This window comes from Chanodichthys erythropterus, chromosome 11 (assembly GCF_024489055.1).
Source record: "Chanodichthys erythropterus isolate Z2021 chromosome 11, ASM2448905v1, whole genome shotgun sequence".
NCBI classification, from domain to species: Eukaryota; Metazoa; Chordata; class Actinopteri; order Cypriniformes; family Xenocyprididae; genus Chanodichthys; species Chanodichthys erythropterus.
Window position 1 is genome coordinate 27,676,976 of NC_090231.1, and position 66,662 is coordinate 27,743,637.

Consider the following 66,662-nt stretch of genomic DNA (forward strand, 5'->3'; position numbering starts at 1 on the left):
AGAATGTGGTCATCCTGAATAAAATTTCAAATTACACAATCTTATCACATATTCTCATCTATCAAATCCAATTGCCCCTGGCTGCTGCATTGACACTTGTGGGTATGTGAATGTTAAAGCACAGCTCTTTTTGTCTAACTCCACTGGCTGCCAGCAGCTCACATCAGGTTCAAACAAAGACAACCAACCTCCTTCCTCAACTCACTTCTGCAATTTGCAAAATGTTCCCACCAAAATCTGTAGTCAGTGCAAGCATGGAAAAACATGGAGAAAATGGGATGAAATCATTTATTTGTTTTCCCACCATGAAAGGGTCCAAATAATTATATTTTTATATTTGTTAGATTTCTTTGGAAAGTTAAATTTTTTGTAATAGTGGAAAGTCATTTTTATTAATTCATTTAATAGGAACACTTTTGAAATGAAACAGAGGGTTTCTAATTTAGCCAGTTGCTTCTTAGAGATTCAACCTAATTAATTGTTTGAACAAAAATACAATAATGTAATGATCCATAGTAGTCAACTGGCTTTGGTCCTTTACTCACAGTGCAGTCCTGTGGGGATCTGGTCACAGATGCTGTCTTTTTGAAAATGAGAAAGTTCATGTTAAGTCCAGACTGTTGCTGAGACAGTTCCTTTTTTTTTTTTTTTTTTTAAATAGCCCCCACTCAGACTTACAGTGGGTATGGAAAGTATTCAGATTTTCACTCTTTGTTATATTGCAGCCATTTGCTAAAATCATTTAAGTTCATTTTTTTTCCTCATTAATGTACACACAGCCCCCCATATTGACAGAAAAACACAGAATTGTTGACATTTTTGCAGATTTATTAAAAAAGAAAAACTGAAATATCACATGGTCCTAAGTATTCAGACCCTTTGCTGTGACACTCATATATTTAACTCAGGTGCTGTCCATTTCTTCTGATCATCCTTGAGATGGTTCTACACCTTCATTTGATTATACTGATTGGACTTGATTAGGAAAGCCACACACCTGTCTATATAAGACCTTACAGCTTACAGTGCATGTCAGAGCAAATGAGAATCATGAGGTCAAAGGAACAGCCTGAAGAGCTCAGAGACAGAATTGTGGCAAGGCACAGATCTGGCCAAGGTTACAAAAAAAATTCTGCTGCACTTAAGGTTCCTAAGAGTACAGTGGCCTCCATAATCCTTAAATGGAAGACACTTGGGACGACCAGAACCCTTCCTAGAGCTGGCCGTCTGGCCAAACTGAGCTATCGGGGGAGAAGAGCCTTGGTGAGAGAGGTAAAGAAGAACCCAAAGATCACTGTGGCTGAGCTCCAGAGATGCAGTCAGGAGATGGGAGAAAGTTGTAGAAAGTCAACCATCACTGCAGCCCTCCACCAGTCGGGGCTTTATGGCAGAATGGCCCGAAGGAAGCCTCTCCTCAGTGCAAGACACATGAAAGCCCGCATGGAGTTTGCCAAGATGGTGAGAAATAAGATTCTCTGGTCTGATGAGACCAAGATAGAACTTTTTGGCCTTAATTCTAAGCGGTATGTGTGGAGAAAACCAGGCACTGCTCATCAGCTGTCCAATACAGTCTCAACAGTGAAGCATGGTGGTGGCAGCATCATGCTGTGGGGGTGTTTTTCAGCTGCAGTGACAGGACGACTGGTTGCAATCGAGGTAAAGATGAATGCGGCCAAGTACAGGGATATCCTGGACGAAAACCTTCTCCAGAGTGTTCAGGACCTCAGACTGGGCCGAAGGTTTACCTTCCAACAAGACAATGACCCTAAGCACACAGCTAAAATAAAGAAGGAGTGGCTTCACAACAACTCCGTGACTGTTCTTGAATGGCCCAGCCAGAGCCCTGACTTAAACCCAATTGAGCATCTCTGGAGAGACCTAAAAATGTCTGTCCACCAACATTTACCATCCAACCTGACAGAACTGGAGAGGATCTGCAAGGAGGAATGGCAGAGGATCCGCAAATCCAGGTGTGAAAAACATGTTGCATCTTTCCCAAAAAAGACTCATGGCTGTATTAGATCAAAAGGGTGCTTCTACTAAATACTGAGCAAAGGGTCTGAATACTTAGGACCATGTGATATTTCAGTTTTTCTTTTTTAATAAATCTGCAAAAATGTCAACAATTCTGTGTTTTTCTGTCAATATGGGGTGCTGTGTGTACATTAATAAGGGAAAAAATGAACTTAAATGATTTCAGCAAATGGCTGCAATATAACAAAGAGTGAAACATTTAAGGGGGTCTGAATACTTTCCGTACCCACTGTACATACCATGAATTTCAGTAAATTTCTCAACTGAGTATTTATTGTCAGATTATATGGAGTTTAAAATTATCACAGCTTTCAAGAAATAAATAGAGCAATATATCGATAACAAGTACACACAAGCATACACACACACACATGCTATGGATATTTATGTGGGAGGAAAACAGTCTATGTTCTTTTCCTCCTTCTCCTCTCCCCATTTCTTTATCCTCTATCTCTCTCTCACTCTCACTCTCTCTCCCTGGGTTTTATTTCTCTGTGGGTCTAAAGCACAACCTGTATGAGAACTGTTTGGGTGTTCTTAAAACAAGTGTCTGTATAGCACAAACTGGCTGATGATGAAAGAGAAAAATAGTTCTAAACAGAACCAAATTAGGGTTCTTCGGCTTGTAACAATAGCAGAACCCTTTTTTTCCATGAAGAACCATGCTTTGAAAGTGCTATATAGGACAATAATGGTGTTATAAATAACCTCTTCATTAATAGCTTTTTTCATTAATATTAGTATATTATTATCTTGATAATATTAATATTATTGTCATTAATGTTATTGTTTTATATATCTATTTTTATCGGCCGGATATAATGTCTTGTAGCCTCTAATAGGGTTAACACAAAAAACAGCATGTTGTGTCAATTATGTACTCTTTTTTTATTGACGTATTAGCTGAATACAATGAAAAATTACAATTGACATTGAATATAAATAAATACACAAGGAGGCAAAATTGGAGAGAGAAGGCAGATGGGAAGAGTGCAGAATATACATCTGTATGATGAGAGATGTTGATGCACTAACTTAAAAGATGCTGATTCTATCTTGTGTGTCGATGAACTTTAACCAGGATCAGTTTAAATGTTAATGTTCTGCCTTTTTGTTATTTATAATGATATTAAATATGTTGAAGCAAAATCTGTTGTACGCAATTGCACCACAGGTTAGCACACTGTCCACAAAGCCATCAGGAAGAGCGAGACTGAACGAGTTTGATGAATATTAGAATCTAATGAGTGGGGGCGGGGGCGGGGGAGTGGACAGAATTCGACGGCAAATGTACAGCTGTCGAAATCCCCGGGAACGCGCAACAAATGATGCACTCATGCTGACAGTGTTTAATGACTCAGGCCTAAACTTCAATTACTGTTTATCAAGTAAAGAGTTTACTTGCGCATCTTCAACACACAATTTCACGTGTGTTTTTAAATATTGTGGAAAAACTATGTATTTTAGACCTCAGCTTTTTACAAGCCATAGACCTCTATTTAGTACACAGTCTTCTTTCTACTAATGTTCATTACTATGCATTTTAAATGCATAGTGCATTTTTAACATGCATTTTAAACTTGATTTACCCGTTTGAACTGAAATTTGTTCAGTCTTGTTTATCATGTCATCCACTTACACAGTACTATTAAGCTGAGCAACAACATGTTAGTGATATTGTGTGTGTAATTCACTGACATAGGCCTAGTTTGTTTTTAATGCTATTCCAGAAATTCACTGATATTTTGGAAGAAATTGCTTTTGCAAATGAAGACTTCAGATGCAAAAGCCTTTAAGTGCCGTCTGAAATTTCCTTCTAAAATGAGCATTTTTATCAAGCTTGTATGTTTATGTTCAGTTATTCACTTTAATGGCAATGAAAATGACCTATTAATTGCCATTAAAGTGAAATTCCTGAACCTAAACATACGAGCTTGATAAAAAATGCTCATTTTTGAAGGAAATTTCAGACGGCACTTAGAGGCTTTTGCATCTGAAATCTTCAAATATATCAAAACTATTGAACAAACTATATTTAAGAATAAAATAAATTCAAATCTATCAAAAAGCAAGACTGTTTAATTTAATAGCACAATAATAAGTCTGGTCATATTGTCTTAACAGCCCAATGAAACAAGAAAAACAGACAAAATGTAAAGAGTGCTGACACCTGGTGGTCGTAATATGAAAACACAATGAACGTTTGAGACAAGGCCCTAAAAATCACTTCACACCCACCAAACTTTTAAGGTAAATAATAATAATAATAATGTTCTTAATTATGCATAAAGACTGAAAATAACACAGGAGACCATAGATTGCATCTGCAAAAATTTTGTATTTTGCTTCATTCTAACTCTACTTTAGATCAGACAGGAAAAGCAAGAGGTTCAGAGCATAGATACATACACAGATACTAATAAACCCAAACCGCATAGTGATTACCAAAATGCATCGGAAATATAAAAATACGTCCTCCATATTTACAACCAACATTTATCATCAGTCATATGTACAAAGGGCAAAAAGGGCAGAGATACAGATGATCCAAGCAACAATTACATTTAAAAGCACAAACTCCATCATACGTCATACTGGGCATTAGATTCAATTCCAGAATGCTCTATGATATTCTGGAGTTCCAGGTTCGAGACTAATGGTCTGTGGACAGTATGTGCAATGAAGTCATAAAGTTTACATTTCTTGTCTTAGAAACATTCAAATCAACACTTAATGTTTTTCCAGTTCAATATTATTATTACATATCGATGGGTGAAATGAATGAAACAGAGGCCATGATGAAAACTGCTCTGTCACTAAACTTGTAAGAAATTAAAGCTCTTTGAAACTACGGCGAATTCAGTTTTACGCTGTTATCTACAGTACTGTTCTTCCATGTCATAAACAGCCAACCCAGTTTTCCGTTGCGTTATGGCACATATACCACAGAGTAATTTGATAGATTCTTTTGTGACAACCACTTTCATTACTATAATTTAATCAGCGGCAACTTGAGCAATAAAATATCATGTCTTTCAGTGGTTATCTCTAGCTGTACAATAAAAACAATATTGTGGCTGAAGCAACAGAGGACATGAAAATGATTTACTGAAAAACAAAAAGAAAAGATCTCATGATTAACAAATTGTTTCTAAGCACTGACATCGATAACATAAAAAAATGGACTTTTGGAAAGCATATTTACACAACTGCACTATCAACTCCCAGATATTTGTGGTAAATTTTACAGTGGTCAAACAGTTTGCTCAGCTACAGAATACAGAGAGTCTAGACTAACATTAAAAAGAAGTATTCCATTATCAGAAAAACCTGTTTTAAATAATATTTGTTTTCACCTTGAATACATTATAGCCAATGTTTTTAATGGATTCATGTGGATTGTGCAGAATTCTTCAGAGATTGAACACGGTTAAACACACACAGGATTTGATCGGCCCTGTTCATTTTTCTCTATATATACAAAACTTTCTTTACACAGAAATAAAGATAACAGAAAAAAACTGTTTAACAGTTATGACATCAAGATCATGTAAACTTTACATCATCTTTCATTTAAAAAACACAATAACTTTCATAATTTTTTTGTGCATAAAATAAATATGCTCTTTTTTTGGATGCTGCCAATACTAGAATATATTATGGATAAAATTTTAAATTCAGTACAAAAGCCTCTGCCTTTTAAAAGTAGAAAACAAAAATAAAATAGAACGCATCAATAAAAGTAAGCAAAAAAGAGGGAAATATACGGTTAGGAGCATCTTAAATATGACTACATGAAAAAGAATGTGAAGGCACTTAAATCAATTCGTTTTCCTAGTGCAAAACAAGTGCAATCCAGCTTAAACTTATTAGGAAAAAAGCCAAGATGGCAGAGGAAGAAAATCCTGTCAAAGCAAGCTTTGTAAAACCGCAAAGTACGTCAGGCACCTGTGATTACACCTGCTGGAAAACATTCAGAGATAAAAAAAAAAAGAAAAGAAAAGAGTCATAAAAAGAAAAAAGAAGTTCTTTGGGGTTTAAGTAAGGATATGTAGTAAATGGACAGTCTCATGGCATTTTAGGGAAATCAAAACAAACACTCATGAACTTTCCCTCCCACACCCTGTGTGTGAAGTGTTTAGTGAATTTAGAGCTGTAGGCTCACATCCATCTAAAACAGAGCAGCATGTACAACCGCCCACATCCTCTTCTCTCTCTTTAGTCCTTAAACTCAGTGCTTGTTGGTAAAGGGGAGTTTCAGTGTATGGATGGACACATTTCTCTTCTCACAGTTCTAGGGATGAATGTCATTGGAATGCATGTCAGGCGGGTTGGATGGTGGTCATGAGGCTTGTTGGTTTTTTAGGGCAGGTCAGGAGACTCAGGATCTGTAACGGTAAGGGTCGAGGGCCGAGTAGTCGAGGATCATTAGATTTCAGTGGAGGCCTGGGTGACAGAGGCAGCTCCACACGGAGGGGTTAGAAATATTCAGCTCCTCCCTCAGGATCCCGCTTTCTGAGAAGGAAAGGGACAATTACTAATTATTCATAGGGATGTTTGGGGTCGGTAAGATTTTGTATGCTCAGCAAGACCGCATTTAATTGATCAAAAATACAGTAAAACCAGAAATATTATGAAATATGATTACAATTTAAAATGGCTGTTTTCTATTTGAATATATTTTAAAATGTAATTTATTCCTGTCATGGAAACAATGTTGAAAGCAGTTGTGCTGCTTTTTTTTTTTTTTTTTTTAGGATTCTTTGATGAATAGAAAGTTAAATAAATAGAAAAGCAAAGAATTTTGTAACCATATTAGTTTATAAAATTTAATATGTCCTTGCTGAACAAATTTATTTATTTCTTTCAAATGAAAAAAATATATCTTATTGACCCCAACTTTTAAACAATAGTTATCTAACAATCAAAGTGTATTAAGTTAAAAACACTAATAGTTTAATTTCACTCCTGAATGTAATCTTTAGCAAACCTCAAAATGAATATCCAATATCTAGCTTCCGACAGACCGCCTTCCGTATTAAACTTACGGGGAAAAAAACGGAACTGGCGTCGCGTCCGTTAAGCTTTTTCCGTAAGTTAAATAGGGAAGGTATAGGACGTAGTGTGAGCGTTTTGAACTGTGAGAGTTTCATACTTTCTTCATAAGTTGGATATGGAAGGTGGTCTGCCAGAAGCTAGATATTTTACTTCATAACTTGTTAAATATGAATTTTTTTTTACACAAACGTATCGCTTAAACCCCAGGAGCCGTGTGGAGTACGCGTTTATGATGGATAGATGTGGATGGAGGCACTGTCTTCAGCTTTATACTCGTGACCCCTGTTCACTGCCATTATAAAGCTCGGATGTCTCAGGATATTTATTAATATATCTCCGACTGTGTTCATCAGAAAGAAGAAAGTCTAGGATGGCTTGAGGGGGAGTAAAGCTTGGGGTAATTTGCATTTGAAAGTGAACTAATCCTAAGTCTCTAGTGTTTAATTTTTAAATTATGTAGCCTAAATAGTGTAGTATTTCAATTTTTTTTATATTTATCAGTTGTCGGCCATAAATAACTATATTAATTAATTGTATAAATAGCAAATTATTTTAATGTCAGTACATCCTTAATAACTGTCAGTGTGTGTCTCACCTCGAGTGGTAGTGTGGTTCAGGGGGACGGAGTGGGGCCGCGGATGTGTTGCTGTAGCTTGCAGGCTCTGGTTGAGCCTGGCTCAAGTACCTGCTCACGAGAGCAGAATGATCCTGCTCGTGGCTGTCCTTCAGGTCCTGTACGTGTCGCGGCACCCCCTCCATCCTCTCCACACTCAGCACGCCCCTGTGGCCGTCCTCCACTGGGCCACCCTCGTCATAGAAGAGCAGGCTGCGGGAGCGGACTACGCACACACACAAAGAGAGAGAACAGAGTTACTTATGTCACATGACTTGCTTACTTTGATTATCATGAGATATGTAGGGTGAAGAGTATGGCAAGCCGTTTTGACTTTTATTCATTCTCAGGATATGAATTCTTGATATCAACAATTCAGTTTTTACTAGTTAAAATGGCAGTTCTTGATATCAGGAATTACATTTCTACTAGTAACAATGACAACTGTTGATATCAAGAATTAACATTTCCACTAGTAAAAATGTTAATTCTTGAAATCAACAATGATGTCATCACTCGCAGAAATATGTATTCTTGATATCAACATTTGAATTTCCATTAGTAAAATCTTGAATATTCTTGATATCTGTAATTGTATTTTCACTAGTGAAATGTCACCATAGGCTGCCATTCAAATTCAATTGTTGATATCAAGAATTGATTTCTTACTATTTGAAATTCCAATTTCACATATCAGAAATACAATTCTTACTAGTAAAAATCATAATTTTTTATATCAATAATTCAGTTGTCACTAGTTGAAATGTCAGTTCTTGATATCATCAATTGAATTGCTACTAGTAACAATGTTAATTTTTGATATCAATAATTTGATTGTCACTAGTGACAATGTTAGTTTATGATATCATGAATGTGATTGTTACTAGTAAGAAAGCCATTTTAGATATCTGAAATTATATTGATATCAGAAATACATTTTTACTCGTAAGAATTGTATTTCTGATATGTGAAATTGGAATTTCAACTAGTAAGAAATCAATTCTTGATATCAACAATTGAATATGAATGGCAGCCTATAGTGAAAATACAATTACAGATATCAAGAATTCTAGTATTTACTAGTGGAAATTCAAATGTTGATATCATGAATTAACATTGTTACTAGTGGAAATGTAATTCCTGATATCAAGAACCGAATTGTTGATATCAAGAATTCATATCCTGAGATGTGAATAAAAGTCAAAACGGCTTGCCATAGAAGAGGACTCGAAGAGCTTGTTTAAAAGAAAAAGCAAGATTTTGAGTGTGCTACTCTTTTAGGCGAACCCATACACATTAAGGCTTCTATGATTTTTGGTTACTACAGCAACACATCGCCATCATCCATGGGCCGAGTCTGTAGGGCCCTTGTGAAAATGGACGAGGCATTTGAAGCTTTTTTCAAGCACAGCTTTGATAGAGCCGAAAGAGATGCGGCTCGGCGTGTGTCGTAAAGTTGAAAGAGGATTGTAAAATCTGCTCAAAGGGAAGTAATGATTTCAATCTAAAACTCTCTGGGATGTCTGACAGTAATTTGGCGGTGAGAATGGGCACAGTCGGCCCAGGAGCTCTGCTAATAACCTTTATAACAGAGACGGCCTCACACCCTTTCAGTCTCTTGTGGGGGGAACGAAATAAGTGCTGTCAAAGACACACAGCTATTATCTGCCTGGATAATTGAATGTGTCTGAAAGCCGGACGACCTACAAATAAACACTTCTTTGCGCATACGCAGAGAAATGTAATTATATCATGCAAAGTACACAATGAAAGTTGATGATTTCGACTCATATATTAGGGGCAGGGACGAAACATACCCTGGCTGGTGGTGTAGAGGTCACCTGAGGGCAGCGGTGCGGACTTCACCGTGTGTGAGGACGATGAGGATAAGGAGGAAGAGTAGAGGGAGAGCTCGGGCAGGCAGGGAGCCAACGAGCCCAGCACCAACACAAAACACAGCGCCACCACCTGGCCAGGAGGAGGAACCACACACACGGTGAGCACACCGCCCCACTGTAATCTACTTGCACTACAAGTGTCAGAGCAGTGCTGACCTGCCTTTACATGCATAGGATCAAAGGACTAAACTAAATAGACAAGCCCCGGTTTCACAGACAAGGCTTAAGGCTAGTCCCAGACTAAAATGCATGTTTGAGCTGTTTTAACTTGCAATGACATATAATAAAATATGTCAGTGCCATTGTTTTGTCTCAAGATGCATACCAGTAATGTTTTTTGTAAAGTCACGTTTACTTAAATGTCTTAACTGAACTAAGGCGTAATCCTGGCTTAATCTAAGCCCTGTTTGTGAAACCAGGCCTAGATGTTTCATTAAGACTCTGTTTTTTTTAAAAAAGAAACACAAAGAAAATGTGTGTGTGAATGCGAGTGTGTTGCAATAAATGCGTGTGTTTGTACAGTATATATGCGTGTATATACCATGAGGCAGGTTCCGGTCTGCGTGGAGGCGATCTTGCAGGATCGAGGCACTTTCCCGCTCACTAGAGCCTGCAGTCTTTGTAGCTGTTGGAGTAGAGACCTACGGATGACACAGAAACACATCACAAAAGAAAAATGATTAGTAAAGTCTTCAGTTCAGGATGTAGGCAGCGTATTTGTTCGCAGGCTGTGTGTGTTCCTCTCTGTGCCGTTTTGTAACAGCAGGATCTTCGTATTCTTAGAGAGCATGCGAGGATATTATAGTTCTTACTCGCCACAGTGTTACATAAACTGAACTCTCCTTCACACGACTCACACAGTCTCTCCCACACAAAACGCACTTCACCTCCTCATCAACACTGCTGTAAGCGTGTAGTGGCTGTTAATTGATTTCTCCTTCAATTACTTCCTTCTTCAGAGGCCAATCAAACATACTCTTTCTCTTTTGTTCTCTTACACACTCTCTGATGTGACCCAAAACACGCAGAGATACAGTACTTATAGCCACAGGATCTGGGTGTATGATATAATAGCATACCCATACTATTTTTGCAGTATGCGCACCACAGGCACACTTTCTATCTGCATGGAATACCTGGATGACCTAGTACATTTACAGAATGTTCAGAACACAAGTAGAGCACACTACGTGAGATAACACCTTCTATTTTCAGTGTTATGTATGAACCAGAATTTAAATCAGCCATATACTTCTTAATTATTGACTGATTATATGATCACAATTTTACACAAAATGACAATTACTATATTTTAGACAACTGAACTGAATTAAACAAGCAATGTAGTGAGGTAATATGACATGTAGTTGATTATGTAGCTCTAGCACTAACAATGCCAAGGTCATGAGTTCGATTCCCAAGGAATGCATGAACTGATAAAATCTATACATTTAATTCAATGTAAATTGCTTTAGATAAAAGCGTCTGTCAAGTGCATAACTGTAAATGTAAAACAATATAATTTACTATTTTAACTGTAACATAATATATTATTGTATAGCTGGCAGTATTTAGTATATTAAAATAAATAAATTGTCTTCTGTTCTTAATTGTTTTTATTACAGTTCTTCTTAGTTTATTCTCTCATGTTTTGTATGTCATTTTCTTTTAATTATTTATTTTATATAGTTTTTTACTGTTTAAATAAAGCTTATATAAATATACACACACATATCAATCACACAGTCTCTCTCTCTCTCTCTCTCTACACACACACACACACACACACACACACACACATATACACACACATATATACATATATATATATATATATATATATACACACACACACACACACACACACACACACACACACACACAGTGCTCAGCGTAAATGAGTGTCTAATTTATCAAGAATTCAACCACAGGTGAGTCGAATTATTCATCACACAGGTGTCCAGCAGACAGTTTACTATAAAAGGGTGTTAAAACCCCTTCCCATTTCATGCTGTCAGCAATGGCACCCCATGGAAGAGAAATGTCACAAGACCTGAGAAAGAAAATAATTTCTTTACACCAGAAAGATGAAGGCTACAAGAAGATCAGCAAAGCTTTACTTATCAGTCACAATACTGTAGCAAAATTGGTGCACAAATTTAAAAAAGATGGAACTGCAACCGTCTCACAGAGACGTCCAGGTCGTCCACGGAAGTTAACACCTCGACAGGAGCGTCTTCTGAGGAGAAGAAAATCGGCATGCAAGTTCACTGCAGTTAACTAAAGAAGTAGAAAGCAAAACTGGGGTGACTATTTCCCGTGACACAATACGGCGTACACTGCAGACGAATGGCATGCATGGGTGCCATCCACGAAAGAAGCCTTTCTTAAAGCCCAGGCACAAAAAAGCCCACCAGGAGTTTGCCAGGGCCCATGCTGACAAAGATGAAGACTACTGGGACTCTATACTCTGGAGCGATGAGACCAAGATAAATGTTTTTGGAACTGATGGCTGCAAAACTGTATGGTGTCGCAAAGGTGAGAAATACAAAGAAAAATGCATGGTGCCTAAAGTGAATATGGTGGTGGCAGTGTCCTTATGTGGGGCTGCATGAGTGCTGCTGGTGTCGGGGAGCTCATGAATTCACAGATGTACTGCTCTATACTGAAAGAGAAGATGCTACTATCATTCCGTGCTCTTGGTCGTCGTGCACTTTTCCAACATGACAATGATCCTAAACACATCTAAGGCTGGATTTCTGAAGAAGAACAGGGTGAAAGTGATTCAGTGGCCAAGTAGTATCCTGATCTGAAGTTGAACATCACTCTTCATCCTCTCTAAAAGAGGTCATTCTTTTTGTTATGGGGTGCACTCATTTTTGCATCACCCTAATTTGAGTAAAACTGAAAAATGTGTAATCTAAGTTATATTATTAACCTTACTTTCATGTTATAAGTTATACAGATGTTATATTAAACCAAGTTTTGTTAACATTTTGGAAATTGTTTTTGTGTTCATTGAGAAGTGTAATATATATATATATGTATGAGAACGTGTAATCTCAGCAGCAGACTTCTTCAGAAGAAATTATTGTTAATACAAAAGGATATTGAGCTCCCTCTAGCGGAGTAAGAAGCAATATCACATGATGGAGAGCTCCTCCAACACCAGAGAGAGCTATTGCAACATGTTTGAAAACAATAAAAAAGAGGCTATTTTAGTGTTTCATAATTTAGCAGAATCTTTTATCCAAAAAATCATAGTTAAGAGCTTTTTCACCTGTCTACATCACCCCAAAACAAAGCATCTCATATTAGTTTTCACAGAAACATACACATACAGAATCGGTCATAATGAATGCTGTAGACTAGTCTAGCTCAACAGTATGTTTTCAGTGGTGAGAGGGGCTCGGACCACCCTACTAACCTCACAATAATCATCTCAATTTGATCATATAAACAGTGGTTTTCTTCAGATTAATATACAACCCACCCACTAACACACAAACACAAACTCCCCCCTACTGTCTCTTTGAATTCTCTGTGATAAGTCAGAAGGCTCTATCCTAATAAGAATCGGCAGAGAGCCAACGCACAGTCTCTTTATCCTGTAATGAGGGGCAGGCAGGCACCGTGCTGCGTGCTACTTTAAGTGTGTTGTTAATAAGGGGCCTGAGCCAATCCTCTATAAAAAGCACTACTCTACATTTACATATATACACCACTCAAAAATCAGTACGATTTTTTCAATTATTTTTGATAGAAGTCTCTTATGCTCTCCAAGACTGCATTTAACAGCTAAAAAAAAAAATCCTACAGCACGTGTTGCTATACTATGGCATTGAACGATTACTGTATTCATATACCATGGCATTGACATGATATTCTAATGTATTTCAAAACATGTTAAACAAACCATGATACTTTCTTGCATGTTTTCATTAAAGGGATAGTTCACACAAAAATTACAATTGTAAACATTAGCAATCCTGTATGGTTACTTTCTTGTATAGTACACAAAAGAAGAGATTTTGAAGAATGAGTTTTTGTTCAAACAATGAAAATCAACAAGCTCCAATAATCACCGAGCCCCATTGGCTTTAATTAAACAGACCGAAAAAAATCCCCAGAAACATTCTAGAAGAAAGTAAGTCATGCAGGTTTGGAAAAACATTAGGGTGAGTAAATGATGAGAGAATTTTGAATTTTCGTTTTGCGGGAACTACCCATTTAAGAGCTGTTGTCTTCAATAAGGTTTTACAGTTAATCCACAAAAAAGCTGACTTTGATAACACCAAATCCCCCATGGTGCTTTCTGTCTCTCTAAACAGTAGGAACAGACAGCACCCTGTCGACAGCGCCTATGTTCTAACTAGGCCACCCAGGAGAGAATGAAAAGGTGCTGCTATATATGATCGGAAGGGGAGGTTAAGACCTGCGTGCATCTGGACTGACTTAACAACACCTGCTGACTGCAAAGAAGCTGCTGAGTACACTTACTGCAAATACGGTTACAATTAAACTGATAAAAATCAACCTATAAAGTATTCACTGTGATTAAACACAAGCACACATATGGTATCTCACCTGTTGGCATTCTCAAGCGTCTCAACTTTTTTCCAAAGTTCGTTGTTCTCTGAAGTGTAGTTCTCCACTCTGAGGAGGAGAGAAAGTGTTGTAATTGCACACGGTCACTATGACAGATTGACACACACAAATAAATTGTTTCCATATGTTTGACCATAAATAATCCCGTCAGCATGACTGACGGGAGCACGATGGAAAAAACAGTGTATGTGTCCACTGTGAGTCCAGTCTCTCCAGCACATTATCCAAACCCTGAGAGCCTAATAGCAGCACAAAAGGGAAAATGACTCATGCAAACGTACACACACCCCAATGAGTGCATGGACTGTAGCCATTGGCCGCATTCACACAACAAAAGCCATAAAACAGCAAGCAAGAAATAGAGTATTTTGCAGGGAGAGGGTGTGCTAGGGTGAGAGAGAAGAGAGGATTAAAGGAGAGGAGGTCAGCAAAGAAAAAGAAGGATGAAGGCGCAGAGAGAGTGGATGCTAGTGCTAGGCAAACAATGTAAAAGGGGGGAAAAGAAAGAGCAGTGGACAAAAGGAGAGCAGTCAGAAAGGGAGAGAGGGAGAGGAAAGGGTAGAGAAGAAAGCAATAAGACGGAGAGATAATAAAGTGATGGAATTACTTTTTCTCCAAACACTCCACGTATTCCTTCTTCTTCCTGCGGCTTTCCTGTGCAGAGATCTAAGACAAAAATATGCATCTACTTTAGCATATTATATATATATATATATATATATATATATATATATATATATCATATAATAGGAGGATCTGACTGAATTAATATTAATAGTATGTGATCAGAAGTAATACCTTGTTTTTTATTTTCCTGCGCACCCGTTTGAGGGCTTTCTCCTCGGTTTTGGTGAGCGGTAGTTTGTTGGGTACAGGATATCCCTCAGCGATCAAAGTCCTCTTCTCTTCCTCTGTCAGCATCAAAGGGCCTGATGTTCCTTGCAGCTTCTGTAATACAAGTCAGAGATTTAAATCTGTATAGTTGTGCTTCAAATGTATGTGTATAAAAACGTCCATTTGGATTGTATATAATGATGCTGCTTTGCGTGTGACTCACATGCGGGGCAGTGAGGAGAGGGGACGAGGAGATGGCTGTGGAGGTTCGGGCCTGTAGCCGGGCAGGGCTGGAGGGAGGCAGTGAATGTGGGCTCTGCAGCTGGCCAGGGCTTAATGGTGGCAGTGAATGTGGGCTCTGGGACCCATCGCTGTCGCTTCCATGGCTGCTGGGAGGAGTTGGCGGCAACCGCAGATGTTCATCTGTTGAGGACACAAATAATCTTGACGCGCCTTAAACAACTGTGACTCATTCATTTCTGACATTCACTTTCAAGCATTTCAATAATCAGGTTTAATTCCATACACATGCTATATCCGTCAAAAGTTAAAATGGGCAATGAATCTCTGAGCAATGACAGGCCAAAGTGTGAAACTGAAATTCAGTCCATTCACCTGTCATCAAGAAAAGCCAATAAAGTTGAATCCTTTGGGAATTTCACACACAGCACATGCATGCACAATGATTATAAGTGTGGTGGTGAGTGTTGGAGTCATCATGTGTTTAGTCTGGCGATGTCCCAGCATTTACACAGAACTGCTTTAATGCTGTTGTTTTTGGATGAGCAGAATAAAAAAAACACCATACTGCCAGATAGACGGCGCACACACAATGCCTGCAGGTGTTACAGGTTGCTTGCCATTAGTAGATTTTCATTTTAAAATGACGTGTGGTGTACTGAGGGGACAGTCACAGTGGAGAAACTTAGGCTCTTTTATTGCCTTTTTAGTGGCTTTTCTTAGCAGCACACTAGTCGCAGAGGTAGGACTTAACTTGAAATCTTAGTATTGTAATCTTGGTATTACGAGCTCAGATTCTAAAAGTTGTCTAGAACCAACAACATCAAACATTAATGCTTGTATTAAATACCAGCAAAGTCCATGTAAGCCGTTTGAGATCTAACTTATCAATATCATAACAATCCAGTTGCTTAAACTACCGTTCAAATGATTTTTTTTTTAAACAAATGTATACTTTTATTCAGTCAGGATAAGCTGTTCTTTCAAACTTTAAATTCATCAAAGAATCCTGAAAAAAATCAGCACAACAGTTGTCGACGCTGATCATAATAAGAAATGTTTCATGAGCAACAAATCAGCTTATTATGAATGATTATTATGAATGATTTATGAAGGATCATGTCAGTATCTGGAGTAATAGCTGCTGACAATTCAGCTTCGCCACCACATGAATAAATTATCAGATATGAAAATATACATAATTCACAATATTACTGTTTTACTGTATTTTTGATTAAATAAATGCAGTCTTGGTGAGCATAAGAGACTTCTTTCAAAAACATTTAAAACAAAATCTTATAGATATATGGAACTAAGCAAACACTTATGTGCACACACACACACACACACACACACACAATAATACAGACATGCACCAACCTAAAAAAAAACAGTAAATAAATACATTTTGCCACAATACCAGGGTCTAAAATGCAACCGTCAGAGGTCACATCAGAGCCTGTTTTCATCAATAGGCCATTCAGAAAGGGCTAAAGCTGAGATTTGAGAGACTGTCAAAAACACATGCAAAAGTTAAATAAAGAAACACTCACACTAAGCCTCATTTCCTCTGGAAAAGAAACATACCATTAGAGTATTTATAACCCTGAACTGACCTTAGTGTGAGGGAGCAGAATAAAAGAGGGCTAATTTGCTTAGTGGAAGAACTGCACTGGCCATACTGTATGTGGCAACTAACTGCTACAGTATATGTTGAGTACATTAGCTTGTTGTTGTGTACCTAAAGTAAAGGTCTACTGTGCATGCTTTTTAGCCTTTTATTTGGAGGACAGTCCTGTTGAAAAGTCCAGTGGTGTTTTCAATGCTGGCCCCCAGCATAGGTTGCTCGTATGCTAGTGTCCCTCCTAGGCTTTTTAACTAGCTAAACCAGCAAGACTCCCTTGGTCACACAGCTTCATCATAAATACCATGCTGTTTGAGAGCAGGACTGAAGAGAGATTGCACACCCACCTGAGGGCACACTGAGGAACTGGTTCACCTCTCTGGGCTCTGCTTTGATGGCAGGAATGGAGTTTGAGCTCAGGCCTTTGGAACTCTAACAGAACAAGAAAAACAGCAAAACAATCATTAGTGTAAACATGGAATCTAAATTTAATGCACATTCCTGGTCTCAAACAATTCATCTATACAAATTTGATCAATTTTAGTAGTTGCTCTCCTCTAAAATTATATTCTTTTGCTGCTGATAAATTTAATTATCCTGTTACACTCATAAATACATTGCATTCAAAAAGTAAAATGGAATACACACTGACTACAAACCACATAACAGATGCTTATACACTTAAGTATTTCTCAAAGAAGCATCCTGTCTGTTTCCTCAGTGCAAGCTACAGCAATATATGGGATAAAGACATCATTCAGCTTTATCTGAGGGTCTTTGATGATATCAGGCTGCAGGGGTCTGTAGTATTTGATGATACTGAACTGTTAAGGTACTGGACTAAATGTGCTCCATGCTGGATGTCTGAGACAGTAAACACAGCTGAAGGCAGACTCAAACTGTTTACACTGACAGAGCAAAGGCTACCCGCCTGTTAACCACACACAGTCTGGCCAGCGACCAACCATCATGTACAAAGAGAGGTGACATGAGCCTCAGATCAGAGGGCCTGCTGAACCCCTTCGATTCTCTTCACGCCCCCCTCTCATTATTTTCTGGGTCAGCGGGTGGAATTCCTTACCAACTTGAGCTGGTAAAGGCCTTTGTAGAAAAATATTAGAATATATCTACTGTAAAACTTAATGATTGCAGAGTTGTGCTATTGGCTAGAAAGTTGTCAGTCTATATTATAACAATGCTGTAAGCCATGATACTGTCCTATCTGGGGTTTTATGTGTATTCAGAGACTGAACATTACCTACACAGAATCACACAAGCATGTGTGCTGATATGCAATTGTGATTTTGTTAGATCAGTTCAATAAATGAGTTGATGTTGAGAAACAAACATTTTAGACACAATATATCCATTTACTTATCTGCTCTGCCAACAAAAAATTGTTCCAGACAAAGCCAAAGCAAAAATAATCATTTCCTCACAGAGCAACATACAGCAGTGCTGTTTCGTTCCTAAATATATCAGTGGTCTTTCATGAATCAGCTGAGTCAATGATTCATTGACGCACTCATAAAGACAATCGCTTGTTTAGTTCCAGAATTAATCAGTGTTTTGAACAAAATGGTTAAGTTAATGATTCAATGAGTCACTCATAAAGACAATCCCTGTGTCTGAATACCCCTATACAGTACTTCCCTGCTAGCTTGAAAAAAGTAGTTTGTCCAAATTTATAGTATTCATAAAACAGTAGTTGAAAAGGACCAGGATGATTTACTACTTCCCCCAGGACTCCGAAGTGTGTAACTGATCTGAGAGGAGTTGTGAATTACAGTGAAGCAATGCAACTAATGCCATAAGTCACATGACAAAGAAAATTTGGGGATATGGAATGTCCGGATTTTGTTCATACTACACACATTGGTACTATACAGAACATACTTTTTTAATGATCCAAAGTAGTGCCTACTCAGATAGAATGCACATAGTCACTTGTTGCCACATAAGCCTATTGGCATAACGATTTAACCTGCATGAAAGAGTCACTGAAAACCCTCCACCATACACAGACTCATATCCTGTCAGCCTCAAATCCAAAGGTTTTATAAAAAAAAAATAGATACAAATTAACTGTAAATACACAAAAACAGAATCTTTCCAAATTGGATATGCAAACATACTTCAAATAGCTAATAAAATGTCCCTTCCTCCCCTTATAGTCAAGCTTCATTAAAATTAAACTACAGCAAAATCAGGTCATATACTGTTTTAGTTGGACCACAAACTTGGATTACTTCAACATTCCAAGGTGGCCTTAAAAAGGTTCCAATGCAGTGCCTGAGGATTATGTAATATATGCAGTTCATGAATTATAGTTATTATGGTGCACCATTTCTTAATGCCATGTTATATATGGTTTGTGTTTATCTGGCGAGAGCTGTTCTTCCTGTGGCACACGGTCTCACTGTCTTTATGAGGACACTCTCACTGACAGTCCAGCTGAACCCAGTGGGAAGTCAGAACAGCTTTACGCCATGTGCGTGTCTTGCTGCCCTTCTTAAATGAAGGACATGTGCTTATATAACCCCATCCATCCAGAATATTATTTAATCTAGACAAGTTATTCTTGACAGCACTTTGTTGAGAATGTTTAATCCCTCGTTCTGTCTGTTTGCTTATCAGGGATCTTCACACAGCACATAACCGCTGTCATCCAGCTCCCCAGAGAGGGCAGAGTTTATGGGAGTTGGAGGAAAGTCTGGCCTGAGTTAGTGTCAAGTCAGGAAGAAGAGAGAAGTTCCGTGGCTCTGATGCTCATAGAGAGTCACTGCCAGATCCGTAAGGCCTCAGCAGCCACGAAGAACTAATCTACTCTCAACTCAACACTGATGCTGCTGGAGCCGATTCCCATGCTTCAGTGAGTTCAGCTCCTCACACACACACTCGTATTGCAAACATGTTCGCTAGGCAGAGAGGTGGAGCAAACTGCCAGCTGAGCAAAAGAGCACATGATGCATATATGTGTGCGTGTGGTTTTCATTGTCATACTAACACAATGGTCCCTCTGGTGCACAATGTATGCAAGGTTCACCATCATCAGATATTTGTCAAGATTAGTGGTATAATGCATGGCTGTATGCAGGGTTTAGAAATATTGAGGTACAAAAACTGAGCTTGCTTGGGGTGGGGGTAGAAAGATTTTGATTTCACTTACTTATATGTGCATTTTAAGATTTCTGGAGGGCAAATGATCGTGAGAAATGTCATGAAAAATAGCATTTGGGTTTGTCATTTTTAAGAGGTCCTTTTAATAGGTAAATGATAACAAGAATTTTCATTTTTAGATTTTGAGCACAGACCAGGCCTGGACAAATCGATATAAAAAATGGAAAATTAAAGGAATAAAGTAGGAGATGAATAAAGAAAATTAGTTTAAAACTAGAATTTATTGTAAAGTATTGCATTTTATCTATTTAGAAATATTTTTCCTAACCATAACCTACACTTAAAAAAATGCTGTTTCAACCCACATTTGGGTCAAATATTGACAAACCCAACCATTGGGTTAAAAATTCAACAGTTTGATTCGTCCATTTTTGACCCAAATTTGGGTTGAAACAACCCAGCATTTTTTAGAGTGTATAAAGACACTTGTCAAATTCACATTTTACCATGTTCTAGTGTAGGTCTGAGGATGATAAATTAATTTACTAAAAAGGCTTTCAAAAAATGTAACCAAGTTCATTAAAATCAAATGCACACATTTATTCTTATGTCTAATAATTTAACATTTCTATCGTAACACAGCTGTCAAACATTAAATCTTTAGCTACTTTCTTACATTTAACATATCAATTTTTGACCATTAAAACTGTCTTGCTGGAATTCACGCTTATGATTTTGTAAAAATGTAATGCTTGCCTTCTTTGATTTGACTGGCCATCTCATTTATTTTGACATTGACAAGCACTGATCAACTCATGAGAAAGTAGGCTATTTAGTCATTGAACAATATCTTTGCAGAACCAAAGTACAGTTATTATTAGGCAATTATTTAATAACTATTGTATACCTCAGAAGAAATGCAGAGGTCAGGACCTTGGGGACCTCAATGCTGGGTATGGCCATGGTATGACGACCATGAAGAATCATTGTTTTACAGTGTGAAAAAGGGAGCTGCAATAACCTCCTCTCTTACCTTTTCCCCTGTGTTCCTCTGTGGCGGAGGGGCAAGAGTGAGGGGGTGTGAGCAGGAGCTGGTGTTGGCCAGAGGGGGCGCTGTATCAGGGCAGTTCTCTGACATCAGGCTGGGCTCCTGCTTCACTAGAATAGCTGTGAGATCCTGACTGAACGACCACATGCCTTCTGATTCTGAGGAGAGAAATAACATGCTCAAAAAAACAGAAAACAGATGAAAAGTACTAATTAAGTTGTAATGGTTTTGTTAAAGCTTTGTTGAAATGATAGAAATGATCTGGGGGTTGACATATGGAATGGCAGCACTTAATAACTAAAGTCTCCCAGAAGACACAACATTAAAACAGGAAGAGCAACAGAATAAATCACAATGCTGGTCCTAAAAGCACTGTTTTTAACTTGACAGTTGATACACGGTCATAAAAAACATGGCACTTAAGGTGAAGTGACACAACAGCTAAAGACATCCACAAAAATAGCACCAAAGTCATGCAAGAATGGCGGACCCTAAGTCCCCATTGAGAAAATACAATTGTAAAATCCTGTGGACTGTAAGCCATTGATAAGCTTATGTACAAGGACATAAAAACAAAACAACATAATTACTTAGTCTGTTCAGTGCTTTAGATTATCTACATTGTATTTGAATTATCTTCATTTGGACGGTTTTTATTGGCTTTCATTTCATTTATTTAATTTGATTAATTAATCAGAATACAAAAAAAAAAAAAAAAAAAATCCATTGACAGCCAAAAAAATAAATATATTAATAAATGATTTAATTTATTGCAGTGTATAAGACATTTAGTAATGTAATGGATGTGTGCTTAAAATAAAAAAAATAAAAGTAAAACAGGGTCTTACAAGCAAATAAGTATTAAAATATCATGCAGGATTGTAATGCCATGCGGCACAATGTAATCAAAGAGTGATATTTTCAGGAAAGTGACGAATTTCACACTCCAGACCCCGTGGAGGGGGTCTCATATAGAAGCTGTTATGATGCAGGTGAGGAGGACAGACTCAGTTAATGACCGGAAGGTTAAAGCAAAACAGCTTCTCTTTATACGGTTAACACAAAAGCCCATGTGGTGGGAGGGGGCAGGTGAGAGATTGGGGGCATGTAGGGTGGCTAGAGAAAAGCTCTACAGGTCTGGACGCTTCAAAGGGGAGGAAAGCACTGCAAATTGTGGCAGCCCTCGTTATCACATCGCCCTCGGTAGCATTCGTGTGCAGGCTCCACTGCAGGATCGATAAAACATTATGCGGCCTTGTAAAAGAAGGATGGCAGGTTTTTCATGTTAGTCCTCTGTTAGGGAAGGACATCAGCAGGAGTCTGATTACAACAAGAGAGCAAAGCTCTTTAGGAGTTCTGCTCTTCTGTGGAGAGCACTGGATTTTATACTTCATAGTTCTCTGTCTGTGGGGAACCTCTGTAAAAGTGCCCAAACTATCAGTCCAGTAGGCAGATTACACCTTAAGACTCTGTTCTTCAACAGGGTGCACTAAAGCAAACACACTCTTATGTACAGTCTCTATTGTGAATAAGAGATTAGTTTTCTTCAAACATGATCTGATATGTCAGAGGGGTTATTTCTTGGATCCATAAGGAATGTCTCATTCTCATCTTCACTCTCTTTATATACTAAAAAAAAAAAGAGTTGGGATCATCCCTGGTGAAATTACCAGCTTACACCAGCATCATAAACCAGCATTATAAACCAATTTGGGTTTGATGGTGGACAGCATAAATGGAAAAACTTTGCTCATAAAGCTGGTCAACCAGCAAAATCTTTCTGAATAGGCTGGTTGACCTGGGAAGTCTTGCTGGTTGAACTAGTTAGTCAAGTCAAGCAATGACACGGACCAATTTTAGCACATCAATTTTAGCATTCACAATCACATTAAAAGTTTTCTTTCAGATGGAGTAAAGCAGTAAATAATCTTTTTCAAATGTCATGTAAACTCTTTCATTTGATTAAAATAATACCAGTCAAATTCAGCAAAGTCATACTATCAGATCTAGATAAGGTGACAGCAGCTCGTTTTGTACAGCATGTATGCGTGGTAATCAGTCATTGGCCGAAAATTCTGAGAGACGCAGGTGACGCACAGCACACACACGGTGTCATGTATACTCAAACAGACAGATGAAGACTGTAGCTTGATTAGGCAGAAACCTATGCAGCTCAATTATAACAGTGTATGTAAACATACTTGCCACTGTCACTGCTATGGATAAAAAAAATGGATAAAAGTTGTTTTAATTTTACATGCAAATCTCCACAATCCCTCCTTATTCTCTACAGATGCTACTGTGTCCTGCCCATAGGGCACTGTAACGCTTTGATGTCCCTCAGGACAGCAGGTATCATAGTGGGGCGACTCTAGGCCGGCAGAGACGGAAGAGCGATGCTCATTAGCGGGTTTAAAGTTACTGCAGAGCAACAGGAGACAAAGTAGTGAACCAGTCAGTGCTTACTTTAACTGCCCCCTAAAGCCACTCAGTCTTTATAGGGGCAGGTTTATGGGTCAGAGGGGATATCACATACTACTGAAACACCTGAAATCATTATGGTCATCTAAACTCTCTACAATCTCAAAGAAAGAAAAAAAGTGCAAAAATTGTACATATAGTACAACAGCTTGTCACTGGGATGGTACTCTCAAAGGGATCTTTGTAACTTATTTACCTTTAAAATGTACTTAATGCTGGATTAATATTAGAACAATTTTAGGTCTAATGTTTATAAATGACAGGTTTGAACAGTGAACAATGAACAGTTTTTCTAATTATTTCCATCCTCGACATGAGGCGAGATTATCTATAGTCGGCCCGTCAGTGCTGCAAGCATCCTAGTAAAACATGCGCAACACTATGACTTATCCCGGACAGAGATGGAATGAAGATAATATAAATTTGTCTATATAGATGGCTGAAATATATTTGACAGTTTATCTTAATACTTCATGCCTGAAAATTTAATTTAAAGTTAATTGTTAAAAAAACTGAGTTAATTCAGTTTAAACAATTATTTTCTGTATTTTTTTACAGTATAGTAATTGTCTGTATTACACTGCATTTCTACAATGACAATCTTGTTCAGATATCCCCTGCTCTGCTTTTTTAACAAGTCGCACCCTGCTAATATGGTCGTACACCTAAAGTATAAATGCTGCTGTAATCCTTAAGGAACATGTTTGCAAATTTTTCCATCAGTTCTTTGAACTAAAAGGCACAGAGAAAGAAACAAGAGTGTTCAGAAAGACTCAGAGCAAGTAAAGTCTGGCTAAATGGATCAAGAAATCCTGCAGCACCTCCACGCTTCTTTAAGGCTTTGTTGATTTAAAGCCTGACTGGAAAGAAGGAGCAGTCTGCGCACACACTCTCCTCGCATAGTCAACCTAAGTTCAGGATGATGCAACTCTCAGAGCCACCCCCACCAAATTCTCCATCTGAAGCTGGAAACCAGATCCCTTTTTTATTTTATGGATGTCTACAGTTCCTTGGCCTGATCATGGCATGTGTGAGAAAGAGAGAGAGAGAGCCAGACGGACAAACTGACAGAAAGAGTGAGCGAGTGTGAGTGTTGGCTGTCTTCCTGGAATTCCCAGCTTCCAATGGTAGACTGAGCTCTTGGCTAGAGCTTTGTCAAGGAACCCTGTGCTGCACGGGTGCTCCGGGTGATAAGGAGGAGAGATGCAGAGAAAAGAAAGAGACTTAACAGAAAAACAAATCTGCTGATAGATGATCCTTTGATCCATGTCGTTTTATCAGGACTGTAAAATCTTCTCCTGATAATCTAGCATGGAGAGCTGATTTTCAGCATAGATAGATGACAAGAAAGAAGAGGAAAGAATAGGGTATGCTAGGCCGGTTGCTAACCTGCATCATCATCTGATTTGATGGGCATGGAGGGGCTCTGAGGGGCAGAGTCACCACTGAGAGAGTAGCTGTGTTCTGCCTGGATGGCTGGGTTTGGAGGGTCCAGATCCATATCTAACAATGGGTTCCTCTCCGCCAACAGATGATCATCAAAGAAACTGTTGAAAAGGTCATTGGAGAAGTCCTCCATCTGCTCGGAGAAGTGCTAAGGGGGAGAGACCACAAAAAAGATACATTTTATGTGAAACGAAAATAGAAAATTTTACTTTTTGTTACAATTTTGCATTTACATTTTGTTAACAATTACATTTTGTTAATTGCCCTGTTTACACCTGGTATTAAGATGTGTTTTGGTCTATCTGATCACAAGTAGACGAGGGAGACACATTCCCATTTACAGCTGGTGTTTTAATCCATCTCTTTTGTCCACTTTCAAGAACTTCTATCCTGATTTCTTTGAGGAGAGGGTCTATGGTTGGATAAATATATGGTCTTTTTCAGACGAAATAAGCTCATTCCATTTACATATGAACGCATCAAAGCTGATGGAAAAACACAGAGCAGCAGCTTTTTTTCTGCTCTGATAGCCACAAAACCAAGTCGAACTCGGTGAGTGCGTGTTAGAAATCAGGAATGGTGAGAGAACATTGTGCTTGTTACGTTTTTCGTCTTCAAACCAATCTTGGGTCTCCAGCCGACAAAGTTTAAATCCCGTCTGGCTAGCGCACATCCCATAAAGTTTATGCATTAGGTCAGTATGTGGAGAGCAGCCAGTCTTTTGCGCTGTTCAAACACATTCAACCACATGAGCGTCTACGCTACGAAGCAATCCAGTCAAGTGTGTTTTCGACTACCTCTGGAAGTGGTCGAAAGTGGACAACTTAAAACGTTTTAGACCCATTTACACCTGTGTTTAGCGTCGTCCGCTTGTGATCCAATCGACCAAAACGCATCTTAATACCAGGTGTAAACAGGGCCTAAGATATGTGGCCTCAGGAAGTCTAGTGACCACTTTTGTGGAAGCTAATCAGTACCCAAAAAAAGTTTGCGAGTAATGCGAGAACAAATACTAAATTGGCTGAATCATCCCGTTCCCTGATCATGTTATGATAAGCAAAGATCAACTCAAATAACATCTGGAGATGCTAATTTGACATACAGCCTCTTTTAAAATTATCATTTAAATAATCACTGTTAAAATTCAGAGGAACAGTGATAAACCCCTCCTATCATTTAGCTTAAAGTGTGTCTGAATGGCAGACCCAAAAAAGAGATATGCATTCTTATATGCATTTAGAATGTGACGTCACAATACCAGTTGAAGAACGTGCGCACGTGTTTCTGAACTGAGGGTATGCGAATGTGTGTTTGCTAAGCGAGGGTGTGACAAAGGTGTGAGAGGACCTGATCATGTTTACATCCTGGTGAACAGGGACAGGTGTGTGAATAGCACACCTGTAGGGCAGTGAGCATATAAACCAGATACTGTCCACATATCACACACGCACACATCCACGCATCCTGCACCTGTGTGAGTTCCCACACAAACCCCTAACCACTTTGTAAAGAGAAGACTGGGAAAGCTGTGCTGTTATGAATGTTTACTCTGGCTGTCCACAGTCTAAAAAACCTGAATTGAGAACAAGAGAGAATGGAGTACAGTACACAGTTAAAAATAAAGGTTATTTATTGGCGTTGATAGTTCCATGAAGAATTTTCATTTCCATTACAGTTCCCATTATATAAAAGGTTGTTTATAGTGGGGGGAAAAAATATTTGGATAGTTAAAATGTTCTTCACACAAAGAAAATTATTATTATTTTTTTTAAAAAGAGCCATTTGGGGAACCAAAAATGGTTCTTCTATAGCATTACTGCAAAAAAGCTTAATATTTAAGAGTGAATTTTGCAATACCTAGTAAAACCTGTTCATCACAAAACAGAGGAAACAAATGCTGCAATGACAGTTATCCATATTGTTTGATGAATGACATCCTGGGAACACCCTGATGACAGAGTTCACGAAATGACGCAGGTCTCCTGCCATTAGTGCCCAGCTAATCACTACAGTTGAGAATGACCGTATAAACAAACCCACCCTAAAACTTTGATGTTTGTCAAATGTTCCTGCTCCTGGATGTGTGGGGCGGATATGTTTACAGACTTGATTAATCCAAACTGAAGGTGCTATTTCACAACAGTGAGCTGCATATGCATGCAGTCTGAGTGTGTCTTTTAAGTTGCTTATTTGTGCCTAAATCTACTCCCATAACACAAAATGCAAACATAATACGGACCTTTGGTAGAAACCTGCATTCACGTGTGCAGCTTTTCTGTCTGTGTGGTCCTGTCTGTTATCAGAGCAGACAGTCAGAATACTTCTCTAATCGGCTTTATCTCTTTGTAGAGCACTTTCCTGTTATGACAAGTGTCAGTTAAAAGTTTTTTTTCTGTGGTGTCTGTCTGGTTTTCAGTTAACCTTACAGGGGCCAGTGGTAATGATGCAATGCTGGGGTGCTGATGCAAGAGTCCTGAAATTCCACATCTGGAAAGTTCCTTTAAGGAAGAATTCCAGAAGAACTTGGAAGAACTGAAAGAATGTGTCTCTTTCATTGGGGTCAGATTTTAGAAGAAATGACAAGTCATATCTCACACTTAAAGTTCACTGCTCAACCTTGAAAAGTAGAATGATGATATTAAGATTATGACATTAAAGGATTAGTTCACTTCAGAATTAAGATTTCCTGATAATTTACTCACCCCCATGTCATCCAAGATGTTTGTGTCTTTCTTTAGCCAGTTGAAAAGAAATTAAGGTTTTTGAGGAAAATATTCCAGGATTTTTCTCCATATAGTTGACGCAGTTTCAGTGCAGCTTCAAAGGGCTCTACACGATCCCAGACGAGGAATAAGGGTCTTATCTAGGGAAACGATCAGTCATTTTTTTATTTTTTTTATTTTGCCCTACTGCGGTACTTCCACCTACATCACACATGACTTTTCCACCGTAATGCGCATTACAAGGCTGTGCAAAATGAGATTTTGTGGTTACAAAGTATATTATTTTTAATTTTTTTAGAAAATTACCAATTGTTTTGTTAGATAACACCCTTATTCTTCGACTGGGATTGTGTAGAGCCCTTTAAAGAGACCTTCAACACATTGGTAGCCCTTGACGTCCACTATATGGAGAAAAATCCTGGAATGTTTTCCTCAAAAAAAATTTTTTTTTTTTCGACTAAAGAAAGAAAGACATAAACATCTTGGATGACATGGGAATGAGTAAATTATCAGGAAATTTAAATTCTGAAGTGAACTAATCCTTTAAAATGCAGACTGAAGGAACATGCTACTTTGAGGAATTAAAAAAACAAGTTTGCTATTCAAATTGGCATTGGTATAATACCACCTGACATTCCAAAATATATCAGTGGTCAGGTGGGTATTCAAGAAGCCTTATTGGATCAGATAGTCCTAACAACAGACCTATCAGACCCTTCACAAGTGTACCATACACTTCAAGTACACTATACATACATTCAGAATTATCACTGCAGCTGAGGCTTTTGAGCTCTTTGCTGTTACATCCGTGTTCTTAGTCTTGTGCAAATTAACAGAGAATTGCAAAGATTTTATCTATGCTGTAACGAGCACAAGGAAGAAAGAGTCGTATTTCTGCATTTTATATAAAGAAGGCCTCCAACAGTACTAAAGCTTCAAAAGGCATTGAAACAAAAGGATCATACACGCATACTAACAGGAATTTCATTTATATGCTCTCACTTGAGCACACATATCAAAGAAAACAGACAAGTGCATGCAATCAGGAAATTTTTATACATGATTTTCATTTGAAAATCCTGAAAAAAGGTAATAAATCACTTTTAATAATAATTTATAGAAATAGAAATAATAATACTTCACATTATATATTGTTTTGTTTTTGATCAAACAATATCATCAAGATTTTTTTTTCTTCAATATATGTCTATTCAATAAGTCACTACTATAGCCAATACTGTCATTTAAAATATTTCTGGTTTGTCACTTCGGCACCCCTCCAATCGGGGTGGAAAAGGAACCACAGCTGCAGCACTGCAAGAAATGTGTGTGCAGACTGAGCAATGCCCTATTTTTCCATCTGATCCATTTTCTTGAAGTAACGTTTGGGTCATGTCCGGGTCTAAGCGGGCTGGTAAACTGCACGCCTGCTCGACTCATAGCATTCCATTCCCTTATTCCAGACCTCCAGCTGCACTCCAGCCAATCGGAGCTCAGTATGCAAATGAGGAGAGGGGAGCTTGTCATTTTGGAGCTGGAGTGCAGGGTGCGCACGGAGCAACTCGGTGCACATGAAAATAACACATTAGTCTTTGGAAAAATAAATACGCTGATAAAAATCATTCAACAGCAGTGGAATTGGGAATACAGCCAAGCCCACGATGTTTGGGAATATGTGCCTCTCGCTGAGCAGAAGAGTTATTTCTGAGAACAATGAGTCACAATGAGGAGATTCATTCTCAGAGTGGCAAGGAGGAGAGGGGGAGAAGTTCTTGAACTGAAGATAGAGATTGCAGATGTTTAGTGTTTACACTAGTCATTGATGCAATTAAAATATGGTTCCCTCATGTGAAGAATGAATATCAGCTTCAACCAGAACATGATCTGATCAGTTTTATTTATTTACATATCTAAATATTTAGAGCTTTCTCTTCCAAGAGGCATGCATGAACTATTCTATTTCATCTGTACTGGATCTGGCATGTTTGACCTAAATAAAGGACATTCACATGTGAATGTGGGGTTAAGATGCATTTTTGCAGTCATATTGTCTCCAAATCAGCACATCTGCTCTTTAAAACCAGTTCATATTCTCAAATTCAGATTCCAGCTGGCAGATGTGAGAGATCAGAGATGGGTCAGGGTGGAGAATCGTGAAATAACGCTCATTATGATCAGCTCAGCATGCATGATGAGTCAGACGCGTGAGACGGGGGGGGGACGCGTGCATTTGCAGGTGAAGGAGAGCGAGGGAGCCAGGCCTCTGCAGGTGTTCACAGGTGAGGGCTGATTTAGATTACAGGAATGGCGTCAAGTTCACAGCTGCAGTCTGTGACTTCTGTGAGCTTGCCACCAGACACAGACACCACCATCTGACCAGATATCAGGTCACACGGGTTTCTTACCAAAAGAATTTGAAAGGAAGCCAGTTGTTGTGCATACAACTTTTTGAATGCAGTACTGATAAGATAGTTCAGGAGAATGAAGTGCTGGTTCTGAAGTCTGCGCACGAGGTCTGCCCTGTTCTCCTCCTGCTCCCTCACTCCCCTCTCTCTCTCTCTTTTCCTTTCTTTCTCTCACTTTCCAAATACAACTCTTTGGTCCCTTCCCCCTCTTGCTTTCCTCTGGTTTCTTAATTCCAGTTCCAGATTTTTCTTACGTTTTGCTGTCAGCCACAGAGCATAAGAACCATGACCACAGAAGCCCCACCTCCAGACAGGAGCCACTGAGGGCCACAAACCAGAGGAGCTCTTCTAGAGGTGAAAAAGTGGATGGCAGAGAGGTCGAGTATGAGAGAAATGTAGACAAATTTGAACTGGATTTTCATAAGTGAAACAGAAACTGCAACAGCGAGGCCAACTGTAACTTTCAGAGAGGAGCGTCAGAAAGGGAATGAGGACATAAGTGAACTAAAGGGATATCCTAAGGAGCAAGGAATCCCCATAACCACCCTGTATTTTCTGCTACTATTGCACTTCGGGAGGGGAGGGGGTCTCCAGATGTGTTCCCCATCCCCCCTTCAGAGGGCTCCCAGCACTCTGTAATTTTGCCAGCCTAAATTGGCTCTCTCAGAAGAGCCCGTAGCAAAACAGCCCTGGGCAGAAGAATATCCTGTATACAGACCAAAGAGCTATGTTAGTCTAGTCTGTCCCAGACTGACCACAGCGAGGAAAAGTAGAGGCTTTGTTTCTCTTTTAATATATTATTATGATGACTATTGAGAGTATGAAGTCACAACTACAAGAAGTAGTCAAATTTGTGACACACTGAAATCACAAAAATGAGAAACAAAGTCACAATTGAGAGTTTATGGAAAATAGAAAATTGCAGATATGAAGTCTCAATTACTAGCAATTGTGAAAAATAAAATCACAATAATAAGAAAGTCACAATTGTGAGATATAATGTCACAACTACAAGAAATAGTCAAGTTTGTGAGACAGTCACATTGTGTGATATGAGTCACAATAGAGAGAAACTAAGTCACAACTGCGAAAAAATAAAGTTGTAATTATGAGATATAAAGTTGCGATAATGAGATGTAAAAAAAAATTGTGAGACAGAATCACTTTGTAAAATATACAGTCACATAATGGGAAATAACATAAGTCTGAGATATTAAGTAACAAACATTGTAAGACAAAGTCACAATTGTGAAATATAAAGTTGCAGAGAAATAAAAGTGCAGTTGCGAAATATAAAGATGCAATGAGGAAGAATAAAATCACAAATATTACTCTGAGGCAGAAATGTGCTTCCTTAAGAATTGTTGTAGGAATTAAAAACATTATCCATTGCAGTTATTAGCATCTTTGTTATACGTATTGTTATACGGGGCCATATTCAAAACCGCCCCTGGAACTAAAAGTCATTGACCCGGTTTCACAGACAGGGCTTAGCCTAAGCTAGGATTAGACCTTAGTTCAATTAGGATATTTAAGTAGCTTTTATAAATGTACACTAGAAAAAAAAAAAAAACATTACTGATGTGGATCTTGACTCAAAACAGTGGCAGTGACATATTTTAAAATATGTCAGTACAAGTTGCTTTCAGTTACAACAGCTCAAACATGAATTTTAGTCTAGGACTAGCTTAAGCCTTGTCTGTGGAACCGGGGGTATATGTAATTAAGATAATCAGCTGTGTCTTTGATCCTCAGTAGACAGGGAGCCTGGGAAGACAATGGTGGAATTCTGAGTTAGGGACCTCAAGGTAAGGTGGCGACATGTTCCTGCAAACACTGACACCCACCTGACATGTTTATTCAGAGCCTAAGGGGTGAGACGGAGCTAAGAGTGGGTACACAATACACATATGTCTCTGCAGGGTTCACTGGCTTAGAATGTGGAATATGTCTCTCCACATGTAAAGGACAAGGTATATACATGCTCTTATGTCTTAGGTTAGAAGTCTAAAGACACACTGGGTACAAACCAAGAGTGCAGTTCTGGAAATTCTTGCTCTGAACCACTGTAACGTAATGTGTTCCAGCTCAGAATTTCCTGTTTGATCAAGCTTTTGGCAGCAATTCAGGCCAACATCTGAGTCGCAATAACACTCTGATAGGATTTGACCAAAGCTATAGATGAGTGTGATAGATTTCTTGACTTTCTTCATACCACTGGCATTCCTACCACGGTCATTTTCTCAATGAAGTGGAAGAGAGAGGCACACTAAACTGGATATATTGGAATGTTCTGTCCATCGTGACACTAGCTCGCAGTTTGCTTCTATAATTCATCGGAAACAGGACTCTATTTGGAGGTTAAATCAAACCTCCAAACATTTTAAGGGGTCACTGAACAGAGCAGTTGGTGGACAGTTCTCTGCAGCCCCTCAAGAGAAAGACAATAGTTAAAGATAAAGATAGAGATAGTTAAAGATAAAGATAAAGATAAAGAGAGTGCCTTGGAGAGCAGAAGGAGTTTTGGCATGTCAGTGAACTAAACATCAGCTGAGGAGAGGAATGAAGATTAATTAATATGTGCTATTTTAGCACTTCAAAGCAAATTAACGTGAATCACTTTGAAATGAAAAATCTTAAAAATCTCAACCACAGGCACACTAAACACTCAAATATGTCTAGAATGTGTCTTCTTTCAATTCAATATAACTTAATTAAATTATACTGAAATGAAAGAAGACACACCCTAGACATATTTAAATATAATAATTAAGTATAATATTAAATTATAATACAAACCCGATTCCAAAAAAGTTGTGACACTGTACAAATTGTGAATTAAAAACAGAATGCAATGATGTAAAAGTTTCAAATTTCAATATTTTATTCAGAATACAACATAGATGACATATCAAATGTTTAACCCTTTGACACGTACGATCACACCGGTGTGATCAGTCTTGGCTGGTCCCTGGAGCGTACAAACACAGGTGTGATTAGAACGTTCAGCGCATCATGTGATCAACTGCCAAATTCAAATGTTTGTGCGCGCTTTAACTGGCGCTAAACCAGAGACGGACGCGCGCAGCGCTTTTCATATATTACATATATGCAGTGTTTTCAACCAAATAATGTTTATTTTAGGTTTCAGACATTTTAATACACATGAGTACTAACAAAACAATATATTTACAGTTTGTAAAATACACAATGATGTCTATAGGAGCAGAAATAACAACCCTTTCCTTTATAATTAGACGACACGTTTTATTCATATCAGATACACATTGTGAAAGTAACTTTAAAGCTTACTCTATTCTTATAACAAGCAATGACGCGTCACCATGGAAACCATAAAGTGATACGTTCTAAATAACGGTCGCCTTAAAAAACTCACGCTGGGGGCTCAGACAGAATATTGTAAACTTACGTGCGAAAGGGTTAAACTGAGAAAATGTATCATTTTAAGGGAAAAATAAGTTGATTTTAAATTTCATGGCATCAACACATCTCAAAAAAGTTGGGACAAGGCCATGTTTACCACTGTGTGGCATTCCATCTTCTTTTTATAACAGTCTGCAAATGTCTGGGGAATGAGGAGACAAGTTGCTCAAATTTAGGAATAGGAATGTTGTCCCATTCTTGTCTAATACAGGCTTCTAGTTGCTCAACTGTCTTAGGTCTTCTTTGTCGCATCTTCCCCTTTATGATGCGCTAAATGTTTTCTATGGGTGAAAGATGTGGACTGCAGGCTGGCCATTTCAGTACCCGGATCCTTCTTCTACGCAGCCATGATGTTGTAATTGAAGCAGTATGTGGTCTGGCATTGTCATGTTGGAAAATGCAAGGTCTTCCCTGAAAGAGACGACGTCTGGATGGGAGCATATGTTGTTCTAGAACTTGGATATACCTTTCAGCATTGATGGTGCCTTTCCAGATGTGTAAGCTGCCCATGCCACACGCACTCATGCAACCCCATACCATCAGAGATGCAGGCTTCTGAACTGAGCGCTGATAACAACTTGGGTTGTCCTTGTCCTCTTTAGTCTGGATGACATGGCGTCCTAGTTTTCCAAAAAGAACTTCAAATTTTTGATTCGTCTGACTACAGAACAGTTTTCCACTTTGCCACAGTCCATTTTAAATGAGCCTTGGCCCAGAGAAAACACCTGCGCTTCTGGATCATGTTTAGATATGGCTTCTTTTTTGACCTATAGAGTTTTAGCCGGCAACGGCGAATGGCACAGTGGACTGTGTTCACCGACAATGTTTTCTGGAAGTATTCCTGAGCCCATGTTGTGATTTCCATTACAGTAGCATTCCTGTATGTGATGCAGTGCCGTCTAAAGGCCCGAAGATCAGGGGCATCCAGTATGGTTTTCCGGCCTTGACCCTTACGCACAGAGATTGTTCCAGATTCTCTGAATCTTTGGATGATATTATGCATTGTAGATGATGATAACATAAAACTCTGCAATTTTTCTCTGAGAAACTCCTTTCTGATATTGCTCCACTATTTTTCGCCACAGCATTGGGGGAATTGGTGATCCTCTGCCCATCTTGACTTCTGAGAGACACTGCCACTCTGAGAGGCTCTTTTTATACCCAATCATGTTGCCAACTGGCCTAATAAGTTGCAAATTGGTCCTCCAGCTGTTCCTTATATGCACATTTAACTTTTCCGGCCTCTTATTGCTACCTGTCCCAACTTTTTTGGAATGTGTAGCTCTCATGAAATCCAAAATGAGCCAATATTTGGCATGACATTTCAAAATGTCTCACTTTCAACATTTGATACGTTATCTATATTCTATTGTAAATAAAATATAAGTTTATGATATTTGTAAATTATTGTATTCCTTTTTTATTCACAATTTGTACAGTGTCCCAACTTTTTGGGGACACTGTACAAATATATATTATATATATATATATATATATATATATATATATATATATATATATATATATATATATATATATATATATATATATATATATATATATATATATATATATATAATTTAGATGTCTTTTGCCATAACAGGGCAGGGCAGGTGCAGGGGTGCGAAATGTCAGCGCCCACTATTATTAGTGTCTATAATGTATTTTACAAATGTTCCACAACTATTCAAAGCATGCAGCGATTTGAAAGAAATGAAACGATCTGGTTTGACAGGACCAGGGTTAACACACCTTTAAGGCTCAAAGCACTAACTGCTGATTTGGTTATTTTGTGCGTGTGTGCTCACGTAAGAACACACTTTGATGACCTCTGTCCTCTCTATTTGTGTCCATCATCTGAGTAGATTTAAAACCGAAGCCAAAGGTATGACAACAACGGCCATACTTAACCTTTACTTAGAAATACATAATGACAAAATTACTTAACAGCTGGGAGTGATTGTCTAATATATTTGCCTTTGCAGAACAGATAAGGAATGTGTGTGAAAACTATAGGCTCCTATGTGAGAATTACAGATATAGAGTAAATGAATTTAGATGGACCTCTAGATTCACACAGACATGAAAAACTGTCTTTTAAAAGCCTTAACTTTTATTTCGGTACAGTCTGAGAAATGTGGGCTAAATCATGTGGCTGCTATATGAATGAAACTTCAAGATCATAGAGTTGAACTTCTGTGGCCTCTGTTTCTGTATCACACCCAGAGAGTGTCATAATTCTTTTGTTTTTTACGGTTGTCTTAATTGTAGCTCGCAGATGTTGAGAGTTATGATGAGAGTAACAGTTAGAGCTTTATCCCTACTATCTTTATCGTTGGCCTATAGTCATTCTGAAGATTATGCAACCTCTTACTTCTCTCTATTTCTCTTTTTCTCCATCTAATGGGCCATCAGAAGCCTCCAGTATATCGGAGAGAAAATTCTGGAGGAACACAGCCTTTCCTCCACTTCTCCCATCCATATGCTCCTCACCTGCCCCTACTCCAAATTCTCATCCTTCATCCCCAGAATAATAAAAGGCCATAATTAATTAATTATTTCAGGCACATTGCAGTAAAAACAACATAGATGGTGCCATTTCAACTCTCTGTCTTCTAGGATACATATGAAATGCATCAAATATTACATATGGTGTCCGTGCTGACAATCCTTTCAGGCTCAGAGTGTACAAGACAAACTAGCAAAGCATAAACTGCCTTTAGGACAGGTGGGACCTGCCAAACCTGTAGATTTCATCTGCAGACTTCTTCAGTAGCGTTTAGGCATGCTGCGTGCTACAAAAGAATGGTCTTGAATCTGACTCATCTTCTTCTCTTCGGAACACGGAAGAAAGAGGGAAATTATCAGACCCTTGCTATTCAGGTTTCTGAGACTAGCAGATGACTGCATTATAATGAAACAAATGTCCTCTTTGAATTTTTTGCATGCATTCGCTCATATTCCTGTGGTATGACATACCCTGTGTCAACGATTAACCAGAGAGATTAATTTTATTGACTTTATAAGTATATTTCTGTATGTAGTTCTGTAGTTAAAGCGATAGTTCCGCCAAAAATGAAAATTACCCCATGATTTACTTATCCTCAAGCCATCCTAAGTCTATATGACTATCTTCTTTCAGACGTTCAGATATATTTAAAAATATCCTTGGTCCTCCAAAGTTTATTGAAATCAACTTGTGCATTTCTGCGTACAGTCATCCGCCAAAAGCTAGTTATTTGAATTTATACAGTTTTAAGTTTCGCTTCAGAAGGCCTTTATTAATCCCCTGGAGTCATATGAATTACTTTTTTTTTAATGGATGAATGCATTATTTTTGACTAAAATATGGCCCCCCATTCACAACCATTATAAACCTTGGGGGACTAAGGATATTTTAAAATACATCTCCGATTGTGTTTGTCTGAAAGAAGATAGTCATGTACACCTAGGATGGCTTGAGGGTGAGTAAATCACGGGGTAATTTTCATTTTTGGGTGAACTATCCCTTTAAAGTATCTGTATCTTATTGCAGATTGTTTTGACTATTCAGAATGAGATCAAACACCTTTCATATAACCAGCAGATGCATGTTAATCTTTTTTTGTCAGACTCGTATTTCCAGATTAAAAAATGTCTTCACTTATTAGTGCGAAAGAGACAGATCAGAGCCTCCTGCTTATGAGATGAATCATTCTCTGTCACCAGAGCCATTCTCAGTTTACAAATATGGGCAAAAAACAGCAGTATAAAAACAATATAAATCCACAGACAGAGACAGTGTCACATCAGCTCCCTTTGGATAAAGGATGAACTACAGAAGTACAACAGATATATAATATAAAGCCATTTGAATAATTACAGCCTGAGGTTTTCTGTGCTGTTGTGGTTCACAGATCCACTCTGTGATCTTAGCTTTAACACATAGTAGAGTGAGACATGCTGATTTCCACCTTTCAACACAAACCATACAATTACGCTAAAGTCATGATTTAAACAGCCAGGCGTGCACACACACATGCACACACATTTTTCAATTCTTGTAAGAACTTTCCATTGACGTCTAGTTTTTATTCTGAGCTAATAATATTTTCTCTCTACTATTCCTAAAGACAACACAAATATATTTGCATTTTTACTTTTTCATCAAAGCATTATTTACCATGCTTAGTAGAGAAATAGTTCACATAAAACCTTAAATTCTGTCATAATTTACTCTGCTAATCTTTCTGTTGTTCCAAAGTCATATGACTTTGTTGAACCAAAAATAAAGCAAGATTGATGTTGAACCAAAGATAAATTAAGATTGATGAACAAATTGTTCATTGAATTAATTGCTTCACCCAGTTCACATAACTGGTCTGCAGGAATCGTCACTGGAGGGGACAATTATCAATGAATAAGGACTTATGTCTTCAGGATATTTGTTATATATAGTGTATGAGTTGTATGAACTGCTTTTATAATACTTATTTGTCTTTTTTTGAAGTTTGAAAACTTCAGATACATTCATTGCACTGTTAGAAAGAAGTCATTCTGATTTTTTTTTTTTTTTTGGTAAACTATCACTTCAAGCAGTATTCCTTGTGGGGACCCCTGATTGGTCCTCACTGTGTAAGTAATTTCAGGTTTTACTAACCTTATAGTGGGGATATTTAGTCCCCCCTCCCCCACACACATATACAAATTCATATTGTGGAGGAATTCCAGGTTATAAATATCTCAGTTCAACAGTACTGGAACAACCCACTAACATTTACAAATATAATGGCAGAATGAATTAACAAAAACACAGGAGTCAAAAAACCTGTGTGTAATAACCCAGGAGCAGGGAGAGCAGCTTCCTCTCTGAGGGCACAAGGCAGTCATTCACGGAGCCTTCAAGGGCCAGTGTCTCTCTCACACACATATAAAAACACACACACACACGCCAAGGAGTAGAGTGGGGGACCATGTAGGGTCTGGAGTGGTCTTTCACAGACGTCTATTCACACACCCACACAGGAGCACAGCATACGCTCATACACACATACACAGACAGCTATCAGGAGCTGTGAATGAGCCTCCTTCACTCACAATCCTCTCTCTCTTTTCACTATCATCACTCTCCCCTCAGTCAGGTCCTTACAGAGCAAACTGGAACACAGCTGTTACTCAATGAGGGACATCTGGATTGAATACTACCCGATAAATACCCTCAACAACCAATAGACTAGTAAAAAAAAAAAAAAAAAAGACAGGCACTAAGGCAAAATCTTCATAAGAATCCCTAACACCCAAATCATTATAAAACAAGACTGGATCTATCCATCCATCCATCCATCTAAATCTGCCCGTCCAACTGTCAATATATATGTCACCTATCGGTTGACATAATATTTCAATAACTTTTTTCAGCATCAAGATTTTAGGTTAAAGGTTTTTACATATATTTATAAGGGAAAGTGTATATTTTGGGTCAACTGGCCACCATTCCTTTTAGTTTTTTTTTTTTTTAAATATTTATTTTTTTAACTGCACAAGTTAATTTTAAAGACCCCCTGTGGTGAAAATCAAGTTTTTAACATGCTTTAAGACAAACCATGTGCAAATTCATAAGTCTGCACCATTGCTGAGTATTTTATGTTTGAAACTGCAGTAAACCAAAGACAGTCTAAAACCCGCGGTTTGAAATCGTGGGTGTTTGTGACGTCACAAACTACCTTGTAACCAATCACAACAATGTGCCGGCAGGCTTTAGCATATCATACGACTGCTCTGAAGTAGAAAAGTCTCGAGAGAAGCCAGGTTTTCCGGTATATTTTCTATTGATATGAAAAATTGTGTAGATTTAGCAATATTGCGAGTCTATTACGATGTTATGATGAACTATAGCCTTTCTCCACTGACGTTCTGAGTTGTTCAAAGTGTTTGTAAGGATACTGATTGTTAGAAGGCAGCTGTCTGACTCTGAGATAAAGAACGGGAATGGTGTATGTAACATTAGCAACACATTAGCTGTTTGATAACTTGGTCAAGCAAAAGGCTAATTATATTAATTCATATTAATTAATGACAGAACTGTCACAAGAGCTGTGCCAAGTGTACGAGCGCATAGGGGCTCACGCCAAAGTAAAGTGACTGCTGACTTGAAGTAAAGCCAATAAAGATCATGTTTTTGTCCTTTTAAATATTTTAATACAATAAAACATAGCTAAAACATAATTGCTCTGAGCGTGTGCGTGTGGCCATAATTCATGTGCATATGTCAGTCAGTGTGGAATCGCACATCAAGTTCTGAGAGAGCTATTCAGTCCATTATAAATTCTGATTTTGTCCGCCTCTGGAATGGATCAAACCATAGATATTAGCCTACCTGATAAGTAAATACGCTGGAAATCCGCGCTCATTCAAGGATGTGCATTTATTTCATGTACGGAGAAGGCACGGGCGCCTGCAGGATTTCATCTGAATGTTTTTTTAAATCTGAAAATTCCAAAATGCAACGAAATTGTCAAATATCCATTTAGTGCATGTTCACAGAGGAAAACAGCTGCTTGTTCTATCGATACTGTCTGTTTTACTGAGAAATCGCTTCAGGTTATTCAGTGAGAGAGCAGTCCAAACAAATGCAAGTGGATTCCGACCGTTTTGCAAAGGCATTTACCAATTCATAATTTAAAACACAATTTAAGCATCAGAAATTAAACTGAATATACGAAGCGAAGCAAGCTTTTTTCTTAAATATCCACAACACAAACAACAAACTGCTCATCAATATAGCAACACAAGGCTCTCCGAGCTGGCGTGAGCGAGTGGAGGCGGGGCTAATTTGCATATTCATTGATCTGTGTATATTAAATGAGGCAAGGGTGTAGAGTTACATTCAAGCTATTTTAAGGCATGAAGAAATTTTTTTCACTTGATTTTTTATTTTTTTTTAAATGTCATTTTGGTGATCAAAGATGAGTTTTAAGGGATAAAATGATTGACTACAGAGGGATTTTAAAAGGTCCTGTGGTGTGACAAATTTTTAAAGTAAAAATATTCCATATAGTCTCTTAATGTGATTAATATAGATCACAAAATGCATACATAATCATAAATGTAATCATATAAGAAGGTAAAAATAAATATTGTTCAAAGTGATAGTTTATACACACACAGAAATTTTGTCCATACAATGGAAGTCAATGGTCATCAAAACTGTTTGGTTACAAACACTACCAAATATCCTTTTTTTTGGTGTTCCGCATTAAAAAGAATGTCATACATGTTTGGAACGGGGTGAGAGTGAGAAACTGATGACAGAATTGTCCTTTTTGGGTGAATTATTCCTTTGAAATTGTTTTAGATGAAATTTGTCAAAACGCAGGACACTGCCATGTCAGCTACCTCTGTCTATCTATCTGACCACTGCATCTACATTGAGGAAGTATGATACATTATACAATTTATCATATATGCCAACCACTCTGTATTATAGAAAACAGCATTTAGGCTCAGGTAGCTCATATGAGGCTGCAGTATCTCTAGTCTGTCCATCTCAAAGAGATCCTAAGATGCTCCCTTTTAAAATAAAGGTCAAAACTGTTCCATCTCATCTGAGCCTCATAATAGTGACATTTGTGATGTCTCTTTCCCTCTCTCTCTCGGTCTCTCTGGGAAGGGATTAAAAGGACCTCAGCATGAATGTGTGTCGGTCAGAAGCATTAGCCATAGGAGTGTCTGAATCACTGTGGAAACTGCAGAAGTGTCCTGGGCTCCTAATGGATCATATGCTCGTAGAACTGCTTAGCTTCAAATGAAATGCATTAACAACCCAAACGCTACTTTCCAACTGACCTTATTAAAGGAACAGGTTATGCAAAAATGAAAATACGGTCTTCATTTATCCGCTCTCATCACTCTAAACCTGTATGACTTTCTTCCATGGAACACATTAGGACTAATAACTGGTCGGTCTATTTTTTCAAGGATTGAATGGGGACTGGATAAGAAGACTTGGCTAAAGAAGACTTGGAATATAGTGCATGAGCCAGAGAGACCTCTTTTAAAATACTTTTATTTCCCACACATTGATAAACAGTTTATGTTTTGGACCTCTACAGCCCCTCACTTTCACTTTCAATAGACCTTTATAAAAATAAGAGGCTGGGATATTCTCAAAACAATTCATTAATGTTCCATGGAAAAACAAAAGTCTGATTTAGAAAGAAATGATGGAGAGTACAATTTTGGGTGAAATACTCCTTCTTATGGTAACTTCTGATGTCTTCACAAGGAAGACGCATGTTTTTTGATGTGCAGTTTGTTTGCCCAAAGTTACCTCATATACATCCTTTACCTCACAGTAAGATAGCATTAACTTAACTGCAAATATCGCCTTAGAAAAGTAATATTGGTATTTTGTTTTTCATTGGCATCGTGATGGTATAAAAATAGGTTCCCCACTAAATTAGTTTTCTCACTCTCTTTACAGTACCAGGTAAACCCGTCAGTTGTGCTTCTGACTTCCAAAATGAGAGCAAATATGCTTCAAAGTCCAATAACTTGAGCATCTTAATTCACCGGTTGTGGCAGGACACGAGAAACAGGATGAAGCGATCCGTGTGCTTGGTTAGGAATTGCTTTATGGGTGTGATTTGGTTAAACAGCATGATACGGTGTGTGGGCGTGGTTTGAATAAATAACACATTAGCGAGACCTCCCCCCCGCTACCCAAAGGTCCGGTTGAAGTTGGAAAGTGACCCTATCTGTCTGCAGCTGGGCAAACTTAACAGCTTGAGAACTCCTGCCATTGTTTATGTTTAATTTACAGCACAACAGCCCAGACACGTGAGACCAATAAACACAGTTACTAATATATGTGTGTGTGTGTGTGTGTGTGTGTGTGTGTGTGTGTTTGAATTAAAGATCCTGCCTGATCACTTCATGGTCAGTTTGACAATTCATTGAGATGTACTGCTGATGTAAATAATGTAATGTAAGCATGAGCATATATTTATGATATATATTAATGATAACAACAACAACAACAAAAAAAGTCTTTATGAGCAAATATGACATAAAAGTCAAAATATGAGGGCAGGAAAAATATTGTTCAAAATGATAAATACACTCACAAATTTAAAAAAAAAAAAAAAAAAGACTATGCCTTCCCCCTCTCTGCTGCTGTTAATAATGAAGGAAGATGCAGATGTTTGACTTACCACATTGGATAAGAAATCGCTCTCATTCAGATCCTCTAGGTCCAACAGGTTGGAATTGGGAAAAAGTTTGTCCGACCCGAAGTTGTCCAATATGGTGTCCATATCGGCTGTGAATAAAAAAGGCTTTGGGGAGGAAAAATATCTCAAAGGTGAGATTGGTTGCAAAATTGTTGAATTCCGATTCAAAAATCGCTATGGCTTAAGCGACGTGCGCTCGTCTGCACCGTCAAGACGCCTTCATCCACCGAGCGTCTATAGCCTGCCCATTTACACTTCTCTGGAAGTGTCGGATAAATTGGACGTGATTAAAGCGAAGTGGCCGTGTGTGGCTCTTGCAACTCTGTATCATTCATCTGCGATAAGTCTCTGAGGGGTAACTAGACTGATACATATTTAATGTTGTCCCCGCCCGGTAACGCCCACCTTTCACTTCGTTTAAAGCGACAGCGCATTGATTTCCGAGCACTTCAGCCATTGACGCACATGAAAGACTGAAAACTATACAGCATACAGCCTTGACTGTCCATTACCCAATCCTGAATTTCACTTTTAAAACCAATAGTATAATGTTTTCATGACAGAAACATTAATCATGCTGAATTCACGCAATGCTCTTTAAAGGTGGAGATTAAAATTGATCTCAGATAGGCCTACACTCTGAAAGCAAAAATATGAATTTAACAATGCCAGAGGACACATGTAAATAGACATAATGACTTCAGAGGTCTTGTTTTATTTGTTAAATTCTTCACTCTGCAGTAAATATACTGTCCTGACAATAACAGTCTTAAATGTGAGCTAGCTTATAAACTATATAACTAGATGAAATTTAGGAACTAGCATTAAAACGGAGCTGGCCCATAAACAGCGTGATGTTCTCTGTTAGTGTTTGGATTATAAAGTACAGAGGGTTTGTTTATGAAATTACAACCATTATTGACCATGCACCAATACTCTTCTGTGCATTCTTCACACAACCTATTTTTTCATAATTTTGAATGACAAATGATATCTGTCTGATTGGATAACTTTCCAGTTGTGTAAGTGCAATACAGTTCACTAGGGGGATAAGACACATACATGAGTGGAAGATGATGAAGATGATTCAGTGTCTGATTACATAGATTAATTCCATTGATTCATTTCACCAATTTGACTGCTTGTTCTCCTCCTTCCGATTATTTGCTCTTGAGTGCTAAGAGTCAATTCAAGTGATGAGAAATCATTTCAGATCAAGTGTGCTGGTTCACACAAGAGTTTATAAGGATGAAACCTAATACTGAGAAATTCTTTTCCTCATTGGCAGAGGTTTCTCACCAGTAACTTTACCTCAGGTACTGTTATAGCTCTCTTTCTTGCTTTTTCTCCTGTCATTCTCTTTCTTTCCAGTTGCCCTAGTTTTATAGAAACCTGCTCTTCAATAATGGAATTTCTATATCCAGTGAAAGGTGTCATTTTTCAATTCACATCCTACCTTCTACACATTACATATGATTACAAAATGACATTGTGTTATGTAACTCCAGTTATCCAGTTATTTTTAAAACAAGTGAAGGTGGAGATATCAATGATTATTTTCAACTACCCATGGTTGTTATGGTTGATTTTACATGTGAAAATCATGTACCAAGTTCAGGTTAGCTCAAGGATACAATGGTGATAAGGTTCTCTCAGCAAGTCTCTAATTTACAGGTTTCCCTAACCTGGGATCGTACCTGTGTCATTTTCATAGCAGTCCAAGGGTTTACTAGCTAATTATTATGGGTTGTGGTGATCAAAAGAAACATCTATGACTCTGTATTATCATATACACAAGTTAGCAACCAGGATAATGTGTGACAGTCAGCTAAGTCATAAACATTTTTAAAAGTAATTTAATTTAGAAAGTAACGATATAAAACACAGACACTAAAGAGTCATCAAATGATATGAGGCAAACAGATGGCCCATGTGTGACTAAACTCATACCAAACACGCACATCAATACTGTTTTGGTCATTCTGAAAAATATTCAGCAGAAATGTAATCTATATCATGATGATTCACACAGAAATCTCAGTGGAAGAGTCCCACAGTATGTGATCACTGACCAAAACCCTACCACACTGTGAAAATAGGATAGCCCTCTAAACGTGCATGTGATGCAGGTGAAACAGTGATATTTTGAGCTAAACTGCATCCTCTTATTTCCACAGATTAAGAATCTCTCTGACGTCAAACAGCCTGTAAACACTGGAGAGCTCGTTCTCTCTCTTTGTAGTTGTCGTGGTAACCCTCACACCTGGTCAGCTCTGCTGTCCGTATGGTTTTTATGGTCATGTGAAGCTTCCGTCCTCCCCCTGTGCAATAAATACACACACACACACACACACACACACACACACACACACACACACACACACACACACACACACACACACACACACACACACACACACACACACACACACACACACACACACACACACACACACACACACACACATCCCATAAACAGTATGTGGAAGGTGACATGCTGGAAAAACACCATTAAGCAAAGCAACCATGAGGTTTCACTTTATTTACTGCCCTGTGTCTCCACATGGTCTGCAAATTCCAACCCCCCATCCTCATCCCCACACACGCCTCTCTGATCAGCAACTTTTCAGTCATGCTGGGATACTTGCTGTATAGAACACTAATAAATATTCTTTGAAATAAATCTTGAAAGTGTCATACAAACCAGCTCTAATTACAATTCTATAAGGGAACTACTAAAATGACATACATTTAGGTTAAATATGGTTAAATAAGATGAAAATAGTGAATTTCCTTCCAAAGTTTGAAAGAAATGATCTCTCTCTTATATACACTGCACCGACAGACAGACAATCACAAGATTACAGTTAGTCACTTCTAAGACATTACACGAACCGTCAGATGCCGACTGAACATGTTCAATTGCCAAAAACAAGCGCCGACCAATGGCAACAGATGCCGACAGGGGTAATACATTGATCCGACAAAACCTGACAAATGGAATGTGTTTGTTGTAGTTTGAAGGTGTCTGTCCGTGCAGTTTGAACTAGCCTTAAAGGGTTAGTTCACCCAAAAATGAAAATTCTGTCATTAATTCCTCACCCTCATGTCGTTCCACACCCATAAGACCTTTGTTAATCTTCGAAACACAAATTAAGATATTTTTGTTGAAATCCGATGGCTCAGTGAGGCCTGCATAGGGAGCAATGACATTTCCTCTCTCAATATCCATAAAGGTACTAAAACCATATTTAGATCGGTTCATGTGAGTACAGTGGTTCAATATTAATATTATAAAGTGACGAGAATATTTTTGGTGTGCCAAAAAAAAAAACTAAATAACAAATTATTTAGTGGTGGCCGATTTCAAAACAAACCTTCAGGAAACTTTGGAGCATACATGAATCAGCAGTTTGGAGTGCCAAAGTCACATGATTTCAGCAGTTTGGTGGTTTGACACACGATCTGAATCATGATTAGACACGCTGATTCATTTGTGCTCCGAATCTTCCTAAAGCAGTGTTTTGAAATCGGCCATCACTAAATAAGTCGTTATTTTGTTTTGTTTTTTGGCGCACCAAAATATTCTTGTCGCTTTATAATATTAATATTGAAACACTGAACTCACATGAGCTGATTTAAAGGTCCCGTTCTTCGTGATCCCATGTTTCAAACTTTAGTTAGTGTGTAATGTTGTTGTTAGAGTATAAATAAAATCTGTAAAATTTTAAAGCTCAAAGTTCAATGCCAAGCGAGATATTTTATTTAACAAAAGTCGTCTACATCGAACGGCCAGTTTGGACTACATCCCTCTACTTCCTTCTTTAATGATGTCACTAAAACAGTTTTTTGACTAACCTCCGCCCACAGGAATACACAAGAATTGCGTTTGTAGAGTGTGTTTGTCGCCATGTCGTCGAAACGCTGTTATTTTCATCCCGCAGTCCAATCACCGGGTCTGATTCTGGCTCAGATTGATAGGGTAAAATTAAAGACATGTTAACAATAACACTGAGCGCGTGCATCTCCACGTTATGGTAAGAGGTGTGACCTTTCCGGGCAGGATGCGCTAAACTGCTGTCGAATCACAACACAGGAACCGCTGGCACAATCAGAACTCGTTACGTATTTCTGAAGGAGGGACCTCATAGAACAAGGAAGTCATCAGCCCGTTTTTATGACAATGGAAACAGCGGTATACAGATAAGTAAATTATGTGAAAAATACTGTGTTTTCTTTACATGCGAAACATGAACACATGTTATATTGCACACTATAAACACAATCAAAGCTTCAAAAAACCACGAAAAACGGGACCTTTAAATATGTTTTTAGTACATTAATGGATTTTAAGAGAGGAAATGTCATTGCTGGCTATGGAGGCCTCACAGAGCCATCGGATTTCAACTAAAATATCTTAATTTGTGTTCCGAAGATCAACGAAGATCTTACGAGTGTGGAACTGCACAAGGGTGAGTAATTAAGAACAGAATTTTTTGGGTGAACTAACCCTTTAAGAGTTCCACTTTTTTTCTATTTTCACTAGTTTAAAATTGTATATATTTTCCCTATTTCAGCTTAAAAGGATAGATAAATCAGTGATTTACTCACCCTTTTGCTTCAAGCCTGTGTGACTTTCTTCTTCAGTGGAACACAAGACAAAAATTTTTTTTTAAATGTCCATGCATTTAAAGTCATTGGGGTCCAGTATAATTTTGGACCTCATTATCTTTACAATGAAAGACAAAAAGATTTTAAACATTCTTCAAAACATCTCTTACTCACAAACGGTGTTGAGTGTAATGCAAGTAACAGGAGTTATGTAATCAGATTACTTTTCTCAAGTAACTAGTAAAGTAACACATTACTTTTAAATTTATAACAAAATATATGTGTACTTTTTCAAATAAGCAATGCAAGTTACTTTGTTTTCCTATTTATTGACTGACATCTTTCCTGTCCCCATGTTAAGAGAAATCGGAAGTAAGTGCAGAGACATTGTGTGTGCTGTGTGAACATGATGGTTGTTGCAGTCCTAAACTAAATGTGAGAAAGCATTTACACAATTAACAAAATTAGTTACTTTTTTATGGAGTATTGCAATGTTGTAATGCATTACTTTGTAACTTTCCCCAACACTGCTCACAAATGGCCTGAGTTTGGGTAGCAACAATCTGCTTGATCAACCAATGACAGACAAGGTGAGTGTTTGAGAAATCTGTTTGGGAAACCTGTTTGAAAGTCAGTGTTTTTGACATTCCGTTTCAAGTCCATGAAGGCCCCAATATTTACCCACTTCAACTGAGTTTCTCTATCCTGCTTTCATACGTCTCCAGAGCAGAGGGTGATAATGGTATGATATTTACAACTGTGAATAACGGAAAAAAGAAAGAGGAAGAGAAATTCAGAATGAGTTGTTAAAAAACCGAATGAAAAAGATTAATTTTCACGTTGTCAGAAACCAATATCTATGCTTTAGGGTACAACAGTCTACAAGAGATCATTTCTATGAGCACTATACTCGAACAAAAACATTAATATTATTGTAATAACAAAAAAGAAGCAGATTGTTTTATAATACAGGCATCAATGTACTGGTTTAGCTGATCTAGTTCAAATCAGTTAAATTTCATGATGTCTGCAGCACAACCGGGAGACAGTAGTGAATGTCAGGGACAGGAAATAAAGGTTAACACTCAATGCATAATCCAATCAGACATTTTTTGTCTCTTAATTAACTAATTAGATGACTAATATGTTCACTGCTCTGCTGAGGCTAATGTTGCTGAGGAGTAAGGTTATGGTTTGGTCTGTGAGGGGATGTGCTGATGAAAGGGCTTGAGAGTACAATACAGCTGACAGCGGCATCAGCGTCTCTGCTCTCCGTTCCCACAGCTTCATCTTATTTATTCATTATCTCCCCTCCATCCATTCTTCATATTCTTCACTAATCACACACAGCCATTTACGCTCACACGCACTGCTATCCAGAGGGCACGGGTGACACTGCGACGCACAACGCAGAGAGAAACGAAGCAGAGATGATCATCCCTTTTCCAAAAAGCACCGTTGAGCCTTCACTCCTTAATTACAGACTAGAGTGTACACTCTGAGTGGCATGTGATTATAGCATTACTCTCTATGTCTGTGTGTGTTATGAGTGAGGGCCAGCACTCCTTTTACCCCCCCTCTCTCTCTCTTTGCACCTGTATCACCCTGAACTCTGTCACTCAGTTGTTAGATACAACAGAATATTCAAGATCACCTGTCAGGTGAGCAGCAAATCACACAGGACTCAAATGAGGTTTTCCAAAGCTTTTTAGGATGAATCTCATGTGGACATACATGCACAAATATTATACAGGCAACCTCATCTTTGAAAACTAACCCCAGCACAAGCGATCAAAGTCAAAATCATTCAGCCCTCTAACACAGAGGTTTTTAAACTAAGGGCTTTTTTAAAGTAAAATCTGCATTGTGAAAAATAAAGTTTAAGTGAATGTGAAAAATATGTCTTTCTTTAAGTTTATACATCTGACATTAATAGTGAACAAAGAAAGAAAGATACATTGTCAATTTATTACAGTAATATTAATATAATATATAATATTACAGTAAATATGATAATATTCAATAATTTGAATAACCAGATTATATTATAATCATTTGCTTTAGGGCAAAAACAATATAAAAGCCAATTATCTCATTTAGAAAGACCACTCTTAACATTCCTCTCATATATATAAATAGGTCTATATATAACTGCCCAGGGTTGGAAAAAACTGGGGCAATAGTGCCACCAAAATGAATATAATTTTTTGACAAATATCAGCAAAATTGCAAATGTAATAATGATTTTAGACAACAATTCAATAAACAATAAGTTAATATTAAGCAACTTACATTTTAGACAATATTTTCTGTTGTTGCTCTATTACACTATGGGAATACCTGCAAAATTCCTGTCTCAAAGATGTGTCTCATGGTGGTGTTTCGTTGCTGAATAAATCAGCATTTGTTAACAAATCGATTGAGGGAATAATAATTTAATGAGCCATTTAAAAAGACTTTTGTTCCTAAATTAAAAAGGCATTTGTTCCTAAATGAATCAGTATTTTAAAGTATAAATAAATAAAGTTTAAATACACCTACATACAACTTCTGTTCCACCTTGGCAAGGCAAAGATGGCTTTTGTTGATACACTCTAAAAATGCTGGGTTAAAAACAACCCAAGTTGGGTTGAAAATGGACAAACCCAGCGATTGGGTTGTTTTAACCCAACTGTTGGGTTTAATGTTTGCCCAACCTGCTGGGTAGTTTTATTTAACCCAACTATTGTTTGAAAATGACTATATTGCTGACTTAAAATGAATCTAAAATGAAATTAAAATGTTCATTTATTAAACATATTAATAAATGTTAATTTTCAATTTTGGATTCATTTTAAGTAAGCAATACTGTAATTTTTAAACAATAGTTGAGTTAAGTAAAACTACCCAGCAGATTAGGCAAAAATTTAACCCAACTGCTGGTTTAAAACAACCCAATCGCTGGGTTTGTCCATTTTCAACCCAACTTGGGTTGTTTTTAACCCAGCATTTTTTAGAGTGTACTGATTACATGTGATGATTGTTAACAACAACCAGTAGAATCGTATTATTCTAACTGAATTTATTAATTCAATTTATTAATCCATTATAATTTTATAGGAAGAGGGTATTAAATATCAGAAAGCTCTTGATCTGTCAATCAGAGAGTGGACACTTGCTGCTCAAATTTCAGTTCATATGTGTATGTCTCTTAAGCCGGATACACACTATACGAATAATAATAGTCTTTGTTGCTTGTCAGATTGTACAAACCCGATCCTCATGTCACACTTGGATCTCAGCTGTCATTTATGTCAAACAGTACAACAGTCAAGACGCATTAAAAACGGCATGAATGTGCATGAAAACTTGTCCAGAGATTTACACCATCAACCCATACACATTTGGTGATTTTGAGCTGCATTCCAACCCCCCATCCTCATCCCCACACAAACCTCTCTGATCAGCAGCTTTTCAGTCATGCTGAAATACTCACTGTATAGAATACTATTAAATATACTTTTAAATAAATCACGAAAGTGTCATACAAACCAGCTCTAATTACAATTCTATAAGGGAAACCACTAAAATGACATCACAATGCCAGAGAGTAAGATGACCCTTTAGGTTAAATATGGTTAAATAAGATGACAATAGTGAATTTCCTTCCAGAGTTTGAAATAGATTATCTCTCTCTTATTATCCCCTGCACCGACAGACAGAAATTCACAAGATTAGTCAGTCATTTCTAAGACATTACACGACCTGACACGTTCAATATCCGAAAACAAGCACAAACCAATGGCAACAGATGCCGACAGGGGTAATACATTGATCCGACAAAACCTGACAAATGGAACGTGTTTGTTGTAGTTTGAAGGTGTCTGTCCGTGCAGTTTGAACTAGCCTTAAAGGAACACTCCACTGTTTTTGAAAATAGGTTCATTTTCCAACTCCCCTAGAGTTAAACAGTTGAGTTTTACCGTTTTCGAATCCATTCAGCCGATCTCCGGTTCTGGCGGTACCACTTTTAGCATAGCTTAGCATAGTTCATTGAATCTGATTAGACCGTTAGCATCGCGCTTAAAAATCACCAAAGAGTTTTGATATTTTTCCTATTTACAACTTGACTCTTCTGTAGTTAAATCGTGTACTAAGACCGACAGAAAATAAAAATTTGTGATTTTCTAGGCTGATATGGCTAGGAACTATACTCTCATTCAGGCGTAATAATCAAGGAACTTTGCTGCCGTATCATGGCTGCAGCAGGCGCAATGATAACTATGCTAAGCTATGCTAAAAGTGGTACCGCCAGAACCGGAGATCGGCTGAATGGATTCGAAAACGGTAAAACTCTTTTTTCTATTTTCTATTTTCACTAGTTTAAAAGTGTATATAAACTATAAACTATTTTTATACTTTACGATTGTTGCTTGTCAGACCGTACAAACCTGATCCTCATGTCACACTGTGGGATCTCAGCTGTCATTTATGTCAGACTGTACGACAGTCAAGACACATTAAAAACGGACATGCGCATGAAAACTTATCCAGAGTTTTACACCATCAACCCATATTTGGTGACTTTGAGCTGCATTCCACTTGAGACTGAAATGGTGGCTAACAAAGAAATCTCATTAATTTTGATCACGGCTTGAAAAATGAAGACAATTTGACGTTCGTCATAAACAAGTTAAGCCGAGTTCAGACTGCACGATTTTCAAAGTAGTCTGGTCACTGTTCTTTTCACACTGCATGGCCAGCATTCAGTCGCTGCTGTGTTCAAACTGCACGATGGATCGGCGACAGAAGGGTTCACACTGCATGACTTTACAATAGGAAGAATTGCGACAACTCTGTCTGGCACACAAACTACGTTTCACAACGAAACACACGCGAGATGTGACAAGGAAACAACGCGATATCACGCGTGCAAGACCTGAGTTATTATTATTATTATTACTAAAAACGGTAGCCCGCAAGAAGCTTGCAATACGAATTGCCTGTGTGCTGATTTGCAGCGAAAACAAGAAAAAGAAAAGAAGAATATGGAGGAGGAAATGGTTGGGGAGACTGTGGATTGTGTGTTCTGCAACGAGAGTTGGAGGTAAATAAATAACTTTTCAATGTGCTGCTGTTGCGGATGGGCAAGCAAATGTTCGTGCTTTGTTTCTGTTTGATAGAATTGTAATATTTATCTGAAACGAAGCCATGCTTGCTGATATTGTGGTCTATAGAGTGCCCCAGGGATGACGCGTTTTTGTAGGCCAACCCGGAAGTTAGCGCCGCACGGGTTCCCTCGGTTGAAAGCCTATTCATTTTTCACATAGATTTTTGGAAAATCGCAGAAAATAAGCTCTGTGTTTAACAAAGGGTTATGACTCTTACACGTTTTGTCTATCAAGATAATCTTTACAAGTTAACACAACATTTATAGATTTTGAAGTCTAAATAAAGTGGTCAGATATAAAAGGCTAACAGTAGGCTATAAACGGACTACAGCACACCATGGTCGCGGATCAACGTCGTCACCACCAAGCGTCCTCAAACTTTATTTAGAAAACAACTCTATTTAAAAACATGCTCGCTGATTATGATCTGTGCTGTGTATGAATACTTATCCACTTTTTCATGAGAAATGCTGTTCAAATGTCCCGTTTGTCATGATGACGTCTAAAGTCCCCGTCAAAAGGAAGTAGTCCCTTTTAGCAATTTGTTAGCAACCGCCGATTTTAAGACACAGTAAAAGTTTTAAAAAATCACAAGTGGGTTATAACTGGTGTGTTTTATGCCATAGATCAAAACGTGAAAGTATTTAGAGGCTTTGTTAACAACAGACCTTATTTCAGGCGATTTAGCAAAAACCCATTAAAAAAACCCATAGACTTTACGGCGTTGGAACCGGAAGTCCTAAAATGCTAACTCGCTTCCGGGTTTTGCCTACAAAAACGCGTCATCCCTGGGGCACTCTATTACTCCTCTCCGAACTCCCCGCTGCTCTGTATCTTGCTCTCTCATTGGCTGTCAGTCATCGCCGATGTAGTTTTTTGAGCAGGATTTTGAATCGGCGACTGCCAAATATCTCACGGGCGTCGGCGACTCGTCTGCGATTCTCTCAGATCGCGTCTTTGCTCATTCACACTGCGTGATTGTCACTCGCGTGAACGAGCTCTGATTTGCTTGTGATTTCGGGCATTTGACGGCGATTTCTCAAAACCTGTCGGCGAGCCAAAATCGGGGCTAAAATCGTGCAGTCTGAACTCGGCTTTACACTGCAGGACTGTACGCCAAATCTTCTGGCACTGCCAGAATTTCGTCAGAGGTAAAATTTGATCGCAACAGCCATTAATCGGCTGTCAGTGAATATGTCAAACTAACGACCAAATGCTACAGATTTTAGCCTAGGATTATAGGAATCTTTTAGGATTCTTAAAATTTGTCTCAGATGAACCATTCGTGGCCAAAATTGCACAGTGTGCACCCACCTTTACATAAATTTTAAATTTTCACCTTAAATAACAGAAGCGCAAATCTTGCACACACTCAAAACAAACACACTTATTCAATCTGAATGCCCCAGTGTTCAGATAAACAGAGTAAAACCCTCTTTCAATCTCTCAATTCTTTACTGTATGTAACATCATAGCCACAGGTGAAGGAGTTTCCATATACCTACTGAAACCAGATAACTGAGCATGGGTACTGAAGACAGGAAGGTCAGGACACACAATCAGCGAGCAGCCTCCGAGAACAATCCTTCTGTACTGCCTATCACAGCTCCGGGCCCTCTGACAAAGCAGGCCTGTGAAACCCAGCCTTTCTTGCTGAAACAAGCAGGGCCGATAGCCATCAATGTAGTTCAATATTTCAGTGAGTCGGGTGTGAGAGGGTCATTGAAAGAGAAAAGAAGAAATGTCCTACAACAGCCAGGGCAGGTGTGGCTTAGATCAGAACAACCTACAAATATTTAAGTTTCACAAGATGTCAGATTAAATCAAATGAGGATAATAATGAATTTAATTTGAGTTTTTGTTTAAAGGGGTCATGAACTGCATTTTTCAAAATTTTAATGTTCTCTGAGGTCCACTTATAAGGTAAAGATTTTTACATAAAAATGTCACAAGTTATGCATGTAACCATGGTTCCCTGAGAATAGGGAATGAGATGATGCGTCCCCTAGAGGGCGCTATGACATGAGTGAGTCCAAACATTAGGGCTGTGACGGTGGCAAATTTTTACTACAGTGGTGGTAAATCACCAACAACTGGCGGTGTTGCGGTGGTGGTGGTTTTATATATATATATATAGGTTTTAGAGGTTGCGTTAGACTTGCGTGTCGCCGTCATTTTGATGGACATGATCGTAAAAAAAATCCATCATAATCAATAATTACCCGTCATTTTAATTTTTATATATTTAATTTTATATATATATATTAATTTATATATTAATTTTACAATATTAATAAGACATTTAATAGCTTCTGATTTCATCCAAGGATAAGCAAATAGGCATAGGCTATGCATTTATTTATATTATGAAAAGACAGAAAGTTGATCAAAGACTGTGCGTCACTTTACAGTTTTCATCTTGAACACTTGTCACAGATTGTGAGTGAATGCGATCATCCTTTCCTCTTTACTACTGTACAGAACGAAATAAACATGAATGAAAATAAAAAAATATGTTTAAAGATAAAGTAGCTTACCGAAATCTGTATCACGTCAGTCATCAGTGTTGCAAACAATGTCACCTAACATTATACCTCAGAAAAGCCATTCGTTGACCATAAACTTAAACAAAACAATTATGTAAGTAAGCATCATTAACTTTATTATTATAAAATTGACTTAATCTGGGTGCTCGTCTGTGTGTAATCAAGCGCATTGTTTTCATTTTATTCTGGAGACTGAACTCGCGCTCGGCTGCCACACTGGAGCGCACTCACCACCTACTGGACAGGGGTGGAAATTACAGTTACAAGCTACATAATCTGTCAAAATGACGGACAGGCTGCAGATTTTTTCCGTCACTGCTAAAAAAAATTCCACTGCGGTGGCGCGGTTGTCATGCCAACCGTCACAGCCCTACCGAACATGACAATGAAAGTGACATTGGCAAGCGGCAGCCTATGACGTCATCACTGGTGTGACCATGAGTTTAAAAGGGCACCTGTGAAATACATCATCCACTTTTTATCTGAAGGTGACGTGTGCAGGAATGCCGGAAGCATGACAAAGGGATGCAGCATCTTGTTCCTTATTATCAGGGAAACATGGTTACATGTGTAACCTGAGACATTCCCTTGTGAAAGGGAACTCGTGCTGCATCCTCTAGAGGGCGCTGTGTGGAACGGAATACCAACGCTGCCATGCTGAAGGGATGAGTGCCCTATTGGCTAAGCTAAGTTGAAGGGCTCAAAGGAGTCCTCATCCCTATGGTGCAGAACAGCAATGTGATCATAGACCAGAGCTTCTCAGGAACAGAGGCCTCAAGAACTTACATAGAAAAAAAGAACACAAACTGATTGACGCACAAAGCTCAGCAGAGTGGAGGCCTCAAAAAACAATGTATTTCATAATGAGAGGAGGCCTAACAACACTCCACACTAAGGTCAGTAGACAAGGAGGCTCCCAGAGAGCCTAACAACCTAGCTCACCACCTTCCTAGCCAAGCTGTTGGAGCAGAGGGCTCAGTAGGACAACTCTTGAAAATTAGAGAAGACCTGTCAACGCCCCATGTTCAGGACCTCTTGTAAGGAGGCTCACAGACAGCCTACAACTCACAATCTATCCTACTTTATTTTTTCTGAGCTCTGGGGAGCAGAGACCTCAAGAAGATAACCTTCTGAGTGAGAGGAGGCTTGACAGTACTCACAGTAGCCAAGACACTGCCGAGCTCTAGGAGTGGAGGTCTAAGCATAACAGCTCTCTAAATGGAGAGGAGACCTAACAATACCCCATTCCTAAGACATAACAAGGAGGCTCACAGAGAGCCTAAAACTGTCAAATATTATCCAGGTGGAGCTCTAGGGAGTGGAGGCCTCAATAAAGTAGCCAAACGGGCCAGACCCCTTTGTGGCTTGAAGCATGGACCTGGACTGGTGTGGAATAAAAGTTTAAAAGCTGGGAAGCAAACCTTCACCTCTCAAAACTTTCCAACCACCATTTCAACGGATGTGCCACAAAGCTCAGAGGTTGAAACCGGTGCATCGAGGAGAAAGTTTTTAGGCTCATTGAGCCTCTTGGGAAGCTGTTTTGGGCAAAGGATGTAGTTAGGCCTCCTCTTGCTTTGAGAGTCATCACGGTGAGGCTTCCCTCCTTTGAGTTGGACCAGGTAGTGATGCCAAACTGTTAGGCTCTCTGTGAGCCTCCTTCGCCAGTGCTTTAGGTCTGGAGCATTGTTAGGCTTCCTCTAGATATAAGAGTTCTCCTGTGAGGCCTCTGCTCTCTAGAGCTTGGGCTAATTCCGGGGATAGGCTCTCTGTTAGCCTCCTTGGAAATGTTCTGAAGACATTAGGTGTAATTGGGCCTAGATGTTACTAAAACAGGTCTTCTTCATCTTGTCTAGTGCAGCTCAACCAGGCCTCGTCCCCTTTTGCGTATACTGTGGGCAGGGATTATTTAAATGAGTGACATTGTGACTTCAAAACATCTGGAAGAAGCACGTTGTAGTCCCAACAAGCCGTTTGTTGTTGCTCTCAAAAAGTGTTAAATATCTCCCTTTGGAGGGGAGCTTGGGCTTTGCAACCATGCAGATCTTTTTTTATGCTCAAACAGCAACATTACACACTAAAGTTGAAAAAGTGAAAAAGCATAAGTTCTATTTAAATAAAATGAAAATTGTTGTAATGTCTTACAAATGTCACTCACTGAAGCTTTTATTCAAGATTACAGCAAATGGCTTAGATCAAAACAATAACAAAAGCCAATAAATCCAGCGCATTAACCCCATCAATTCTGAAGGAAAGGAAAGAACAGCAAATCACAACTATCACAAGTATTCAGTTTGACTGCAGCACTACAAATACTTAGTACATATAAATACTTGAGGCAATGTATGCAATAGTGACACATGCAGGACTTGACATTAACTATTTTGCTCACCAGCCACTGTGGCAAGTGGTTTTCCAAAATTACTAGCCACTCAGCATTTTCACTGGTCATAATTTTGACATCAATACCATGGGGAAAAACTTCCATATAGATGTTTTTAATAATATTTCATGATTTGTCGGTAGGTATTTTAGGCTGCTGTCATGTTAAGACCTGACACACGGACCCATTATACTTCTAAACGTGTTTTCTTTCTCAACCGTTTATGTTTACTTAAAACATAATTGACTGAGTTTATGTGAATACTCGCCAAGACCAGCATTTTGACATCTTTTTTTTGTGTGTATTTGACTATTTAAGCACAATAAGCAGTGAAATAAAAACTCAATTTAGTACTGGAGGCGGCTTTATGTGTGCACATTTTGGGTGTGAGCACAAATTCTGCAGGAATGAGTAAAATTATGCACAATCCTGTGTCATCTGGAGCAAATGAAACGAGTGAGGGGAGGCAGGTTTGTGTGTCAACTTTTGTCGGAGATATGAGAGAGTGAGAAAGCGCAGTTGGTATCAAGTATGTGGAAAATGAGTATTGGAAGCATTTCAGATATTCCAGTATCAATATGTATTGAAAAATCTTTATTTTTCTGAGCTTGGTTTCAATAAAAGCTGTTTTTGGAGTAACAGTGAAGATTTGAGTTTTGAATCTTACAGGATATTTTTATAGTACAACGATCTCTTATATGTCAAAAGATCAAGGAAAATTAGATTTCTCAATTCATGACTCCTTTAAAAAAATAGCCATATTATGCTCTTTTACCAAGGTTATCATGCTTGAATTTTAAAAAATATATATTTTAATTATTATTTTTTCACATATTTTACATTGGTGCAGCACCTCTCTTCCCAGTCTGTCTGTAACACTCTGTTTAGTTCCTGTCTCTATGAAACCTCTACCTCAGAAAAGAGCAAAGTGCTCTGTGTTGTGATTGGTCAACCGCTTCAAGGGTGTTTTGGAAATGTCATGGCCCATACCATAACTGTGAATTTTAATACACACTTAACACTACTCAACCAGGCCTTTTCCCTTGACGTCATCAGCGTCACTGGTGTCTGAAGCACTGGTGTCAACTCCATGACCCATTGTCCAAGTTCCACTTTGAAGGGGAACTCAAGACTGCAATCGAGGCGTTTCAAGGAGTTTAGAAACAGTACAGATATAGAGAATAACTCCCTTTGGAGTGGACTTTGTGCTTTGTAGACCTATTTCATGTTCAAACAGTAACATTTCACAAAGTTGAAAATTTAAAAAAGGATAGTATGTCCTGTAAGAAAGGAAAAGACCTCTCAATAGGTTACTGCGTTGATGTTTTGACATCTCGCCCCACATTTCATATGAAGAACATGATTTTACGATTATTTTAGGTTTTCTGGCTTTGATTCAGTGAAAGTCTGTAATTATGTGGAGGCTGAATCCTTTGGCAAAAGCAGCGTTGCATTACACAGGACTCAGTCAAAGTTAATGAGACCTAACAGGTGCGCTGTTAATAGCTGCACTGGTAAGATCTTGCCTCTGAGGTGCCGTTCTGTGATTCTGAGCAGTGTTCAAAATCTATGACAGGCTATCTAGCTACTGTATCCATGACAACCACGCTCGCATTAAAGAACATGGGATCTGTTTGTACTGAGAGGGTCAGAGAAACTGCAGTGCAGTCAACTGCACTGTAACAAGAGCAACAGAGTAAAATACAAAAAGACATTAAGAGGGAGGAGAAAATATTTTGCCAAGCATTCATTTCACGTACGCTGCAGTAATAATCAGTGTTTCCATGACGTCTGGAGCAGGTGACAAGCTGACCGTACCTGAGTCACAATGTCATGACCGTAGATGCTAGCTGGTATCGTACTTACGTAGTTTACAAAGCAGTGCAGTGTAAGAAGAGCCAGCGATACTATGACAACAGCTAGAGCAGGACTGATGAATGAACATTCAAGCATGAAATGAGAGGAAAAATGTACAGAGAGAGAAAGAAAAAGAAGACAGAGCAAAAGAGAAATGATTCACAAAAGATATCACATACAAGTGTTTAGGAGATATTTGTAACTGTGTAAAAAAAATCAAGATGGCACTGCGGTTGGCCGCCTCGGTGTGGAGCTCTTCATTTCGTCTGCTGTTATTGTTTGTTTGCTTGTTCTGATTAGTCCTTCTTTTCCTCAGTTTTACCAGAGATAAAATACTGAACATTAGACAACATTCTTCCAGTTTTCGATTATTCAGATGGTGTGTTGGACATTCTAGTCAGAGGTCCTGAAAGTCCCCAAAAAATGATCATGGTTTCAAAAAATATTAAGCAGCACTATTGTTAAATAATGACTTATGGGTAAATGACATTTCTTGTTATTTATCCATACAGTCCATGATCATTTTAATAGATTTCAGTGTGTAATTTTAAGGGTGTTTTTGCTAACTTATGTACGATAAATCATTTTGGGTCATTTGGCCAAAACCAGTTGAGAACCAATTTTCTAATGCAAGAAATTGGTAGGGCTAAACATTGCATCACTTGTTTAAAAATAGACTATCAATCTGTGGAGGGAAAGAACATACTCCTCTGTTCTGCTGCCTCTGATTTATGCATCTTTTAGCCGGGTTGCAATGTGTGCACAACAGTGAGTCAGTCTGTTAGTCATCACCAGGGAGGTTTTTTTAGGGTAAAACATTGTTCTGAAAAATCCTTGTTTTAGACAAGCACTCTTATCACAGATGATCTGAGAACAATATGAAATTGCTAAAAATGTTGTGTCATACAGGGATGAACATTTGTTTATCTGTACGCAACACATTGGGGGTGCTGTGACAAGGTGAGTGAAAAAAGAAAACAATGTTGTATATGTAAAAAAAAAAGGACATAGAGAAAGAGTAATGGAGACAGCTTTGTACATGCCTTAAGCCAGATCCTTGGAATATTGTAACGTTTAAACAACATTATGCTGCGACCTAGACACAGTTTAATTTCAGTGCATCAAAACATGTATTCCCACAGGGTAATGCACAGTGACCTGAGATTTCTTGGATTTCTGTTAGGGGCCTGGAGATATTTGCACGTAATCACATTCATACATAGATGCCAGATAAAACTGCTAACACCAACATCCTGCTGATATCTCTCTTTTTCACAAAGTGCAGCTTTATAAATTAAAACATTCTGTTTTTAAAGTATTTTATGAGCAAATAAATGCAGCCTTGGTGAACATAAATTCTTAGCAACCCTAAACTTTTGAATCGTAATGAGAATCATCATTAAAGTATAATGAGAAAGTCAATAGCAGACAGTAATGAGAAATTGTGGGGTAAATGTGCTAAATCGTTATTAAAAAAAAATATTTTATATGTTTTTACATTATATAAACATTCTGCATAAAATATCTTACATACAATTGTCCTCTTTGCCCAGCCATATTTATCTGAGTTGAATTTGTTTTGCTCTATGAAATTCAATGCAGGTGATAAAATGTTATGATAAATGATAACTGTCCATATGAAATGAAATCCTTTCAATCTCATGAACCTGTAACCGAAACGTATATTTCATATGGATTGTATGACTGCTGAGTTTGTGTTTAGTGTGTATTGAGGTAAATGTAAGTACTAAATTAAGGGCGGTAGAATTAGTGTAACCATATTTAGCATGCATTAGAGTAACACTGAGCTGTTTGCCTCCTACGGTGCATACTGTGACTGTGTGAGAACACTTATCCACAGCAGAGTGAGACAGAGTAAAAAGATCAACAGAACACAGAAAACTGTGGAATCATCAACTGTACTAAATAATGTCTCAGATTTACAATTTGGTGCATGCGTTCATGTGTTTTTTTGTACGTAAAGTAGATGTGCTCGTTATGTATAATTCAGCAAAACATACAGAATACAGTCCTTTTTATTATGTTGTGTTTTCTTTAAAATGGGGGGACTTGACAGAAAATGCATGTTTGCTGAAATGTCACCACATATATTTGTGAGATTTACAAAGTGTTTATATTTATAGTTGTCCCATGTTATGTTGATGTTGTACAGTGTGGTTTTGTCGGCACACATATCATTGTGCGAGTTTAACTACTGTGTTCTATGTTAAGTTATGGTTTGTGTGTGATCAGTATGATAATGTAAAATCATCAGCAGGACAGAGACAGATCAGACTTAGATGTCACAGAATGCGCTGTGAGGGGGTGACCTTTTCCTTTGTGTGTGGATGCGTGTGATCCTGACATTTCCCTATGATGCCTGTGAGAAAGGAGCAGTTTGATAAACAAACTCACCAAACGAGGCGGATCTCAATGATTCTCACATAAACAACATGCAATATTCTAATGCGACATTGTCATTGGAGGGGGTGGGATTTATCCCTGAACCAAAGAGACAAGTGACTCATTTTTCAGACCTCAGGGACTGAAATATCATATGTTAAAAACACTTAAGGTATATTCCAATTGCCCTTATAAGTTTTCAAGTGACAAATATATTAAAATAATTTAACATAAGATATTTTTATGTATTAGTTTTTGTTTAATAAATACACATGAATTTGGACATTTTAAATGTATAACAATATATTCTTTTTTTAATAAATATATAAACACACATAAAATTCCATGCATTATTGTAAATTATTATAGGATATAAATGGCATTCATATACTTGGCCATCACAGGAATAATTAAGATTTTGAAATATATATAAAATAGAAAACATTTATTTAAAATAATATATATATATATATATATATATATATATATATATATATATATATATATATATATATATATATATATATATATATATATATATATATATATTTTTTTTTTTTTTTTTTTTTTTAAATATATTTAATATTTCACATCAATATTACTGTTTTACTTTATTTTTAATCTAATAAATGCTGCCTTGGTGAACAAAAACATTAATTATTCCAAAATGTTGACATCACTTTTTTCATATAGCTGTATATGTGTATTGGGACCCTGTGAATCGCAATAAAGCTATATGGAAATGTGTGAGCCTCAGTTTATGAACAAAAAGTGTGTGTTATGTTCAGAGTTTTATGTGTTTGTGCTTTCAGCTGGAGTGAATTCCCTCTTCTGTCCAAATTCTTCATTGTCTCAGACGCACACCTTACATACCCTCTCTTTCTCTTGCACTCTCTCTGTGTCTTTTATTCTCTGAGGTTTACTGGTTATTTCGGTCAGAAGCCAAAATGAGACGCTTTAGGCAGCAACCCCAGAAGCAGCCAGCAATAAGAGGGATATTTATATCAATCCATGGGGTCAGTGTGTCTGCCTGTCTGAAAGAAAGAGAGAAGGGTGTGTCTACTCTCTGCTCCCACAGTCCTGTTCAGCAGCAGCACTACCATACACACTTCTGAGGGTGGAGAACAGAGCACAAGGCCGCACGGTTCTGATGTGGTTTGTGTGTGTGTGTGTGTGTGTTGGTAATAGCAGAAGACTGGGGGGCTGGTCTGTATAAGAAGGATGCAATGAGGAGGCTAAAACCCCCACTAAAGCAGCACTGTACACTGACCCAGAAACAGTCCACTTCATTCTGAGCTCTGTCATTTTCCTAAGTGATTCACGAACCACACTGTCCACCAAACCATGAGAATAATCCTTAAAATAATAAAGCTACGGCTCCCTTTTTAATCAAGGCATTGTGTTCCATTCCTCTTTTAGTTCAGTGATAGTTTTTTTCCTTCAATTCTCAGCGTGAGGAAAGTGGTGTCTGGATTTCCGTAACTTAAATTAGGTTTCTGTCTAGTTTTACTGGACATTGCTACTTACAGTATGGTGTAAATATAACACAATTTAACTGTTATCAAATCATATTTTAATCTCTTCCAAAAATGCCCGCACAAAAGCTCTCAGTAACATAAAACCGTAGAAATTGGTCACACTTGCTTTAGAGTAACAAACTCAATCATTGGTCGTATGCATAAAAAACATATGGAGTCTTTGTAAACATGTACACACTCACAAATGAACTGAAACAAACTGATTAGTATGGAAATGATTACAATAATTGCAACTGTTTTGAAAGAGTTACTTGAGAAAAAAGAAATTTGTTGTCATGACAAAGCTGACATGCTGTTATTATAAAAGCTTCAAATGTCTAATTAAAATACATTAAATATCCTATTCAAACTACATAAGTGCTAAATTTCTTTCAACCTCAATAGCTTTCTGACTTTTTGGTCAAAAAAGAAACATCTTAGTTTTATACCTCTTTTCCCTGCACACCAAATGGACCACATTATGTCCAGCAGCTAACAATGCTATTTAGCCTCCCTGAAGCATTCGATTACATGTGTAACGCTGCAATGTGCTGTGAGGAAGCACTACAATTGATCTATTATGACAAACTCATCTGCGTATGGTGTGTGAGGTCTGGAGATTTTTATTTGAAGTCTGGTCTTGTCTGATCTAGTTTCTCTTTGTCAGTGTGCTGCAAACAAATGTAGATGAACTCAGCACAAGTCTGGGCAACATTTAGTAACAGATGGAGAAATGCATAATAATAAAGCTATCGGTTCTCTTTACACACACACCACACAGATGTAGCTGACTATTCTGCAATGTTATGATTCAGACTTCCCCTCTTCTTTTCAGTACAGTATATGCTACGGTGCCATTTGTGTGAGGGCTTGCATGATTACTCCCAGCATAGCAAGATGAACATCACTCACAAAGTGTGCCTGTTAAACCCACAAAAATAACACACATGCACATACACCTACACACACAATCTATACCAGTAGCCTCTGCTGTATATTAGCACACACTGACATGATCCAGTGTGTCACCCCTGTAAAATGAGACAGAAATGACTCCCACAAGAGGGATCCCTGGCCTTAAGTCTGCATATTCCTCAGGGATGCCTGGATCTCTGTCCAAGTCATCAGGACTTTCTCACTGCTCTTATTATGGTAATTTTATTCAGACATCGAAAGGACTGAGAAGATTTATTTGTGAACAGTAGAAATAGAGCAAAGTAATAATTTGTTTTATCTTCTAAAGCAGAATACATAAAAAAGTAAAGTTGGGTCAACATACAAACACTTTAGGCTAAAACAGTGGGATAGTGCCATAACATCTGTAAAGCAAATTACAAACACACACAGACACCTACGAACATACAAGCATTAATGGAAAAAAATCAAGTAGTGCACAAACCAAACACACAGAAAGAAAGAACTGATAACTGAATGTGTAGAAGCAATATAATTTGTTCTAGCAGAAACATTCACGAGAGATGTGTCAGTTTCCATGTGAAGAATTAGAATGATTTCATATTCTGTTTCTTTTTGTGTGTGTCTGATTTCTATCCAAAAACCACTTCAAAGCAGCCTTTCCAATTTGAGTTTCAAACATACAGCTTGTAAAGAGTTTTAGCTATTGGGATTTATATTCATTAAGTCTGTTGCAAACATTAAGGATGAAATATGAGTAATTTAATTGTGCCCTAAAATTCACACAATTCACACTGGAAAATCTCTGGGGAATTGGTGGCATTGGTAAGATTCCTGCCGGCTACTGTTTAAAATGTTCTGTGGGAGGCCAATTTATGCATTGGCATAACACAGTTTTTATAGAACTGTTTCTATTTTAGTGTAATTCAGTCCAAATGCAATAATACGATGTCATTCCTGCCTGTCACCGTATGTATTTTCTTACCTCCGCATACCCTGTTCGTGCAGACATTTCAGCGTTTTATGCTATGTAGAGTAGACATCAGCCACCTTTTACAGTTTCTCCTCAATTAGCTTATGCTGTGTTCACAATTAGCTTATGCTGTGTTCACACCATAACTACTGTAATTTGGAAGAGATGGAAACCTGTGACGTTATACTTGAAGCGGTTTGCGACTCAAATTTATGCGTTTCAATGGCAACACTATCAACGCTGAAATTAATCTGCAGCAGTCAGTTGGTACAGGTCAGTTCTTTTTAAGTTGTTTATGTTCATTATTATTGTAATGTTATGTGCTTTGAGACATGAGATAGTTTAAAGCCATCTTTCGTGACTTTTGTTTGCTCCACCTACCATTTTTGAAGGAGGTGTGGCTTTGGAGACACTCTACACCAGAGTCTTAAGGCTCTGCTCTAAACTAAAGGGGGGAGGGGCTTTCTCCGAAAATGGCCTACCCTACCTTTAAAAAAAACATGATGATGCACATAATTATGGCCAATATAAAACTATATAAATAAAGGAAACTATTTGTACAAAACATGCATTACATCTTATGTTTAAAGGTGCCCTAGAATTTAAAAAAAAAAAAGATGTAATATAAGTTTAAGGTGTCTCCTGAATGTGTCTGTGAAGTTTCAGCTCAAAATACCCCATAGATTTTTTTTAATTCATTTTTTTAACTGCCTATTTTAGGGCATCATTATAAATGAGCCGATTCAGGGCTACTGGCCCTTTAATTCTCCTGCTCCACGCCCCAAGAGCTCGCGCTTGCCTTGAACAGTGCATAAACAAAGTTTACACAGCTAATATAACCCTCAAATTAATCTTTACAAAGTGTTTGTCATGCATGCGTCGGATTATGTGAGTATTGTATACTGTTATATTGTTTACATTTGATTCTGAATGAATTTGAGGCTGTGCTCTGTGGCTAACGGCTAATGCTACACTGTTGGAGAAATTTATAAAGAATGAAGTTGTGTTTATGAATTATACAGACTGCAAGTGTTTAATAATGAAAATAGCGACGGCTCTTGTCTCCGTGAATACAGTAAGAAACTATGGTTACTTTAACTACATTTAACAGTACATTAGCAACATGCTAACGAAACATTTAGAAAGAAATTTACAAATATCACTAAAAATATCATGATATCATGGATCATGTCAGTTATCGCTCCATCTGCAATTTTTCGCTATTGTTCTTGCTTGCTTAACTAGTCTGTTGATTCACCTGTGCAGATACAGACGTTACTGGCTGCCCTTGTATAATGCCTTGAACATGAGCTGGCATATGCAAATATTGGGGTCATACATATTAATGATCCCAACTGTTACGTAACAGTCGGTGTAATGTTGCGATTCGCCTGTTCTTCTGAAGTCTTTTAAACAAATGAGATTTATATAAGAAGGAGGAAACAATGGTGTTTGAGACTCACTGTATGTCATTTCCATGTACTGAACTCTTGTTATTTAATTATGCCAAGGTAAATTCAATTTT

The 66,662-nt window shown here is 38.0% G+C and overlaps 1 protein-coding gene across 2 annotated transcripts; it reads right to left on the reverse strand.

Moving 5' to 3' along the window:
- Window positions 1–4,359: 4,359 nt before the first annotated feature.
- On the reverse strand, window positions 4,360–43,104 carry creb3l1 (cAMP responsive element binding protein 3-like 1). Of its 2 annotated transcripts, XM_067400670.1 has the most exons (12): window positions 42,768–43,104; window positions 24,948–25,152; window positions 21,063–21,235; window positions 17,257–17,341; window positions 15,269–15,468; window positions 15,010–15,159; window positions 14,819–14,877; window positions 14,191–14,259; window positions 10,145–10,244; window positions 9,523–9,673; window positions 7,688–7,931; window positions 4,360–6,549 (listed from the first exon to the last, which is right to left on the reverse strand). In XM_067400670.1, exons 1-12 carry the CDS (start codon window positions 42,867–42,869, stop codon window positions 6,513–6,515), a joined length of 1,575 nt encoding a protein of 524 aa, XP_067256771.1. In that variant the 5' UTR covers window positions 42,870–43,104; the 3' UTR covers window positions 4,360–6,512. The 2 variants fall into 2 exon arrangements, with proteins under 2 accessions (XP_067256771.1, XP_067256772.1); XM_067400671.1 differs by lacking the exon at window positions 4,360–6,549 and having other exon boundaries at window positions 7,684–7,931.
- Window positions 43,105–66,662: the final 23,558 nt, after the last annotated feature.

Coding starts and splice junctions, on each gene's coding strand:
- creb3l1 (XM_067400670.1), bottom strand. CDS start 42,869: ATGGACACCATATTGGACAACTTCGGGTCGGACAAACTTTTTCCCAAT. Junction 9,674..10,144: donor AGACCGGAACCTGCCTCATG/GTATATACACGC, acceptor CCTCCTGGCCAG/GTGGTGGCGCTGTGTTTTGT. Junction 6,550..7,687: donor GAACCACACTACCACTCGAG/GTGAGACACACA, acceptor TTTCCTTCTCAG/AAAGCGGGATCCTGAGGGAG.